The 70,386-nt window shown below is 41.7% G+C and overlaps 6 protein-coding genes and 1 pseudogene across 8 annotated transcripts; all 7 read right to left on the bottom strand.

Annotated features, from left to right (window-relative positions):
- Positions 1–7,898: 7,898 nt before the first annotated feature.
- On the bottom strand, positions 7,899–10,144 carry LOC133014887 (E3 ubiquitin-protein ligase TRIM35-like). The gene is made up of 2 exons (XM_061082105.1): positions 9,869–10,144; positions 7,899–9,781 (listed from the first exon to the last, which is right to left on the bottom strand). The coding sequence occupies exon 2, from the start codon at positions 9,762–9,764 to the stop codon at positions 8,382–8,384; it is 1,383 nt and encodes a 460-aa protein (XP_060938088.1). The 5' UTR covers positions 9,765–9,781; positions 9,869–10,144; the 3' UTR covers positions 7,899–8,381.
- A 6,638-nt stretch (positions 10,145–16,782) lies between these two features.
- On the bottom strand, positions 16,783–24,484 carry LOC133014878 (nuclear factor 7, brain-like; annotated as a pseudogene).
- LOC133014877 (zinc-binding protein A33-like) lies at positions 22,590–24,343 on the bottom strand. The gene has a single exon (XM_061082096.1). It carries the CDS (start codon positions 24,341–24,343, stop codon positions 22,913–22,915), a length of 1,431 nt encoding a protein of 476 aa, XP_060938079.1. The 3' UTR covers positions 22,590–22,912.
- Positions 24,485–28,991: 4,507 nt separating the features above from the next.
- Positions 28,992–30,798, bottom strand: LOC133014893 (E3 ubiquitin-protein ligase TRIM35-like). Its single transcript, XM_061082110.1, has one exon. It carries the CDS (start codon positions 30,796–30,798, stop codon positions 29,416–29,418), a length of 1,383 nt encoding a protein of 460 aa, XP_060938093.1. The 3' UTR covers positions 28,992–29,415.
- A 4,534-nt stretch (positions 30,799–35,332) lies between these two features.
- LOC133014885 (E3 ubiquitin-protein ligase TRIM35-like) lies at positions 35,333–42,680 on the bottom strand. Of its 3 annotated transcripts, none has more exons than XM_061082103.1 (2): positions 42,452–42,680; positions 35,333–36,818 (listed from the first exon to the last, which is right to left on the bottom strand). In XM_061082103.1, exons 1-2 carry the CDS (start codon positions 42,678–42,680, stop codon positions 35,656–35,658), a joined length of 1,392 nt encoding a protein of 463 aa, XP_060938086.1. In that variant the 3' UTR covers positions 35,333–35,655. The 3 variants fall into 3 exon arrangements, with proteins under 3 accessions (XP_060938086.1, XP_060938085.1, XP_060938084.1); XM_061082102.1 differs by lacking the exon at positions 42,452–42,680 and adding an exon at positions 37,143–37,306 and having other exon boundaries at positions 35,333–37,055; XM_061082101.1 differs by lacking the exon at positions 35,333–36,818 and having other exon boundaries at positions 41,098–42,680.
- A 6,096-nt stretch (positions 42,681–48,776) lies between these two features.
- LOC133014882 (zinc-binding protein A33-like) lies at positions 48,777–50,299 on the bottom strand. The gene has a single exon (XM_061082100.1). The coding sequence runs from the start codon at positions 50,297–50,299 to the stop codon at positions 48,911–48,913; it is 1,389 nt and encodes a 462-aa protein (XP_060938083.1). The 3' UTR covers positions 48,777–48,910.
- Positions 50,300–67,934: 17,635 nt separating this feature from the next.
- On the bottom strand, positions 67,935–69,517 carry LOC133014880 (nuclear factor 7, ovary-like). The gene has a single exon (XM_061082098.1). The coding sequence runs from the start codon at positions 69,515–69,517 to the stop codon at positions 68,129–68,131; it is 1,389 nt and encodes a 462-aa protein (XP_060938081.1). The 3' UTR covers positions 67,935–68,128.
- Between the last annotated feature and the right edge of the window lie 869 nt (positions 69,518–70,386).

Raw genomic sequence — 70,386 nt, 5'->3', positions numbered from 1 at the left:
TCACAGCTCCATGAACTTCACTGAGGTTCACTTCCCCTCTGAGTCGAGGTGTTTGTTAAACTCACGGTCAGTGTGTGGAGCGTCAGCAGGTTGTAGTTTGACTCTTCTCTCCTGTAGCTGGAATCACTCAGGACGTCTGGTCTGGTTTGGTTCAGTTTGGTTTGGAAGGTGAATGTGATCGTCTGGTTTTCAGCCTGCGTCTCTTCAGGGAGGAACAGATGCTTCCTGGTTTCTCTGGTGTGTCAGGACACGATTGAAAAAAGTAATTCAAGCCTTGGATTTGATAACTGGTCAAAAGTAATTTGGCAGCAACAAGCTCACACAGACAAGAGACTTGGTTGTAAAATTCAGCCTCGTTGCCAAATTCAGAGGTCGGTGAAAGTGAAAGTTTAATATGAACAGGAAGTGCAGGGGGAGGGGGGGGAAGTCTGTGACGTAACTGCAGTCTTATTAAAGAGACAGAAGCAAAGTGCAAACAAATGGACACAAGTTCAGAAAATTAAAAGAGGGTTTTATAGATATCCAACTTCCCAGCAACACTTTCCAGCTCCTCTTCCATCCTGAGCCATTCCTCAGCCGAATGGGATGTAAAGCAGCAAGGAGACCTCCTGAGAAAAGGCCTGAACCTCCTCTCTCCCTTTTCAAGAGAAGGAGCAGCAGCTCTACTCCATGCTCACCCCCCCCCCCCCCCCCCCCCCCCGAGCTGAGCCCAGCCACCGGATGGAGAAAACCAACTTCTCCATCCGCTGACAGGATGGAGAAGTGGGTGTCGGCCACAACTATTGTCATGTCTTTTATTTATTTATCTACATGTTGTCATGTCATATCAAACTCTCTCCCCCCCCCCCTTGTCCCTCGCTCTCTCTCTGAGAGTGTGTGTAGGCAGAACCATGGTACAGCTGTGAGTGTGTCTGTGTGTGTTGTTTGTAGCCTCTTGTGTACGTGTGTATGTGTGTGTGCGTGTGTGTGTGTGGAGTGTGGCCCATTAGTAAGCACTCGATTGTCAGACTCAAGGAGAGAGTGAGCTGCAGTTTCATCGGCAGGTGATAGTGTGTTTGTACAATAGAAGCATCTGTCTATCTATCTATCTATTATCTATTTATTATCTATCTAATATCTATTTATTATCTATCTAATATCTATTTATTATCTATCTATCTACCTTCTCTGTAAGCCTTGGATTCTCCTCTTGTTCTCCCCTATCGGTTTGTGGTGTCTCCCAAGGCTCTACTTTGGGTTCCCTCTTATTTCCCACATATGTTTGGCCCCTGGGGTAAATCCTGTGTAGTCATGACATCTCTTTCTGTGCTGTGCGGTTGGCTGATGATTTTCAGCTGATATTCATCTGATATAATACCATAATGCTGATGCAGCTGAAAATAATGATATCAACAGACTTGTGCAGTGAGAGCAGAAGAGTCACTGTCACGAATAAGTCAGTCTGCCGATTTCCAGCTACTGATTTAAAGTGAAACATCTATTGCTATCCTCTGTGTTAATTTCTTTGATGTTAAGAATCTTTCTCATACGACCTTATCAGATTGCATTGTGAAACATCTGGGTCACCTACTTTTAGTGTAAACAAGAGGGTGAACTTACTTGTACTGAGGTACTCTCTACAGAATGTAATGTGCCCATTCTACTTCAAATCCATTGGATCATTGTGTGTTTATTTTGCTTAAACAGGAGCATTCACTGCTTTAACGTAATCAGCATCTTATCTGCCAATAACATGGTGTAGAAGTGCAAGGAAATCCCAATATGTTATGATCAATGCCATTTATTATTCACAAAAATTACATACAAGGATATGATCAACAATTCTCATTCAAAAAATTACAAAAACAGTGTTTTGGAGAGGGGGGGTTTCAGAGGGAGGGGGATGCTCTGAAGAAAGTTCTGTGACTCCAGGTCTGCTGCTTGGTGTGAAGGAGACAGGAGGTTAGCATCAGGAGTGGAGGCTGCAGGAGGGAGCGTGGTGCTGGAGCACAGTGGTACAGCTTCACTTGAGGAGAACTGAAGGACACAAACAAACCATAGTGTTAAATTATGAAGATGGTTCACTCTGATTTTTTTTTTTAAAGACAAACATCAGACAGGCAGCTAAAAACTAAAAATGCTAAAGCTAACAGCTACCCAACACCAAGCTAATACCAAGCTAATGCCACAGCACTCACAGTTCATCATCAGTGGAGAAGTAACTCACCATGTTTTCCTCTTCAGAGTTGGAGTCATCCAAAGACATTGTTGCTGTTCCAGAATATGTCAGACCTGCTGCAGCCTGCTGAGCTTGAACTTTGTGCAATCTTCTCTTGAGCACGCAGGGAGGAGACCCTCACGTCCCGTCTCCGTAAATGCCTCAGCACTGCCTGAGAATATATGATAAAAAACAAAACGTTTTCGTAGTGCATTTGTGTGTATGTATATATACACACAGAAAGGGCTTTCTTTTCTACAGAAATCCTGAGTTGATCTAGAATGTCAAACCAAATATATTTATTTGTGTACCCATACAAGATGTCCAATAAAATCCAGTCTACTACACTAACATTTTAATGCATCTGCAATAGCGAGTCGCCGGAGGCACTACTGTATGTTTTTTTCGGATTGTCCAACTGACTATAAAGTGCCTTGAAGTCAAAACGTCAAGGCCACAATGACCTCATCTTATGGTTTCAGTTGTCAAGAGGTTACAGTGACATTTATATTAGAGAAAGTATGTAGAAATATGACAGAAACTGCACTGGTAAGCGGAGTCATACAACGCAGTGCGGTAATTCTAGTTTCATTTTTTTTATAAATGGGTTATCTATTTTTACAATCTACAAAAGAAATCAAAACATTTGGTCACAGTATGTTACACAAAGAAATTGGCATTAAAGTTGGCATCTTGTTGTCTCACCAGTCTGACGATACAGCTGAAGGGTTTGCTGCTTAATGCTCAAAAAGAGTCCATCAATGGCGTCCTGCAAGTCATTTTGATTGGTTGGTCCTTGTGAAGAGGAGAATAAAATATATTCGTACCAATATCAGTTTACAATCAAACCTTTTTGTGTTGACCTTGTGTAAACAGAGTCAAAGGACATTGTGCAACAATTTTTTCCACAGTACCTGTCGTCCACTGCTGAACATCTGACACCCATTACTGGACTGTGTCTTCACACAAGTAGACAGAAATAAACAGTATTAATTAAAAGGTGTAAATATTGCTAACACTATGTTTGATGGGGGTCATCATTATACATAACAGAGGAAAACTTTGCACATGTATTTCGTGAGACAGGTGACAGGTGAGTTGGCTCTTAAAGCCGTATAGTTTACATCCACTGCAAAAGCCAACATGGAGGGTGTGCACGCAGAGCACTGAATGCTGCACCTGAAACAGCCTCTCAACTTCAAATTTGGCATGGTTCTATTCCAGTAATGCATTTAGCATGGCATCCCCGCATATCTTAACAATCTGCTAGAAAAATACATAAAAATCAAACACTACATTACAGTAAATATATGGGAAACATATGGCAAACAGTGGGAAATTTCTTCCTTTTATACTCACCGGCCTAAGACTTTTGTGCAATGTTCAGGCATGCTAACAAAGGCTTGTTGTGACATTCCCAGAGCTGCTAGATCAGCAATGTCCACTGAAAAAGTATATGACTGCATCACCTTGAAATTCAAAGACAAAAAGCAATTATTTCAATGCACAAGCAATCTTAAATGATAATATGCACAGATGTTTTTCTAAAAAAACATTTAGATTCCTTCCAATCAAATTTACCTTCCTTCCTGTGGAAACAGTTGTTTTCCCTGTTGAACAATCACAGCAGGGAAGCATGATTGATCAAAATTATTTCAGTGTGATATTCACTTGTATTTCACCAAGCGTACTTTGGAGATTTAATAAAAATGTCTATATGGTATATTATATAAAATGGTGTTTCTGGTATGTAACTTAAAAGTACCTCTTTAATGGCAGGATAATTTCTCTCCCTCATCTTCCTCGATGTATGTGGATGGTGGTAGTGGCCTCAATCGGCTTCTCTTTCTCTCCAGTTCTCCTGGATCCTCCTTGATTAAAATACAGAACATAGCAATTGTTTTATAAAATTAATCGCAACACCCTAACATCTTGTTTTGAAAACATTATTGTTATATTGCATACTATAAATTAAACCAAATTGATCTGATATTGTGGAGTAATGGTATACAAATACACTCCTTGTTAATCTAAAGCATTCATAAATCAAAGTTAAATCATAAACCATCCTTAATTTGAGAAAACAAAATCAAATTAAATAGAATCAATGATGAGCTAAGCGTCTTGAACTAGTTTCACCATCCATTTATTCACATCCCAGGTAACACAGGCCACCGTGGGCCGCAGCCTGTAGCAAAACAATGGAATATTAGCTGATGAATAGCGTCCATTGTGTGTATCGACGGACTCCGCCTTCGCTGTCTCAGCACTCGGACTGTGAACCTAGATCGTAACAATCTTTAAAAACAGTAAACTACTTACCTGACAGAAGGAAGATAACATCTTCGTCTTCCAAGCCCTCCATGTTTATGACGCAGCTTCGTGTTAAAGGGACCGGATGTTTGCAAAAACTTTGTTTACGTCATTTCCGCTCACGCATCTGCACTCGGGCTCGCCTCGGTATGAACGGAGTCACAGGGACCTCTTAGATCCTTCGAATTAGAGGTGTAATCTATCATCAAATATTAATTTTATATAACGTGAATAACATTCACGATCACTGAACGACACAACGCAGGGACGATGAATTAAACAGCACGCTACAACGTGGTTCTCGGCATGGCAGCGTTCATAGCAACCATCATAGCAACGGTAAAAACATTCATGATAACTTTTAAAATATAGATCATAAGCATGAACTGGCTGAAGACTGTGGAAGCAAAGAGACTGTGTCAGAATGTATTTTTATGCCCAAACTAAGTTACAAAATTACATTTAAATCTGAAAAATCTCCGCCATGTTTCCTTTCCGCAGACGGGAACTTGGGAGTCACGTGACGTGAGAACACTCCAATGCAAAACAATGGGCGGACCGAATGTTCCCATCTCACATTTTGAGAGGCCAGATTGTGAGATGGAATTGTTTCTCCAAGTGGACCAACGTTGCCACTACACGTTTGCTGATGAGACTGGGTTGTATATGAATAGTAAGGGAAATGCACAGTTGTTCCTGTAGACGCTGTATAGAGGAAAACAAAGTTATAAATTATATCTTGTGGGCGAGAGGGGTCATGTTGTCATGAAGTGCAAAACAGTGGGGGCGAATATAGTAGAAGTATTTTCTTGCGCTTGTTAGGAATTTAAATTTATATATAGTGTGGGTCTGACGGAACTCTATGCAATAAAGTTCGGAGGGGGGGGACATGAACAGTTTGGACCAGATAAGGGCCTGCACACAAATGATTTAATAATAAACTTTTTCCTTCCTAGTGTTTAATCATTGTTGTTTAGTCTCACACTTGTCTTGATAAAAGGTCTGCTAAGAGCTGCTGCCTGTTTTGAAGACTGTGAAATCTGTGACATACTACACACTGTACGTTAACTTGTTCTCATTTCTAACTTCTGTATAAAAACATAATTCCCTTAAATTCATTCAACATCGCATAGATTTTCGAGCAGCTGTCTGATACGTTCTGGAGGTCGGACAGAGTGACTTTGTTGACTTTGTTTTGTTTCGTTGTTTTGGTTTCGTGGATCTTAATGTTTACACAGTCAGGACATGTTTTGATGAAGCAGAAACATAATATTAGCATGCTAGGTGAACATTGTGTTTGTTAGCTGGAAGCTATATTGTACAGGAGATGAGCAGCTTCATGACAGACACTGTTTTGTTTCCACAACTGCAGATACTGATGGTCAGTGTGGAGAAAAGAGTCTGAAGGTTCAAGATTCAAGAGTTTATTGTTATATGCACAATAATTAGATGAAGCAGTCGCTGGAAATGAAATGCTTGGGTCACAGGCTCTCTTATAGCAATGCTCAGAATACTACAAGCAAAGAAATATTGAATAAAATAATATAAAAAAGAATTCAAAAATGTTAAATAGAAAATGAAATACATATATCTAAAATATATATATACACCTAAAGAAAAAACAATAGTGCAAATATTTGCAATAGTGCAGTTATCTGTGGGGCTGTTACTGGGCAGACAATAAAAACATTTGGAAAGACATTGTATGTGAAGTGTCTTAAAAAGCATTCACGACGCAGAAGGAAAGACACGATATCAGGACACGATTGTAAAAAGTAATTCAAGCCTTGGATTTGATAACTGGTCAAAAGTCATTTGGCGGCAACAAGCTCACACAGACAAGAGACTTGGTTGTAAAATAGCTGCTTGAATATGATCGTGATCTGTTCAGTGTTCAATGTTCAGAGGTTGTTCTGCTGAAGTAAAGATAAGTTATGATAAAATATTAACTTCGTCAAGAAGAGGTTTGTGTCAGATCCTGTGGACAAAAGTGAGGAAGTGCAGGGGGAGGAGTCTGTATCGTAACTGCAGAGCTGAAGTCGCATTAAAGAGACAGAAGCAAAGTGCATACAAATGAACACAAAGTCATTGTGTGCGTGTGTGAGGTTTCAAAATGGCGGCTGGCCACTATGAAGACAGAAGACCCCCTGGAGAGTTGGGATCATTGGGCTGAGATCACAGGTGTGTGAGGTGTTGGTGCCGGTCAGAGGAAGTAGTTAGTTGCATGTAAAGAAAGATTCTGATTCTACGAAGAGCATCACCGAACTAACCTTAGCTTTCAAGTAACGTATTACCAAATATCACAAAAACACAAATCCAATTTATAAAACATCACATGAATAGAGTTCAACAGTTCTGTGCATAGGCCTTGTGTAATCAGCCCAGTTATGTTACCAGGTCATGAAAAGGGGGAAAGGTCCTTTTTGAGGGACTGTTTAAAGTCCAGTGAACTGGTCTTGCTGGTTGTGGCTCCTGTTGTTGTGCATCTGCTGGTCAGACTTTGTGTCGTGACCAGTTGCTTGTGCTGCAGTTCTTAGGCAGGCTCTCGTGTCGCTGCCTTCTGGAAGGTCTCAGCAGTCTGCTTCAGGCCGGCCTGCTTGGAGGTCCAAAGAGCTGGAGCAGGGAGAGGAACCTCCTCCTCCTGCAGAGGTCAGTAGAAAAGAGGGGAACTGGGCTTTTATTGTCCTGGTGACCTCATGGGTCGGGGGGCACACAGTGACCACTAGGGGTTGGAAGCTGTGTCCAGGGGCAGGTTCACACCGAGGTGTGAAGTGGAAGCACCCTGGGAAACTGAGTTCTGGAAGCTCATCTTTGTCTCCAGAACAAAGAAGACATGTGGTCTCAGGCTTTGTCTTCACATGTCGGCCCAACTATTGTTCACAACTATTAGCTCTCAATGTTTAAATAAGTGATAATTCATGAATAAACTTATATATAACTCAGTTTAAAACCTGAAACTATCTGAGGGTCACATCTGTGTGATGTTGAATGAATCTAAGGGAGATATGCATTAATATAAAAAGTTAAGTATATTGTATGCCACAGATTCACAATCCCACAACAGGCAGCGGCTCTTATCAGACCTCTTATCAAGACAGGTGTGAGACTGACCAGCGATGTGACACACACACATTCTAACTAACTTCAAGATGAACACCAAGCAGCAACGGTTATTATAAATCATTTGTGAAGGCCATATATCTGTACCAAACTGCTCCTGCCCCCACCCTCTTTTGTTTTGTTTAGAGTTCAGTTCTATTGACATCTTCACAGATACACACACAAAGACGAACTAAAATTTAAAATCCCAACAAATCCTACTTAATGACAGATAATGTTATAATTGCATTTCAACTTAAAAAAAGCTCAGAACTCTGTTTCTGTTTCATAGTTTTTATTATTTTGATCACAATATTAAAATCACATCACTAGGCTGCTGTTGAATAAACACTTTTACAGACAGAATCATTTTGGCTTCATCACATCAAACAGACAAATGTTCATACATGTTGGATTATTTCATATGTGAACAGACTTTATGTGATTGAACATGAATCATGTCTCATGTGTGAGTTTTAATAAAGTTTGTTGAATGTGAACAATGATCAGCTGTTATTGATAAATGTGTTTTTATGTGGATCTTCATCAGTTTGCTCGACTTCATGGATCCACACAAAATCTAAATGATAGAAAACATTTTCCATGAAAGTAAAAAACAAACCAAAGATAAAGATCAGAAAATAATTAAATCCTATTACACACCTCGAAAAGTCAAAGGAGAAATAAACAAAGCTTTAGAATAACGAGTTTAACTTTTAAATTCAGCAGATTTCTCTTGAAGAAATAAACATGATGAATAAAATCTTTATCTCTAACGGCTCTGATCCAGCGTCACAGAGACTTTCACAGGTAACAGCTTCAAGGGATCTGTAATGCTAAAGTATGGAAACATCTTCTCACTGAAACTGTGTGTGAAGGTGTGAATGTGTTTGTTAGTATCAAGATCAGAGAACGACAGTTCTCCTCTGTTCCAGTCCAGTTTCACTCTGATCCTCTGGATCTTCTGCACAGACAGAACAGATGATGCTGATGGTGACCATGCATAGTATTTACCTTCATAAAACTGTATTCTCCAGTATCCAGACCGTTTGCTTCCCTTCCTCTGGACAGGCTCTGCTCTTACACCCAGTTCCCAGCGTGGACTGTCTCCAACCAGGACGTCCCAGCTGTGAGTCCCTGAGTTAAAACCCTCAGATCCCAGGACTGAGGAGTAATAATCAAACCTCTCTGGATTGTGAGGAAGCTTCTGTTTCGCTTCTTGTCTAAAACTGGTCAGATCTTCAGACAGGACGAGGCATGGACTAGCAGAGTTTGGGTCCAGAACAACAGGACTGTAGGAGACCTCGTCCTTCATCTTGTTCCAGATGTTGAAGCTCAGGTTGCCCAGATGTTTGGCCTTGTCTATCAGAGCTCCTGAGGCCAGCTGTGGATCACCCAGCAGGGGGCGCTGCTGGACTCGTTCCACTGCAGCCTTGTAGTTGAGCAGGAACGAGACGTCTTCAGCTCTCAGCTCGTCCTCTGTGGTTCTGATTGTGTCTGAAAGAGCCGTTATGTCTCTGCTCAGAGCTTCAATCTTCTTCTTCATCATCCGACTCTTCTGCTCCTCTTCCTCCCTCAGTGCAGCCATCCTGGCCTCCTCTTCCTCCTCCAGAAACTGATGAAGCTTTTTAAACTGCTCCTTGATCTGCGTCTCTGTGAGTCTGGCCTGGACCTTAATGTGTTTTGCTGTTTGTTCAAACTCTACTTTAACACGTTCAAAACACTGTAACTTCTTCTTCAAGGGCTCCAGAGTTTCCTGAAGTTGCTTCTTGTGTTGTTGTGCAGCTTCATCGATGGGACTGATTCTGTGGCCGGTGTGTTTTTTTGAATCTCTGCAGACGAGACACACTGGCTGCTGATGGTCCAGACAGAAGAGTTTGAGTTTCTCTGAGTGCAGACTGCAGCGAGCAGGTGAAGAGCTCTGATCGCTCTCATGTAAGAAGGTCTCACACAGGTTCTTTAAAACCAGGTTACAAGGTGGTAATGACTTTGAAGATCTTCTCTTACAAAGTGGACACTCTTTAACTTTTTTGCCTTTCCACCAGCCCTTCACACAGTCTTTACAGAAGCTGTGGCTACATGTTAGAAGAACAGGATCTTTAAAGACATCATGGCAGACGGAACAGTAGAGATCCTCTTCTAATCTGGAAGCCATTGAGTCTCCAGGTGAAGCTGAAAACAGACAGTCAGTCAGTCACAGCTCCATGAACTTCACTGAGGTTCACTTCCCCTCTGAGTCGAGGTGTTTGTTAAACTCACGTTCAGTGTGTGGAGCGTCGGCAGGTTGTAGTTTGACTCTTCTCTCCTGTAGCTGGACTCACTCAGGACGTCTGGTCTGGTTTAGTTTGGTTTGGAAGTTGAATGTGATCGTCTGGTTTTCAGCCTGCGTCTCTTCAGGGAGGAACAGATGTGTCCTGGTTTCTCAGGTGTGTCAGGACACGATTGTAAAAAGTAATTCAAGCCTTGGATTTGATAACTGGTCAAAAGTCATTTGGCAGCAACAAGCTCACACAGACAAGAGACTTGGTTGTGAAATAGCTGCTTGAATATGATCGTTATCTGCTGATGGTTCAATGTTCAGAGGTTGTTCTGCTAGTGTGAGAGTTAAAGTAAAATATTAACAGGAAGTGCAGGGGGGGGGGGGTCTGTGACGTAACTGCAGACATGAAGTCTTATTAATGAGAAAGAAGCAAAGTGCAAACAAAGTGTCACAATGTCAGAAAATTAAAAGATGTTTTTTTACAGATATCCAACTTTCCAGCAACACTTTCCAGCTCCTCCTCTTCCATCCTGATTCATTCATACATACCGGGTTTCCACTATCTTTTCAGATGTTTGGTCGTACTCCTCGCTGACCTGTTGATGGGATGTTGGGGAGTGTTCTCTTGGATGGAGAGAATGTGAATGTTGATGTATATGTTCAGTCTTGAGGAAGGGACCTGAGGGAGGCAACCTTACTGGCTCAGAGGAACCTCAGTAAGCAGCTGGCGAAACAGGCAGAGGGGTCTCACAAGAAGGTGAAGGGGTTTCCTGTTGAAGTAGGAGAGAGAGTCCTGCTGTTGAACAAAGGGGAGAGAGGTCAAAAGAAGCTGGCTGAACATTGGGGGGGGGTGGTGTATGTGGTTGTGGGTAAAAATGTGAGTCTTCACACGTATAACTTTCGCCATCCAACAGGTCGGAATGAGACAGTTCATCGGAACTTGATCATGCCTGTTCATTTGTTACCACCACCTTCTTGGGGGGAGGGTGATGAGGAGATCAGCCTCTCTTCCTCCACTACTGGTCAGAACCAAGATTCTTCAGGAACCTCGAGTCAGAGGGAGCAGAGCGATACTAGGACCGCTCGCTGGGTATCTGATCCTGCTGAGTCTCAGGTTGTTGATGATCGCAAAGAGCACGTCCAACATGTGGAGTGGATGGTGGTACGACTGCTGAGCTGCAGGCTCAGGTGGGCATGAGATCCCGTCAGACATCGGACCGGTCATTCAGTGTTCAGAGTATTGTGTCTGCTGTCAGTGATTCCATGTGTTCAGTTGGGACTTGTTAGGAATTTCAAACTTTTAACTATAGGTTGTGTCTGACTGAACTCTTAAAAATAAAGATAGAAGTATTGTTAGTTAGATATTAGGCCTTCATACAAATTATTTAATAATAACCTTTTCCTTCCTAGGGGTTAATCTACAAATTAAGAATGAACGTTAACTTGATCTCATTTCTAACTTCTGTATTAAAGCATAATTTCATTAGATTCATTAAACTCACATAGAGTCTCACAGCTGTCTGATAAAGTCGTGGAGGTCAGACAGAGTGACGTTGTTGACTTAATTCTGTATGTTGCTTTGGGTTTCGAGGATGCGAATGTTTACACAGTCAGGCTTGTTTTGAAATAGCTGAAAGAATAATAATCTTTTCTCCAATTGTAAACACCTTTGACCCATATTGCATCTGTGGTTGAAGGACGTTCTTTTAGTAAAACTCGTTGTCTAGCAACTATATTGTCATTTGGGAGTGTCTCCCTGTTCACTTCCGTATTCCAAAAGCCAGGAAGCGTGCGCACTTCCGAGGAGGGAGGAACGAAGATCTACTGTTTAAAATGGACTGATGCCGGATGTTCGAGGCGCTCTGATACACTTAATGTACTGGAAGCCAATTGTGTCTTTTGCCGTAACCTGTTCATTGCTTTCCTAAATAAATTCTTAATTGAGCAAAACTGAGTTTGGCTCTTCTTCTCGTTAAAGAAGTAAAGAACACGCTGTTGTTTTTTCTTAACAGACTGCATGGGGGGGGGGTCAGCAGTGGGAAGTGAATCTACAACTGTGTCTAGGTTAAGGGAGAAGGAGACTGCGAATTCCCTAAGACCAGGTAGACCATGAACAGATTTGTCCAGACCATGTCGACACAAAGGGGAATTTCTAGCAAAGGGATTTTTTTTTATTAGGGTGGACAATGTTTCTGTTGATAAAAAAAAAAAAATATATATATATATATATATATATATAAAAATAAGGAACATGGGGATTTTTGGGGGGAGCATAACAACATTTGGATAGACCTTGTATGTGAATTGTCTTAAAAAGCATTCACGACGCAGAAGGAAAGACACGATATCAGGACACGATTGTAAAAAGTAATTCAAGCCTTGGATTTGATAACTGGTCAAAAGTCATTTGCGGCAACAAGCTCACACAGACAAGAGACTTGGTTGTAAAATAGCTGCTTGAATATGATCGTGATCTGCTGAGGGGTTCAAAGTTCAGAGGTCGTTCTGCTGAAGTAAAGATAAGTTATGATAAAATATTAACTTCGTCAAGAAGAGGTTTGTGTCAGATCCTGTGGACAAAAGTGAGGAAGTGCAGGGGGAGGAGTCTGTGACGTAACTGCAGAGCTGAAGTCGCATTAAAGAGACAGAAGCAAAGTGCAAACAAATGAACACAATGTCATTGTGTGCGTGTGGGAGGTTTCAAAATGGCGGCTGGCCACTATGAAGACAGAAGACCCCCTGGAGAGTTAGGATCATGGGGCTGAGATCACAGGTGTGTGAGGTGTTGGTGCCGGTCAGAGGAAGTAGTTAGTTGCATGTAAAGAAAGATTCTGATTCTACGAAGAGCATCACAGAACTAACCTTAGCTTTCAAGTAACGTATTACCAAATATCACAAAAACACAAATCCAATTTATAAAACATCACATGAATAGAGTTCAACAGTTCTGTGCATAGGCCTCATGTGATCAGCCCAGTTATGTTACCAGTTCATGAAAAGGGGAGCGGTCCTTTTTGAGGGACTGTTTAAAGTACAGTGAACTGGTCTTGCTGGTTGTGTCTCCTGTTGTTGTGCATCTGCTGGTCAGACTTTGTGTCGTGGCCAGTTGCTTGTGCTGCAGTTCTTAGGCAGGCTCTCGTGTCGCTGCCTTCTGGAAGGTTTCAGCAGTCTGCTTCAGGCCGGCCTGCTTGGAGGTCCAAAGAGCTGGAGCAGGGAGAGGAACCTCCTCCTCCTGCAGAGGTCAGTAGAAAAGAGGGGAACTGGGCTTTTATTGTCCTGGTGACCTCATGGGTCGGGGGGGACACACAGTGACCACTAGGAGTTGAAAGCTGTGTCCAGGGGCAGGTTCACACCGAGGTGTGAAGTGGAAGCACCCTGGGACACTGAGTTCTGGAAGCTCATCTTTGTCTCCAGAACAAAGAAGACATGTGGTCTCAGGCTTTGTCTTCAAATGTCGGCCCAACTATTGTTCACAACTATTAGCTCCCAGCTTTTAAATAAGTAATAATTCATGAATAAACATATACTTAACTCAATTTAAAAGCCTGAAAATATCTGAGTTTTCAATCCTACTGAATGACAGATAATGTTATATTTACATCTCAACTTAGAAAAGGTCAGAACTCTGTTTCTGTTTCATAGTTTTTATTATTTTGATCACAATATTAAAATCACATTACTCGGCTGCTGTTGAAAAAACACTTTTACAGAATCATTTTGACTTCATCACAGTGTTAAATCCTACTTAATGACAGATAATGATTTTGTCTCATGACCTTAAAATGTGTATATAGCACGTGTTCTCATGGTTAGTGTGTGACTGATCACCTCCTGTTTATCCTGATCCTTAGTTGGAAAGTTTCTGAACTGGTTCGTCTGGTTTATATGGTTAGTAAGGGAAATGCACAGTTGTTCCTGTAGACGCTGTATAGAGGAAAACAAAGTTATGAATTATATCTTGTGGGCGAGAGGGGTCATGTTGTCATGAGGCGTAAAACAGTGGGGGTGAATATAGTAGAAGTAGTATTTTGTTGCGCTTGTTAGGAATTTAAATTTATATATAGTGTGGGTCTGACTGAACTCTATGCAATAAAGTTCGGAGGGGGGGGGGGGGGGGCATGAACAGTTTGGACCAGATAAGGGCCTGCACACAAATGATTTAAAAATTAACTTTTTCCTTCCTAGTGTTTAATCATTGTTGTTTAGTCTCACACCTGTCTTGATAAAAGGTCTGCTAAGAGCTGCTGCCTGTTTTGAAGACTGTGAAATCTGTGACATACTATACACTGTACGTTAACTTGTTCTCATTTCTAACTTTTGTATTAAAACACAATTCCCTTAAATTCATTCAACATCACATAGATTTCGAGCAGCTGTCTGATAAGTTCTGGAGGTCGGGCAGAGTGACTTTGTTGACTTTGTTTTGTTTTGTTGTTTTGGTTTCGTGGATCTTAATGTTTACACAGTCAGGACATGTTTTGATGAAGCAGAAACATGATATTAGCATGCTTGGTGAACATTGTGTTTGTTAGCTGGAAGCTATATTGTACAGGAGATGAGCAGCTTCATGATAGACACTGTTTTGTTTCCACAACTGCAGATGCTGATGGTCAGTGTGGAGAAAAGAGTCTGAAGGTTCAAGATTCAAGAGTTTATTGTTATATGCACAATAATTACATGAAGCAGTCGCTGTCAATGAAATGTTTGGGTCACAGGCTCTTAAAGCAATGCTCAGAATGCTACAAGCAAAGAAATATAAAATAAAATAATATAAAAAAGAATTCAAAAATGTTAAATAGAAAATGAAATACATATATCTAAAATATATATATACACCTAAAGAAAAAACAAAAGTGCAAATATTTGCAATAGTGCAGTTATCTGTGGGGCTGTTACTGGGCAAACAATAAAAACATTTGGAAAGACATTGTATGTGAAGTGTCTTAAAAAGCATTCACGACGCAGAAGGAAAGACACGATATCAGGACACGATTGTAAAAAGTAATTCAAGCCTTGGATTTGATAACTGGTCAAAAGTCATTTGGCAGCAACAAGCTCACACAGACAAGAGACCTGGTTGTAAAATAGCTGCTTGAATATGATCGTTATCTGCTGAGGGTTCAAAGTTCAGAGGTCGTTCTGCTGAAGTAAAGATAAGTTATGATAAAATATTAACTTCGTCAAGAAGAGGTTTGTGTCAGATCCTGTAGACAAAAATGAGGAAGTGCAGGGGGAGGAGTCTGTATTGTAACTGCAGAGCTGAAGTCGCATTAAAGAGACAGAAGCAAAGTGCAAACAAATTAACACAATGTCATTGTGTGCGTGTGGGAGGTTTCAAAATGGCGGCTGGCCACTATGAAGACAGAAGACCCCCTGGAGAGTTGGGATCAAGGGGCTGAGATCACAAGTGTGTGAGGTGTTGGTGCCGGTCAGAGGAAGTAGTTAGTTGCATGTAAAGAAAGATTCTGATTCTACGAAGAGCATCACAGAACTAACCTTAGCTTTCAAGTAACGTATTACCAACTATCACAAAAACACAAATCCAATTTATAAAACATCACATGAATAGAGTTCAACAGTCCTGTGCATAGGCCTCATGTAATCAGCCCAGTTATGTTACGAGTTCATGAAAAGGGGGAAAGGTCCTTTTTGAGGTGCTGTTTAAAGTCCAGTGAACTGGTCTTGCTGGTTGTGTCTCCTGTTGTTGTGCATCTGCTGGTCAGACTTTGTGTTGTGGCCTATTGCTTGTGCTGCAGTTCTTAGGCAGGCTCTCGTGTCGCTGCCTTCTGGAAGGTTTCAGCAGTCTGCTTCAGGCCGGCCTGCTTGGAGGTCCAAAGAGCTGCAGCAGGGAGAGGAACCTCCTCCTCCTGCAGAGGTCAGTTTAAAAGAGGGGAACTGGGCTTTTATTGTCCTGGTGACCTCATGGGTCGGGGGACACACAGTGACCACTAGGGGTTGGAAGCTGTGTCCAGGGGCCGGTTCACACCGAGGTGTGAAGTGGAAGCACCCTGGAACACTTAGTTGTAGAAGCTTATCTTTGTCTCCAGAGACCCAACTATTGTTCACAACAATTAGGTCCCAACATTCAAATAAGTAATAATTCAAGAATAAACGTATATATAACTCAATTTAAAACTTGAACCTATCTGAGGGTCACATCTGTGTGATGTTGAATGAATCTAAGGGAGATATGCGTTAATATAAAAAGTTAAGTATATTGTATGCCACAGATTCACAATCCCACAACAGGCAGTGGCTCTTATCAGACCTCTTATCAAGACAGTGTGAGACTGACCAGCGATGTGACGCACACAAATTCTAACTTCAAGATTAACACCAAGCAGCAACGGTTATTATAAATCATTTTTGAAGGCCATATATCTGGCCCAAACTGCTCATGCCCCGACCCTCTTTTCTTTTGTTAGAGTTCAGTTCTATTGCCATCTTCACAGATACACACACAAAGACGAACTTAAATTTAAAATCCCAACAAATGCTACTTAATGACAGAGAACTTAAAAAAGGCAAAAACTCTATTTCTGTTTAATAGTTTTTATTATTTTAATCACAATATTAAAATCACATCACTAGGCTGCTGTTGAATAAACACTTTTACAGACAGAATCATTTTGGCTTCATCACATCAAACAGACAAATGTTCATATATGTTGGATTATTTCATATGTGAACAGACTTTATGTGATTAAACATGAATCATGTCTCATGGGTGAGTTTTAATAAAGTTTGTTGAATGTGAACAATGATCAGCTGTTATTGATAAATGTGTTTTTATGTGGATCTTCATCAGTTTGCTCGACTTCATGGATCCACACAAAATCTAAATGATAGAAAACATTTTCCATGAAAGTAAAAAACAAACCAAAGATAAAGATCAGAAAATAAAGTCGACAGGAGAAATATAAATGAGTGAGAAGTAAAAGGAGAAATAAACAAAGCTTTAGAATAACAAGTTCAACATTTAAATTCAGCAGATTTCTCTTGAAGAAATAAACATGATGAATGAAATCTGCTCTGATCCAGCGTCACAGAGACTTTCACAGGTAACAGCTTCAAGGGATCTATAATGCTAAAGTATGGAAACATCTTCTGAGTGGAAGTGTGTCTGAAGGTGTGAATGTGTTTGTTAGTATCAAGATCAGAGAACGACAGTTTTCTTTTGTTCCAGTCCATTGTCACTCTTATCCTCTGGATCTTCTCCACAGAGAGAACAGATAATCCTGATGGTGACGCTGCTTTGTATTTACCTTCATGGAACCCTATAGTCCATGATCTAGACAGATCTTTTCCTTTCCTCTGGAGAGGTTCTGCTGACACACCCAGTAACCAGCGTGTACTGTCTCCTACCAGGACGTCCCAGCTGTGAGTCCCTGAGTTAAAACCCTCAGATCCCAGGACTGAGGCGTAATGATCAAACCTCTCTGGATTGTCAGGCAGCTTCTGTTTCTCTCCTCCTCTCAAACTGGTCAGATCTTTAGACAGGACGAGCCACGGATAAGCAGAGTTTGGGTCCAGAACCACAGGACTGTAGGAGACCAGGTCCTTCATCTTGTTCCAGATGTTGAAGCTCAGGTTGCCCAGATAATTGGCCTCGTCTATCAGAGCTCCTGAGGCCAGCTGTGGATCATCCAGCAGGGGGCGCTGCTGGATTCGTTTCACTGAAGCCTTGTAGTTGAGCAGGAACGAGACGTCTTCAGCTCTCAGCTCGTCCTCTGTGGTTCTGATTGTGTCTGAAAGAGCCGTCATGTCTCTGCTCAGAGCCTCAATCTTCTCCTTCATCATCCGTCTCTTCTGCTCCTCTTCCTCCCTCAGTGCAGCCATCCTGGCCTCCTCTTCCTCCTCCAGAAACTGATGAAGCTTTTTAAACTGCTCCTTGATCTGCGTCTCTGTGAGTCCGGCCTGGACCTTAATGTGTTTTGCTGTTTGTTCACACTCTACTTTAACACGTTCAAAACTCTGTAACTTCTTCTTCAAGGGCTCCAGAGTTTCCTGAAGTTGCTTCTTGTGTTGTTGTGCAGCTTCATCGATGGGACTGAATCTGTGGTTGGTGTGTTTTTTTGAATCTTTGCAGACGAGACACACTGGCTGCTGATGGTCCAGACAGAAGAGTCTGAGTTTCTCTCAGTGCAGACTGCAGAGAGCAGGTGAAGAGCTCTGATCTCTCTCCAGTAAGAAGGCCTCACACAGGTTCTTTAACGCCAGGTTAGGTGGCATACCCTTTGAAGATCTTCTCTTACAAAGTGGACACTCTTTAACTTTTTTGCCTTTCCACCAGCTCTTCACACAGTCTTTACAGAAGCTGTGGCTACATGTTAGAAGAACAGGATCTTTAAAGACATCTTGGCAGACGGAACAGTAGAGATCCTCTTCTAATCTGGAAGCCATTGAGTCTCCAGGTGAAGCTGAAAACAGACAGTCAGTCAGTCACAGCTCCATGAACTTCACTGAGGTTCACTTCCCCTCTGAGTCGAGGTGTTTGTTAAACTCACGGTCAGTGTGTGGAGTGTCGGCAGGTTGTAGTTTGACTCTTCTCTCCTGTAGCTGGACTCACTCAGGACGTCTGGTCTGGTTTGGTTCAGTTTGGTTTGGAAGGTGAATGTGATCGTCTGGTTTTCAGCCTGCGTCTCTTCAGGGAGGAACAGATGCTTCCTGGTTTCTCTGGTGTGTCAGGACACGATTGTAAAAAGTAATTCAAGCCTTGGATTTGATAACTGGTCAAAAGTCATTTGGCAGCAACAAGCTCACACAGACAAGAAACTTGGTTGTAAAATAGCTGCTTGAATATGATCGTTATCTGCTGAAGGTTCAATGTTCAGACGTCGTTCTGCAAAAGTTTAATATTAACAGGAAGTGCAGGGGGGGGGGAGTCTGTGACGTAACTGCAGACATGAAGTCTTATTAATGAGAAAGAAGCAAAGTGCAAACAAAGTGTCACAGTGTCAGAAAATTAAAAGATGTTTTTTTATAGATATCCAACTTCCCAGCAACACTTTCCAGCTCCTCTTCCATCCTGAGCCAGTCCTCAGCCAAATGGGAAATAAAGCACCAAGGAGACCTCCTGATAAAATGCCTGAACCTCCTCCGACGCCACTTCCTGTCTTCTGCCTGTGCAATGGAAGCCCTGAACATGGCTCAATCAGCGTCAGTCAGAGGCGCTGACGTTGGCCTCTGACTGCACGGCTCCTGAGACTACCGGGTTTCCACTATCTTTTCAGTTGTTTGGTCGTACTCCTCGCTGACCTGTTGATGGGATGTTGGGGAGTGTTCTCTTGAATGGAGAGAATGTGAATGTTGATGTATATGTTCAGTCTTTAGGAAGGGACCTGAGGGAGGCAACCTTACTGCCTCAGAGGAACCTCAGTAAGCAGCAGGCGAAACAGGCAGAGGGGTATAACAAGAAGGTGAAGGGGTTTCTGTTGAAGTAGGAGAGAGAGTCCTGCTGTTGAACAAAGGGGAGAGAGGTCAAAAGAAGCTGGCTGACCATTGGGAGGGGGTGGTGTATGTGGTTGTGGGTAAAAATGTGAGTCTTCACACGTATAACTTTCGCCATCCAACAGGTCGGATTGAGACAGTTCATCGGAACTTGATCTTGCCTGTTCATTTGTTACCACCACCTTCTTGGGGGGAGGGTGATAAGGAGATCAGCCTCTCTTCTTCCACTACTGGTCAGAACCAAGATTCTTCAGGAACCTCGAGTCACAGGGAGCAGAGTGATACTAGGACCGCTGGCTGGGTATCTGATCCTGCTGAGTCTCAGGTTGTTGATGATAGCAAAGAGCACGTCCAACATGTGGAGTGGATGGTGGTACGACTGCTGAGCTGCAGGCTCAGGTGGGCATGAGATCCCGTCAGACATCGGACCGGTCATTCAGTGTTCAGAGTATTGTGTCTGCTGTCAGTGATTCCATGTGTTCAGTTGGGACTTGTTAGGAATTTCAAACTTTTAACTATAGGTTGTGTCTGACTGAACTCTTAAAAATAAAGATAGAAGTATTGTTAGTTAGATATTAGGCCTTCATACAAATTATTTAATAATAACCTTTTCCTTCCTAGGGGTTAATCTACAAATTAAGAATGACCGTTAACTTGATCTCATTTCTAACTTCTGTATTAAAGCATAATTTCATTAGATTCATTAAACTCACATAGAGTCTCACAGCTGTCTGATAAAGTCGTGGAGGTCAGACAGAGTGACGTTGTTGACTTAATTCTGTATGTTGCTTTGGGTTTCGAGGATGCGAATGTTTACACAGTCAGGCTTGTTTTGAAATAGCTGAAAGAATAATAATCTTTTCTCCAATTGTAAACACCTTTGACCCATATTGCATCTGTGGTTGAAGGACGTTCTTGTAGTAAAACTCGTTGTCTAGCAACTATATTGTCATTTGGGAGTGTCTCCCTGTTCACTTCCGTATTCCAAAAGCCAGGAAGCGTGCGCACTTCCGAGGAGGGAGGAACGAAGATCTACTGTTTAAAATGGACTGATGCCGGATGTTCGAGGCGCTCTGATACACTTAATGTACTGGAAGCCAATTGTGTCTTTTGCCGTAACCTGTTCATTGCTTTCCTAAATAAATTCTTAATTGAGCAAAACTGAGTTTGGCTCTTCTTCTCGTTAAAGAAGTAAAGAACACGCTGTTGTTTTTTCTTAACAGACTGCATGGGGGGGGGGGGGGTTGGCAGTGGGAAGTGAATCTACAACTGTGTCTAGGTTAAGGGAGAAGGAGACTGCGAATTCCCTAAGACCAGGTAGACCATGAACAGATTTGTCCAGACCATGTCGACACAAAGGGGAATTTCTAGCAAAGGGATTTTTTTTTATTAGGGTGGACAATGTTTCTGTTGATAAAAAAATATATATATATATATATATATAAAAATAAGGAACATGGGGATTTTTGGGTGGAGCATAACAACATTTGGATAGACCTTGTATGTGAATTGTCTTAAAAAGCATTCACGACGCAGAAGGAAAGACACGATATCAGGACACGATTGTAAAAAGTAATTCAAGCCTTGGATTTGATAACTGGTCAAAAGTCATTTGGCAGCAACAAGCTCACACAGACAAGAGACTTGGTTGTAAAATAGCTGCTTGAATATGATCGTGATCTGCTGAGGGTTCAAAGTTCAGAGGTCGTTCTGCTGAAGTAAAGATAAGTTATGATAAAATATTAACTTCGTCAAGAAGAGGTTTGTGTCAGATCCTGTGGACAAAAGTGAGGAAGTGCAGGGGGAGGAGTCTGTATCGTAACTGCAGAGCTGAAGTCGCACATTAAAGAGACAGAAGCAAAGTGCAAACAAATGAACACAATGTTATTGTGTGCGTGTGTGAGGTTTCAAAATGGCGGCTGGCCACTATGAAGACAGAAGATCCCCTGGAGAGTTGGGATCATGGGGCTGAGATCACAGGTGTGTGAGGTGTTGGTGCCGGTCAGAGGAAGTAGTTAGTTGCATGTAAAGAAAGATTCTGATTCTACGAAGAGCATCACAGAACTAACCTTAGCTTTCAAGTAACGTATTACCAACTATCACAAAAACACAAATCCAATTTATAAAACATCACATGAATAGAGTTCAACAGTCCTGTGCATAGGCCTCATGTGATCAGCCCAGTTATGTTACCAGGTCATGAAAAGGTGGAAAGGTCCTTTTTGAGGTGCTGTTTAAAGTCCAGTGAACTGGTCTTGCTGGTTGTGGCTCCTGTTGTTGTGCATCTGCTGGTCAGACTTTGTGTTGTGACCAGTTGCTTGTGCTGCAGTTCTTAGGCAGGCTCTCGTGTTGCTGCCTTCTGGAAGGTTTCAGCAGTCTGCTTCAGGCCGGCCTGCTTGGAGGTCCAAAGAGCTGGAGCAGGGAGAGGAACCTCCTCCTCCTGCAGAGGTCAGTAGAAAAGAGGGGAACTGGGCTTTTATTGTCCTGGTGACCTCATGGGTCGGGGGACACACAGTGACCACTAGGGGTTGGAAGCTGTGTCCAGGGGCAGGTTCACACCGAGGTGTGAAGTGGAAGCAACCTGTAACACTTAGTTGTAGAAGCTTATCTTTGTCTCCAGAGACCCAACTATTGTTCACAACAATTAGGTCCCAACGTTCAAATAAGTAATAATTCAAGAATAAACGTATATATAACTCAATTTAAAACTTGAAACTATCTGAGGGTCACATCTGTGTGATGTTGAATGAATCTAAGGAAGATATGCGTTAATATAAAAAGTTAAGTATATTGTATGCCACAGATTCACAATCCCACAACAGGCAGCGGCTCTTATCAGACCTCTTATCAAGACAGTGTGAGACTGACCAGCGATGTGACGCACACACATTCTAACTAACTTCGAGATTAACACCAAGCAGCAACGGTTATTATAAATCCTTTGTGAAGGCCATATATCTGTACCAAACTGCTCCTGCCCCCACCCTCTTTTCTTTTGTTTAGAGTTCAGTTCTATTGACATCTTCACAGATACACACACAAAGACAAACTAAAATTTAAAATCCCAACAAATCCTACTTAATGACAGATAATGTTATATTTACATTTCAACTTAAAAAAGCTCAGAACTCTGTTTCTGTTTCATAGTTTTTATTATTTTGATCACAATATTAAAATCACATCACTAGGCTGCTGATGAATAAACACTTTTACAGACAGAATCATTTTGGCTTCATCACATCAAACAGACAAATGTTTATATATGTTGGATTATTTCATATGTGAACAGACTTTATGTGATTAAACATGAATCATGTCTAATGTGTGAGTTTTAATAAAGTTTGTTGAATGTGAACAATGATCAGCTGTTATTGATAAATGTGTTTTATGTGGATCTTCATCAGTTTGCTCGACTTCATGGATCCACACAAAATCTAAATGATAGAAAACATTTTCCATGAAAGTAAAAAACAAACCAAAGATAAAGATCAGAAAATAATCAAATCTTTTTACACACGTGGAAAAGTCGACAGGAGAAATATAAATGAGTGAGAAGTAAAAGGAGAAATAAACAAAGCTTTAGAATAACAAGTTCAACATTTAAATTCAGCAGATTTCTCTTGAAGAAATAAACATGATGAATGAAATCTGCTCTGATCCAGCGTCACAGAGACTTTCACAGGTAACAGCTTCAAGGGATCTATAATGCTAAAGTATGGAAACATCTTCTGAGTGGAAGTGTGTCTGAAGGTGTGAATGTGTTTGTTAGTATCAAGATCAGAGAACGACAGTTTTCTTTTGTTCCAGTCCATTGTCACTCTTATCCTCTGGATCTTCTCCACAGAGAGAACAGATAATCCTGATGGTGACGCTGCTTTGTATTTACCTTCATGGAACCCTATAGTCCATGATCTAGACAGATCTTTTCCTTTCCTCTGGAGAGGTTCTGCTGACACACCCAGTAACCAGCGTGTACTGTCTCCTACCAGGACGTCCCAGCTGTGAGTCCCTGAGTTAAAACCCTCAGATCCCAGGACTGAGGCGTAATGATCAAACCTCTCTGGATTGTCAGGAAGCTTCTGTTTCTCTCCTCCTCTCAAACTGGTCAGATCTTCAGACAGGACGAGGCATGGACTAGCAGAGTTTGGGTCCAGAACCACAGGACTGTAGGAGACCAGGTCCTTCATCTTGTTCCAGATGTTGAAGCTCAGGTTGCCCAGATAATTGGCCTCGTCTATCAGAGCTCCTGAGGCCAGCTGTGGATCATCCAGCAGGGGGCGCTGGTGGACTCGTTCCACTGCAGTCTTGTAGTTGAGCAGGAACGAGACGTCTTCAGCTCTCAGCTCGTCCTCTGTGGTTCTGATTGTGTCTGAAAGAGCCGTCATGTCTCTGCTCAGAGCCTCAATCTTCTCCTTCATCATCCGTCTCTTCTGCTCCTCTTCCTCCCTCAGTGCAGCCATCCTGGCCTCCTCTTCCTCCTCCAGAAACTGATGAAGCTTTTTAAACTGCTCCTTGATCTGCGTCTCTGTGAGTCCGGCCTGGACCTTAATGTGTTCTGCTGTTTGTTCACACTCTACTTTAACACGTTCAAAACACTGTAACTTCTTCTTCAAGGGCTCCAGAGTTTCCTGAAGCTGCTTCTTGTGTTGTTGTGCAGCTTCATCGATGGGACTGAATCTGTGGTTGGTGTGTTTTTTTGAATCTTTGCAGACGAGACACACTGGCTGCTGATGGTCCAGACAGAAGAGTCTGAGTTTCTCTGAGTGCAGACTGCAGAGAGCAGGTGAAGAGCTCTGATCTCTCTCCTGTAAGAAGGCCTCACACAGGTTCTTTAACGCCAGGTTAGGTGGCATACCCTTTGAAGATCTTCTCTTACAAAGTGGACACTCTTTTACTTCTTTGTCTTTCCACCAGCTCTTCAAACAGTCTTTACAGAAGCTGTGGCTACATGACAGAAGAACAGGATCTCTGAAGACATCATGGCAGACGGAACAGTAGAGATCCTCTTCTGATCTGGAAGCCATTGAGTCTCTAGGTGAAGCTGAAAACAGACAGTCAGTCAGTCACAGCTCCATGAACTTCACTGAGGTTCACTTCCCCTCTGAGTCGAGGTGTTTGTTAAACTCACGGTCAGTGTGTGGAGCGTCGGCAGGTTGTAGTTTGACTCTTCTCTCCTGTAGCTGGACTCACTCAGGACGTTTGGTCTGGTTTGGTTCAGTTTGGTTTGGAAGGTGAATGTGATCGTCTGGTTTTCAGCCTGCGTCTCTTCAGGGAGGAACAGATGCTTCCTGGTTTCTCTGGTGTGTCAGGACACGATTGTAAAAAGTAATTCAAGCCTTGGATTTGATAACTGGTCAAAAGTCATTTGGCAGCAACAAGCTCAGACATACAAGAGACTTGGTTGTAAAATAGCTGCTTGAATATGATCGTTATCTGCTGAAGGTTCAATGTTCAGACGTCGTTCTGCAAAAGTTTAATATTAACAGGAAGTGCAGGGGGGGGGAGTCTGTGACGTAACTGCAGACATGAAGTCTTATTAATGAGAAAGAAGCAAAGTGCAAACAAAGTGTCACAGTGTCAGAAAATTAAAAGATGTTTTTTATACATATCCAACTTCCCAGCAACACTTTCCAGCTCCTCTTCCATCCTGAGCCAGTCCTCAGCCAAATGGGATGTAAAGCACCAAGGAGACCTCCTGGTAAAAAGCCTAAACCTCCTCTGACGCCACTTCCTGTCTTCTGCCTGTGCAATGGAAGCCCTGAACATGGCTCAATCAGCTTGGTGCATAACAACAGGAACACCTTCCTTTTGATAACTAATGTAATTGGGAGCTAGGCTTGTCTTTTAATACTGTGAAACAGGGGAAAGGTCCTTTTTGAGGTGCTGTTTAAAGTCCAGTGAACTGGTCTTGCTGGTTGTGTCTCCTGTTGTTGTGCATCTGCTGGTCAGACTTTGTGTCGTGGCCAGTTGCTTGTGCTGCAGTTCTTAGGCAGGCTCTCGTGTCGCTGCCTTCTGGAAGGTCTCAGCAGTCTGCTTCAGGCCGGCCTGCTTGGAGGTCCAGAGAGCTGGAGCAGGGAGAGGAACCTTCCCCTCCTGCAGAGGTCAGTAGAAAAGAGGAGAACTGGGCTTTTATTGTCCTGGTGACCTCATGGGTCGGGGGGGCACACAGTGACCACTAGGGGTTGGAAGCTGTGTCCAGGGGCAGGTTCACCCAAGGTGTGAAGTGGAAGCATCCTCAGAGACTGAGTTCTGGAAGCTCATCTTTGTCTCCAGAACAAAGAAGACATGTGGTCTCAGGCTTTGTCTTCACATGTCGGCCCAACTATTGTTCACAACTATTAGCTCCCAGCTTTTAAATAAGTAATAATTCATGAATAAACATATATTTAACTCAATTTAAAAGCCTGAAAATATCTGAGTTTTCAATCCTACTGAATGACAGATAATGTTATATTTACATCTCAACTTAGAAAAGGTCAGAACTCTGTTTCTGTTTCATAGTTTTTATTATTTTGATCACAATATTAAAGTCACATCACTCGGCTGCTGTTGAAAAAACACTTTTACAGAATCATTTGACTTCATCACAGTGTTAAATTCTACTTAATGACAGATAATGATTTTGTCTCATGACCTTAAAATGTGTATATAGCACGTGTTCTCATGGTTAGTGTGTGACTGATCACCTCCTGTTTATCCTGATCCTTAGTTGGAAAGTTTCTGAACTGGTTCGTCTGGTTTATATGGTTAGTAAGGGAAATGCACAGTTGTTCCTGTAGACGCTGTATAGAGGAAAACAAAGTTATAACTTATATCTTGTGGGCGAGAGGGGTCATGTTGTCATGAGGCGTAAAACAGTGGGGGTGAATATAGTAGAAGTAGTATTTTGTTGCGCTTGTTAGGAATTTAAATTTATATATAGTGTGGGTCTGACTAAACTCTATGCAATAAAGTTCGGAGGGGGGGGACATGAACAGTTTGGACCAGATAAGGGCCTGCACACAAATGATTTAATAATTAACTTTTTCCTTCCTAGTGTTTAATCATTGTTGTTTAGTCTCACACTTGTCTTGATAAAAGGTCTGCTAAGAGCTGCTGCCTGTTTTGAAGACTGTGAAATCTGTGACATACTATACACTGTACGTTAACTTGTTCTCATTTCTAACTTTTGTATTAAAACATAATTCCCTTAAATTCATTCAACATTACATAGATTTCGAGCAGCTGTCTGATAAGTTCTGGAGGTCGGACAGAGTGACTTTGTTGACTTTGTTTTGTTGTTTTGGTTTCGTGGATCTTAATGTTTACACACTCAGGACATGTTTTGATGAAGCAGAAACATAATATTAGCATGCTAGGTGAACATTGTGTTTGTTAGCTGGAAGCTATATTGTACAGGAGATGAGCAGCTTCATGACAGACACTGTTTTGTTTCCACAAGTGCAGATGCTGACGGTCAGTGTGGAGAAAAGAGTCTGAAGGTTCAAGATTCAAGAGTTTATTGTTATATGCACAATAATTACATGAAGCAGTCGCTGTCAATGAAATGCTTGGGTCACAGGCTCTTATAGCAATGCTCAGAATACTACAAGCAAAGAAATATAAAATAATATAAAAAAGAATTCAAAAATGTTATATAGAAAATGAAATACATATATGTAAAATATATACATACACTTAAAGAAAAGACAATTGTGCAAATATGTGTAATAGTGCAGTTATCTGTGTGGCTGTTACTGGGCAGACAATAAAAACATTTGGAAAGACCTTGTATGTGAAGTGTCTTAAAAAGCATTCACGACGCAGAAGGAAAGACACGATATCAGGACACGATTGTAAAAAGTAATTCAAGCCTTGGATTTGATAACTGGTCAAAAGTCATTTGGCAGCAACAAGCTCACACAGACAAGAGACCTGGTTGTAAAATAGCTGCTTGAATATGATCGTGATCTGCTGAGGGTTCAAAGTTCAGAGGTCGTTCTGCTGAAGTAAAGATAAGTTATGATAAAATATTAACTTCGTCAAGAAGAGGTTTGTGTCAGATCCTGTAGACAAAAGTGAGGAAGTGCAGGGGGAGGAGTCTGTATCGTAACTGCAGAGCTGAAGTCGCATTAAAGAGACAGAAGCAAAGTGCAAACCAATGAACACAATGTCATTGTGTGTGTGTGTGAGGTTTCAAAATGGCGGCTGGCCACTATGAAGACAGAAGACCCCCTGGAGAGTTAGGATCATGGGGCTGAGATCACAAGTGTGTGAGGTGTTGGTGCCGGTCAGAGGAAGTAGTTAGTTGCATGTAAAGAAAGATTCTGATTCTACGAAGAGCATCACAGAACTAACCTTAGCTTTCAAGTAACGTATTACCAAATATCACAAAAACACAAATCCAATTTATAAAACATCACATGAATAGAGTTCAACAGTCCTGTGCATAGGCCTTGTGTAATCAGCCCAGTTATGTTACCAGTTCATGAAAAGGTGGAAAGGTCCTTTTTGAGGTGCTGTTTAAAGTCCAGTGAACTGGTTTTGCTGGTTGTGGCTCCTGTTGTTGTGCATCTGCTGGTCAGACTTTGTGTTGTGACCAGTTGCTTGTGCTGCAGTTCTTAGGCAGGCTCTCGTGTCGCTGCCTTCTGGAAGGTCTCAGCAGTCTGCTTCAGGCCGGCCTGCTTGGAGGTCCAAAGAGCTGCAGCAGGGAGAGGAACCTCCTCCTCCTGCAGAGGTCAGTAGAAAAGAAACCGCACACATTATTATCATTTTTATCAGCAATAAATACGTGAATACACACGTCCGCAAGACCCTCGTCAGCCCTCATCCTAGAGTTTACAGTCACACAGCTCTTTGTAGATCCTCTTACATATCTTTGGTATGTCCTCCAGGCTTTGTCTTCACATGTCGGCCCAACTATTGTTCACAACTATTAGCTCCCAGCGTTTAAATAAGTAATAATTCATGAATAAACATATATATAACTCAATTTAAAACCTGAAACTATCTGAGGGTCAAATCTGTCATTGCGTGTTCTTTTATACTAAATATGAGAAGAACCGGTCTCGGTTTGGTTCGATCACGTATTTACGCTGATGCCTTGTGGGTCGGTGTTGTTGTTCATTGGGGTAAAGAATATTGTGTTCCTGCTCTATCGGCTGTATGTTCTGTTTGTGTAAACATTTGCATCCTACAAACCAAAACAATGCCTTTCTTTCTCCCCTCCTAAAGCTGGGGCGGCTGCTTGAACTCCGTGTGATGTTGAATGAATCTAAGGGAGATATGAGTTAATATAAAAAGTTAAGTATATTGTATGCCACAGATTCACAATCCCACAACAGGCAGCGGCTCTTATCAGACCTCTTATCAAGACAGGTGTGAGACTGACCAGCGATGTGACGCACACACATTCTAACTTCAAGATTAACACCAAGCAGCAACGGTTATTATAAATCATTTGTGAAGGCCATATATCTGTCCCAAACTGCTCCTGCCCCCACCCTCTTTTGTTTTTTCAGATACACACACAAAGACAAACTAAAATTTAAAATCCCAACAAATCCTACTTAATGACAGATAATGTTATATTTACATTTCAACTTAAAAAAGCTCAGAACTCTGTTTCTGTTTCATAGTTTTTATTATTTTGATCACAATATTAAAATCATATCTCTAGGCTGCTGTTGAATAAACACTTTTACAGACAGAATCATTTTGGCTTCATCACATCAAACAGACAAATGTTCATATATGTTGGATTATTTCATATGTGAACAGACTTTATGTGATAAACATGAATGTGGTCTCATGTGTGAGTTTTAATAAAGTTTGTTGAATGTGAACAATGATCAGCTGTTATTGATAAATGTGTTTTTATGTGGATCTTCATCAGTTTGCTCGACTTCATGGATCCACACAAAATCTAAATGATAGAAAACATTTTCCATGAAAGTAAAAAACAAACCAAAGATAAAGATCAGAAAATAATTAAATCGTATTACACACCTCGAAAAGTCAAAGGAGAAATAAACAAAGCTTTAGAATAACGAGTTTAACTTTTAAATTCAGCAGATTTCTCTTGAAGAAATAAACATGATGAATAAAATCTTTATCTCTAACGGCTCTGATCCAGCGTCACAGAGACTTTCACAGGTAACAGCTTCAAGGGATCTGTAATGCTAAAGTATGGAAACATCTTCTGAGTGAAACTGTGTATGAAGGTGTGAATGTGTTTGTTAGTATCAAGATCAGAGAACGACAGTTCTCCTCTGTTCCAGTCCAGCTTCACTCTGATCCTCTGGATCTTCTGCACAGAGAGAACAGATGATCCTGATGAAGACCATGCTGAGTATTTACCTTCATAAAACTGTATTCTCCAGTATCCAGACCGTTTGCTTCCCTTCCTCTGGACAGGCTCTGCTCTTACACCCAGTTCCCAGCATGTACTGTCTCCAACCAGGACGTCCCAGCTGTGAGTCCCTGAGTTAAAACCCTCAGATCCCAGGACTGAGGAGTAATAATCAAACCTCTCTGGATTGTGAGGAAGCTTCTGTTTCGCTTCTTGTCTCAAGCTGGTCAGATCTTTAGACAGGACGAGGCATGGACTAGCAGAGTTTGGGTCCAGAACAACAGGACTGTAGGAGACCTCGTCCTTCATCTTGTTCCAGATGTTGAAGCTCAGGTTGCCCAGATGTTTGGCCTTGTCTATCAGAGCTCCTGAGGCCAGCTGTGGATCATCCAGCAGGGGGCGCTGCTGGACTCGTTCCACTGCAGCCTTGTAGTTGAGCAGGAACGAGACGTCTTCAGCTCTCAGCTCGTCCGCTGTGGTTCTGATTGTGTCTGAAAGAGCCGTTATGTCTTCGCTCAGATCCTCAATCTTCTCCTTCATCCTCCGACTCTTCTGCTCCTCTTCCTCCCTCAGTGCAGCCATCCTTGCCTCCTCTTCCTCCTCCAGAAACTGATGAAGCTTTTTAAACTGCTCCTTGATCTGCGTCTCTGTGAGTCCGGCCTGGACCTTAATGTGTTTTGCTGTTTGTTCAAACTCTACTTTAACACGTTCAAAACACTGTAACTTCTTCTTCAAGGGCTCCAGAGTTTCCTGAAGCTGCTTCTTGTGTTCTTCTGCAGCTTCATCGATGGGTCTGAATCTGTGGTCGGTGTGTTTTTTTGAATCTTTGCAGACGAGACACACTGGCTCCTGATGGTCCAGACAGAAGAGTGTGAGTTTCTCTGAGTGCAGACTGCAGCGAGCAGGTGAAGAGCTCTGATCTCTCTCCAGTAAGAAGGTCTCACACAGGTTCTTTAACACCAGGTTACAAGGTGGTTCCATCATTGAAGATCTTTTCTTACAAAGTGGACACTCTTTAACTTTTTTGCCTTTCCACCAGCTCTTCACACAGTCTTTACAGAAGCTGTGGCTACATGACAGAAGAACAGGATCTCTGAAGACATCTTGGCAGACGGAACAGCAGAGATCTTCTTCTAATCTGGAAGCCATCGAGTCTCCAGGTGAAGCTGAAAACAGACAGTCAGTCAGTCACAGCTCCATGAACTTCACTGAGGTTCACTTCCCCTCTGAGTCGAGGTGTTTGTTAAACTCACGGTCAGTGTGTGGAGCGTCGGCAGGTTGTAGTTTGACTCTTCTCTCCTGTAGCTGGACTCACTCAGGACGTCTGGTCTGGTTTAGTTTGGTTTGGAAGGTGAATGTGATCGTCTGGTTTTCAGCCTGCGTCTCTTCAGGGAGGAACAGATGCTTCCTGGTTTCTCTGGTGTGTCAGGACACGATTGTAAAAAGTAATTCAAGCCTTGGATTTGATAACTGGTCAAAAGTCATTTGGCAGCAACAAGCTCACACAGACAAGAGACTTGGTTGTAAAATAGCTGCTTGAATATGATCGTTATCTGCTGAAGGTTCAATGTTCAGACGTCGTTCTGCAAAAGTTTAATATTAACAGGAAGTGCAGGTGGGGGGGGAGTCTGTGACGTAACTGCAGACATGAAGTCTTATTAATGAGAAAGAAGCAAAGTGCAAACAAAGTGTCACAGTGTCAGAAAATTAATAGATGTTTTTTTATACATATCCAACTTCCCAGCAACACTTTCCAGCTCCTCTTCCATCCTGAGCCAGTCCTCAGCCAAATGGGATGTAAAGCAGCAAGGAGACCTCCTGGTAAAATGCCTAAACCTCCTCTGACGCCACTTCCTGTCTCCTGCCTGTGCAATGGAAGCCCTGAACATGGCTCAATCAGCTTGGTGCATAACAACAGGAAAACCTTCCTTTTGATAACTAATGTAATTGGGAGCTAGGCTTGTCTCTTAATACTGTGAAACAGGGGAAAGCTCCTTTTTGAGGTGCTGTTTAAAGTCCAGTGAACTGGTCTTGCTGGTTGTGGCTCCTGTTGTTGTGCATCTGCTGGTCAGACTTTGTGTCGTGACCAGTTGCTTGTGCTGCAGTTCTTAGGCAGGCTCTCGTGTCGCTGCCTTCTGGAAGGTTTCAGCAGTCTGCTTCAGGCCGGCCTGCTTGGAGGTCCAAAGAGCTGCAGCAGGGAGAGGAACCTCCTCCTCCTGCAGAGGTCAGTAGAAAAGAGGGGAACTGGGCTTTTATTGTCCTGGTGACCTCATGGGTCGGGGGACACACAGTGACCACTAGGGGTTGAAAGCTGTGTCCAGGGGCAGGTTCACCCAAGGTGTGAAGTGGAAGCATCCTCAGAGACTGAGTTCTGGAAGCTCATCTTTGTCTCCAGAACAAAGAAGACATGTGGTCTCAGGCTTTGTCTTCACATGTCGGCCCAACTATTGTTCACAACTATTAGCTCCCAGCTTTTAAATAAGTAATAATTCATGAATAAACATATATTTAACTCAATTTAAAAGCCTGAAAATATCTGAGTTTTCAATCCTACTGAATGACAGATAATGTTATATTTACATCTCAACTTAGAAAAGGTCAGAACTCTGTTTCTGTTTCATAGTTTTTATTATTTTGATCACAATATTAAAGTCACATCACTCGGCTGCTGTTGAAAAAACACTTTTACAGACAGAATCATTTTGACTTCATCACAGTGTTAAATCCTACTTAATGACAGATAATGATTTTGTCTCATGACCTTAAAATGTGTATATAGCACGTGTTCTCATGGTTAGTGTGTGACTGATCACCTCATGTTTATCCTGATCCTTAGTTGGAAAGTTTCTGAACTGGTTCGTCTGGTTTATATGGTTAGTAAGGGAAATGCACAGTTGTTCCTTTAGACGCTGTATAGAGGAAAACAAAGTTAGGAATTATATCTTGTGGGCGAGAGGGGTCATGTTGTCATGATGCGCAAAACAGTGGGGGTGAATATAGTAGAAGTAGTATTTTGTTGCGCTTATTAGGAATTTAAATGTATATATAGTGTGGGTCTGACTAAACTCTATGCAATAAAGTTCGGAGGGGGGGGACATGAACAGTTTGGACCACATAAGGGCCTGCACACAAATGATTTAATAATTAACTTTTTCCTTCCTAGTGTTTAATCATTGTTGTTTAGTCTCACACCTGTCTTGATAAAAGGTCTGCTAAGAGCTGCTGCCTGTTTTGAAGACTGTGAAATCTGTGACATACTATACACCGTACGTTAACTTGTTCTCATTTCTAACTTTTGTATTAAATCATAATTCCCTTAAATTCATTCAACATCACATATATTTCGAGCAGCTCTCTGATAAGTTCTGGAGGTCGGACAGAGTGACTTTGTTGACTTTGTTTTGTTTTGTTGTTTTGGTTTCGTGGATCTTAATGTTTACACAGTCAGGACATGTTTTGATGAAGCAGAAACATAATATTAGCATGCTTGGTGAACATTGTGTTCGTTAGCTGGAAGTTATATTGTACAGGAGATGAGCAGCTTCATGATAGACACTGTTTTGTTTCCACAACTGCAGATGCTGACGGTCAGTGTGGAGAAGAGTCTGAAGGTTCAAGATTCAAGAGTTTATTGTTATATGCACAATAATTACATGAAGCAGTCGCTGGAAATGAAATGCTTGGGTCACAGGCTCTTAAAGCAATGCTCAGAATACTACAAGCAAAGAAATATCGAATAAAATAATATAAAAAAGAATTAAATTATGTTAAATAGAAAATGAAATACATATATCTAAAATATATATATACACCTAAAGAAAAAAGAATAGTGAAAATATTTGCAATAGTGCAGTTATCTGTGGGGCTGTTACTGGGAAGACAATAAAAACATTTGGAAATACATTGTATGTGAAGTGTCTTAAAAAGCATTCACGACGCAGAAGGAAAGACACGATATCAGGACAAGATTGTAAAAAGTAATTCAAGCCTTGGATTTGATAACTGGTCAAAAGTCATTTGGCAGCAACAAGCTCACACAGACAAGAGACCTGGTTGTAAAATAGCTGCTTGAATATGATCGTTATCTGCTGAGGGTTCAACGTTCAGAGGTCGTTCTGCTGAAGTAAATATAAGTTATGATAAAATATTAACTTCGTCAAGAAGAGGTTTGTGTCAGATCCTGTAGACAAAAGTGAGGAAGTGCAGGGGAAGGAGTCTGTATCGTAACTGCAGAGCTGAAGTCGCACATTAAAGAGACAGAAGCAAAGTGCAAACAAATGAACACAATGTCATTGTGTGCGTGTGGGAGGTTTCAAAATGGCGGCTGGCCACTATGAAGACAGAAGACCCCCTGGAGAGTTGGGATCATGGGGCTGAGATCACAAGTGTGTGAGGTGTTGGTGCCGGTCAGAGGAAGTAGTTAGTTGCATGTAAAGAAAGATTCTGATTCTACGAAGAGCATCACAGAACTAACATTAGCTTTCAAGTAACGTATTACCAACTATCACAAAAACACAAATCCAATTTATTAAACATCACATGAATAGAGTTCAACAGTCCTGTGCATAGGCCTCGTGTAATCAGCCCAGTTATGTTACCAGTTCATGAAAAGGGGGAAAGGTGCTTTTTGAGGTGAAGTTTAAAGTCCAGTGAACTGGTCTTGCTGGTTGTGTCTCCTGTTGTTGTGCATCTGCTGGTCAGACTCTGTGTCGTGACCAGTTGCTTGTGCTGCAGTTCTTAGACAGGCTCTCGTGTCGCTGCCTTCTGGAAGGTTTCAGCAGTCTGCTTCAGGCCGGCCTGCTTGGAGGTCCAAAGAGCTGCAGCAGGGAGAGGAACCTCCTCCTCCTGCAGAGGTCAGTAGAAAAGAGGGGAACTGGGCTTTTATTGTCCTGGTGACCTCATGGGTCGGGGGGCACACAGTGACCACTAGGGGTTGGAAGCTGTGTCCAGGGGCAGGTTCACCCCGAGGTGTGAAGTGGAAGCAACCTGTAACACTTAGTTGTAGAAGCTTATCTTTGTCTCCAGAGACCCAACTATTGTTCACAACAATTAGGTCCCAACGTTCAAATAAGTAATAATTCATGAATAAACGTATATATAACTCAATTTAAAACTTGAAACTATCTGAGGGTCACATCTCTGTGATGTTGAATGAATCTAAGGGAGATATGCGTTAATATAAAAAGATAAGTATATTGTATGCCACAGATTCACAATCCCACAACAGGCAGCGGCTCCTATCAGACCTCTTATCAAGACAGGTGTGAGACTGACCAGCGATGTGACGCACACACATTCTAACTTCAAGATTAACACCAAGCAGCAACGGTTATTATAAATCATTTGTGAAGGCCATATATCTGTACCAAACTGCTCCTGCCCCCACCCTCCTTTCTTTTGTTTAGAGTTCAGTTCTATTGCCATCTTCAGATACACACACAAAGACGAACTAAAATTTAAAATCCCAACAAATCCTACTTAATGACAGAGAACTTAAAAAAGGCAAAAACTCTGTTTCTGTTTAATAGTTTTTATAATTTAATCACAATATTAAAATCACATCACTAGGCTGCTGTTGAATAAACATTTTTACAAACAGAAACATTTTGGCTTCATCACATCAAACAGACAAATGTTCATATATGTTGGATTATTTCATATGTGAACAGACTTTATGTGATAAACATGAATGTGGTCTCATGTGTGAGTTTTAATAAAGTTTGTTGTATGTGAACAATGATCAGCTGTTATTGATAAATGTGTTTTTATGTGGATCTTCATCAGTTTGCTCGACTTCATGGATCCACACAAAATCTAAATGATAGAAAACATTTTCCATGAAAGTAAAAAACAAACCAAAGATAAAGATCAGAAAATAATTAAATCCTATTACACACCTCGAAAAGTCAAAGGAGAAATAAACAAAGCTTTAGAATAACGAGTTTAACTTTTAAATTCAGCAGATTTCTCTTGAAGAAATAAACATGATGAATAAAATCTTTATCTCTAACGGCTCTGATCCAGCGTCACAGAGACTTTCACAGGTAACAGCTTCAAGGGATCTGTAATGCTAAAGTATGGAAACATCTTCTGAGTGAAACTGTGTATGAAGGTGTGAATGTGTTTGTTAGTATCAAGATCAGAGAACGACAGTTCTCCTCTGTTCCAGTCCAGTTTCACTCTGATCCTCTGGATCTTCTGCACAGAGAGAACAGATGATGCTGATTGTGACCATGCTGAGTATTTACCTTCATAAAACTGTATTCTCCAGTATCCAGAACGTTTGCTTCCCTTCCTCTGGACAGGCTCTGCTCTTACACCCAGTTCCCAGCGTGTACTGTCTCCAACCAGGACGTCCCAGCTGTGAGTCCCTGAGTTAAAACCCTCAGATCCCAGGACTGAGGAGTAATAATCAAACCTCTCTGGATTGTCAGGAAGCTTCTGTTTCGCTTCTTGTCTAAAACTGGTCAGATCTTCAGACAGGACGAGGCATGGACTAGCAGAGTTTGGGTCCAGAACAACAGGACTGTAGGAGACCTCGTCCTTCATCTTGTTCCAGATGTTGAAGCTCAGGTTGCCCAGATGTTTGGCCTTGTCTATCAGAGCTCCTGAGGCCAGCTGTGGATCACCAAGCAGGGGGCGCTGCTGGACTCGTTCCACTGCAGTCTTGTAGTTGAGCAGGAACGAGACGTCTTCAGCTCTCAGCTCGTCCTCTGTGGTTCTGATTGTGTCTGAAAGAGCCATTATGTCTCTGCTCAGAGCTTCAATCTTCTTCTTCATCATCCGACTCTTCTGCTCCTCTTCCTCCCTCAGTGCATCCATCCTGGCCTCCTCTTCCTCCTCCAGAAACTGATGAAGCTTTTTAAACTGCTCCTTGATCTGCGTCTCTGTGAGTCCGGCCTGGACCTTAATGTGTTTTGCTGTTTGTTCAAACTCTACTTTAACACGTTCAAAACACTGTAACTTCTCCTTCAAGGGCTCCAGAGTTTCCTGAAGCTGCTTCTTGTGTTGTTGTGCAGCTTCATCGATGGGGCTGATTCTGTGGCCGGTGTGTTTTTTTGAATCTCTGCAGACGAGACACACTGGCTGCTGATGGTCCAGACAGAAGAGTCTGAGTTTCTCTGAGTGCAGACTGCAGCGAGCAGGTGAAAGGCTCTGATCTCTCTCCTGTAAGAAGGTCTCACACAGGTTCTTTAAAACCAGGTTACAAGGTGGTAATGACTTTGAAGATCTTCTCTTACAAAGTGGACACTCTTTAACTTTTTTGCCTTTCCACCAGCCCTTCACACAGTCTTTACAGAAGCTGTGGCTACATGACAGAAGAACAGGATCTCTGAAGACATCACAGCAGACGGAACAGTAGAGATCCTCTTCTAATCTGGAAGCCATTGAGTCTCCAGGTGAAGCTGAAAACAGACAGTCAGTCAGTCACAGCTCCATGAACTTCACTGAGGTTCACTTCCCCTCTGAGTCGAGGTGTTTGTTAAACTCACGGTCAGTGTGTGGAGCGTCGGCAGGTTGTAGTTTGACTCTTCTCTCCTGTAGCTGGACTCACTCAGGACGTCTGGTCTGGTTTAGTTTGGTTTGGAAGGTGAATGTGATCGTCTGGTTTTCAGCCTGCGTCTCTTCAGGGAGGAACATATGTTTCCTGGTTTCTCTGGTGTGTCAGGACACGATTGTAAAAAGTAATTCAAGCCTTGGATTTGATAACTGGTCAAAAGTCATTTGGCAGCAACAAGCTCACACAGACAAGAGACTTTGTTGTGAAATAGCTGCTTGAATATGATCGTTATCTGCTGAGGGTTCAATGTTCAGAGGTTGTTCTGCTAGTGTGAGAGTTAAAGTAAAATATTAACAGGAAGTGCAGGGGGGGGGGTGTCTGTGACGTAACTGCAGACATGAAGTCTTATTAATGAGAAAGAAGCAAAGTGCAAACAAAGTGTCACAATGTCAGAAAATTAAAAGATGTTTTTTTACAGATATCCAACTTTCCAGCAACACTTTCCAGCTCCTCCTCTTCCATCCTGATTCATTCATACATACCGGGTTTCCACCATCTTTTCAGATGTTTGGTCGTACTCCTCGCTGACCTGTTGATGGGATGTTGGGGAGTGTTCTCTTGGATGGAGAGAATGTGAATGTTGATGTATATGTTCAGTCTTTAGGAAGGGACCTGAGGGAGGCAACCTTATTGGCTCAGAGGAACCTCAGTAAGCAGCAGGCGAAACAGGCAGAGGGGAATAACAAGAAGGTGAAGGGGTTTCTGTTGAAGAAGGAGACAGAGTCCTGCTATTGAACAAAGGGGAGAGAGGTCAAAAGAAGCTGGCTGACCAGTGGGAGGGGGTGGTGTATGTGGTTGTGGGTAAAAATGTGAGTCTTCACACGTATAACTTACGCCATCCAACAGGTCGGATTAAGGCAGTTCATCAGAACTTGATCATGCCTGTTAGTTTTCTACCACTACCTTCTTGGGGGGAGGGTGATGAGGAGATCAGCCTCTCTTCTTCCACTACTGGTCAGAACCAAGATTCTTCAGGAACCTCGAGTCACAGGGAGCAGAGTGATACTAGGACCGCTCGCTGGGTATCTGATCCTGCTGAGTCTCAGGTTGTTGATGATAGCAAAGAGCACGTCCAACATGTGGAGTGGATGGTGGTACGACTGCTGAGCTGCAGGCTCAGGTGGGCATGAGATCCCGTCAGACATCGGACCGGTCATTCAGTGTTCAGAGTATTGTGTCTGCTGTCAGTGATTCCATGTGTTCAGTTGGGACTTGTTAGGAATTTCAAACTTTTAACTATAGGTTGTGTCTGACTGAACTCTTAAAAATAAAGATAGAAGTATTGTTAGTTAGATATTAGGCCTTCATACAAATTATTTAATAATAACCTTTTCCTTCCTAGGGGTTAATCTACAAATTAAGAATGAACGTTAACTTGATCTCATTTCTAACTTCTGTATTAAAGCATAATTTCATTAGATTCATTAAACTCACATAGAGTCTCACAGCTGTCTGATAAAGTCGTGGAGGTCAGACAGAGTGACGTTGTTGACTTAATTCTGTATGTTGCTTTGGGTTTCGAGGATGCGAATGTTTACACAGTCAGGCTTGTTTTGAAATAGCTGAAAGAATAATAATCTTTTCTCCAATTGTAAACACCTTTGACCCATATTGCATCTGTGGTTGAAGGACGTTCTTGTAGTAAAACTCGTTGTCTAGCAACTATATTGTCATTTGGGAGTGTCTCCCTGTTCACTTCCGTATTCCAAAAGCCAGGAAGCGTGCGCACTTCCGAGGAGGGAGGAACGAAGATCTACTGTATAAAATGGACTGATGCCGGATGTTCGAGGCGCTCTGATACACTTAATGTACTGGAAGCCAATTGTGTCTTTTGCCGTAACCTGTTCATTGCTTTCCTAAATAAATTCTTAATTGAGCAAAACTGAGTTTGGCTCTTCTTCTCGTTAAAGAAGTAAAGAACACGCTGTTGTTTTTTCTTAACAGACTGCATGGGGGGGGGGGGGGGGGGTCAGCGGTGGGAAGTGAATCTACAACTGTGTCTAGGTTAAGGGAGAAGGAGACTGCGAATTCCCTAAGACCAGGTAGACCATGAACAGATTTGTCCAGACCATGTCGACACAAAGGGGAATTTCTAGCAAAGGGATTTTTTTTTATTAGGGTGGACAATGTTTCTGTTGATAAAAAAAATATATATATATATATATATAAAAATAAGGAACATGGGGATTTTTGGGGGGAGCATAACAACATTTGGATAGACCTTGTATGTGAATTGTCTTAAAAAGCATTCACGACGCAGAAGGAAAGACACGATATCAGGACACGATTGTAAAAAGTAATTCAAGCCTTGGATTTGATAACTGGTCAAAAGTCATTTGGCAGCAACAAGCTCACACAGACAAGAGACTTGGTTGTAAAATAGCTGTTTGAATATGATCGTTATCTGCTGAGGGTTCAAAGTTCAGAGGTCGTTCTGCTGAAGTAAAGATAAGTTATGATAAAATATTAACTTCGTCAAGAAGAGGTTTGTGTCAGATCCTGTGGACAAAAGTGAGGAAGTGCAGGGGGAGGAGTCTGTGACGTAACTGCAGAGCTGAAGTCGCATTAAAGAGACAGAAGCAAAGTGCAAACAAATGAACACAATGTCATTGTGTGCGTGTGGGAGGTTTCAAAATGGCGGCTGGCCACTATGAAGACTGAAGACCCCCTGGAGAGTTGGGATCATGGGGCTGAGATCACAGGTGTGTGAGGTGTTGGTGCCGGTCAGAGGAAGTAGTTAGTTGCATGTAAAGAAAGATTCTGATTCTACGAAGAGCATCACAGAACTAACCTTAGCTTTCAAGTAACGTATTACCAAATATCACAAAAACACAAATCCAATTTATAAAACATCACATGAATAGAGTTCAACAGTTCTGTGCATAGGCCTCGTGTAATCAGCCCAGTTATGTTACCAGGTCATGAAAAGGGGGAAAGGTCCTTTTTGAGGTGCTGTTTAAAGTCCAGTGAACTGGTTTTGCTGGTTGTGGCTCCTGTTGTTGTGCATCTGCTGGTCAGACTTTGTGTCGTGGCCAGTTGCTTGTGCTGCAGTTCTTAGGCAGGCTCTCGTGTCGCTGCCTTCTGGAAGGTTTCAGCAGTCTGCTTCAGACCGGCCTGCTTGGAGGTCCAAAGAGCTGCAGCAGGGAGAGGAACCTCCTCCTCCTGCAGAGGTCAGTAGAAAAGAGGGGAACTGGGCTTTTATTGTCCTGGTGACCTCATGGGTCGGGGGGGCACACAGTGACCACTAGGGGTTGAAAGCTGTGTCCAGGGGCAGGTTCACACCGAGGTGTGAAGTGGAAGCACCCTGGGACACTGAGTTCTGGAAGCTCATCTTTGTCTCCAGAACAAAGAAGACATGTGTTCTCAGGCTTTGTCTTCACATGTCGGCCCAACTATTGTTCACAACTATTAGCTCCCAATGTTTAAATAAGTGATAATTCATGAATAAACGTATTTATAACTCTTTAAAAACCTGATACTATCTGAGAGTTAAATCCTACTTAATGACAGATAGTGTTACATTTACATCTCAACTTAAAAAAGGTCAGAACTCTGTTTCTGTTTCATAGTTTTTATTATTTTTATCACAATATTAAAATCCCATCACTAGGCTGCTGTTGAATAAACATTTTTACAGACAGAATCATTTTGGCTTCATCACATCAAACAGACAAATGTTCATATAAGTTGGATTATTTCATATGTGAACAGACTTTATGTGATTAAACATGAATCATGTCTCATGTGTGAGTTTTAATAAAGTTTGTTGAATGTGAACAATGATCAGCTGTTATTGATAAATGTGTTTTTATGTGGATCTTCATCAGTTTGCTCGACTTCATGGATCCACACAAAATCTAAATGATAGAAAACATTTTTCCATGAAAGTAAAAAAACAAACCAAAGATAAAGATCAGAAAATAATCAAATCTTTTTACACACGTGGAAAAATCGACAGCAGAAATAAAAATGAGTGATAAGTAAAAGGAGAAATAAACAAAGCTTCAGAATAACGAGTTTAACTTTTAAATTCAGCAGATTTCTCTTGAAGAAATAAACATGATGAATAAAATCTTTGTCTCTAACGGCTCTGATCCAGCGTCACAGAGACTTTCACAGGTAACAGCTTCACTGGGTGATGATCTTTCGTGCTAAAGAAAGGAAACATCTTGTGAGTGAAAGTTTGTGTTAAGGTGTGAATGTGTTTGTTAGTATCAGGATCAGAGAACGACAGTTCTCCTCTGTTCCAGTCCAGTTTCACTCTGATCCTCTGGATCTTCTGCACAGAGAGAACAGATAATCCTGATGGTGACACGGTTGTGTATTTACCTTCATAGAACCATATTCCCCATGTTTCAGACATATTGCTTCCCTTCCTCTGGGCAGACTCTGCTGACACACCCAGTGTCCAGCGTGTACTGTCTCCAACCAGGATGTCCCAACTGTGAGTCCCTGAGTTAAAACCCTCAGATCCCAGGACTGAGTGAAAATAATCAAACCTCTCTGGATTGTCAGGAAGCTTCTGTTTCTCTCCTCCTCTCAAACTGATCATATCTTCAGACAGGACGAGTTCTGGATGAGCAGAGTTTGGGTCCAGAACCACAGGACTGTAGGAGACCACGTCCTTCATCTTGTTCCAGATGTTGAAGCTCAGGTTGCCCAGATGTTTGGCCTCGTCTATCAGAGCTCCTGAGGCCAGCTGTGGATCATCCAGCAGGGGGCGCTGCTGGACTCGTTCCACTGCAGCCTTGTAATTGAGCAGGAACGAGACGTCTTCAGCTCTCAGCTCGTCCTCTGTGGTTCTGATTGTGTCTGAAAGAGCCATTACGTCTCTGCTCAGAGCCTCAATCTTCTTCTTCATCATCCGACTCTTCTGCTCCTCTTCCTCCCTCAGTGCAGCCACCCTGTCCTCCTCTTCCTCCTCCAGAAACCGATGAAGCTTTTTAAACTGCTCCTTGATCTGCGTCTCTGTGAGTCCGGCCTGGACCTTAATGTGTTCTGCTGTTTGTTCAAACTGTACTTTAACACGTTCAAAACACTGTAACTTCTTCTTCAAGGGCTCCAGAGTTTCCTGAAGCTGCTTCTTGTGTTGTCGTGCAACTTCATCCATTGGTCTGAATCCGTCGTCGGTGTGTTTTTCTGAATCTCTGCAGACGAGACCCACTGGCTGCTGATGGTCCAGACAGGAGAGTTTGAGCTTCTTTGAGTGCAGACTGCAGAGAGCAGGTGAAGAGCTCTGATCTCTCTCCTGTAAGAAGGTCTCACACAGGTTCTTTAACACCAGGTTACAAGGTGGTTCTTCCCTCGAAGATCTTCTCTTACAAAGTGGACACTCTTTTACTCCTTTTTCTTTCCACCAGCTCTTCAAACAGTCTTTACAGAAGCTGTGGCTACATGACAGAAGAACAGGATCTCTGAAGACATCACTGCAGACCGCACAGCAGAGATTCTCTTCTGATCTGGAAGCCATTGAGTCTCCAGGTGAAGCTGAAAACAGACAGTCAGTCAGTCACAGCTCCATGAACTTCACTTCCCCTCTGAGTCGAGGTGTTTGTTAACCATTTGATACACAACATGGGTCAAAAGTGACCCGATGGAGTTTTAATTGTAAATATCTTTGCAATTAATGTATTTCATCATTCAGAATTCCAGGAATTCCTTAATTAACTTGTTTTTGATCATTACACATTCTTATTTTTATTTGTCCTTATTTACTTTTTTAATAAAAATCATTTTTATATCACTACCCTTCTAAGGCACAACATGGGTCAAAAATGACCCGTATTAATTTCACATGTTATTTCATGCATGGCTGTGCATCTTTGCTATATCTTTTAAATTCTATTTATTTAATCATTTAATATTACAAAGTATTAATTAAAATATCTTGTTTTTGATTACCACAAATCATTATTTTAATTTTCTCTCTCTTAATTTTTTAACTAAAATGTTTTTTGTATTACTACATCAAGTTTACACACACAAATGACCCATGTATGCAATTGTGAATTTGATAGGAACCTTTGATTTGTAAATGTTTGTAGTTAGTCAAAAGTTGTCCACAGTAAACATGTTCCTAACTACAAACATTTACAAATCAAAGGTTCCTATCAAATTCACACTTGCATACATGGGTCATTTTGACCCATGTGTGTAAACGTGATGAAGTCATACGAAAAATATTTTAGTTAAAAAATTAAGACAGAGAAAATGAAAATAATAATCTGTGGTAATCAAAAGCAAGATATTTTAATGAATACTTTGAAATATTAAATGATTAAATAGTAGGGTCCGATACCTCAATTCCGTGACCATTCTCTGGCAAATATGTTTTGATGACTGATTTGACATCTATACAACATTTAGATTCTAGGTGCTCTGGTAAAAAAGTAACCTTTACAAGATAGTGCCGGCTGCCATTTTGGATTCGGCCCTCTAGCGAAAAATGCCGACATTTTTGCGAGGGACATGGGGGCTAAATTTTTTATAAATGTTGTATAGATGTCAAATCAGTCATCAAAACATATTTGCCAGAGAATGGTCACGGAATTGAGGTTTCGGACCCTACTAAAATGAATAGATTTTAAAAGATATAGCAAAGAAGCACAGCCATGCATGAAATAACATTTTTGACCCATGGAAGGGTAGTGATACAAAAATGTTTTTTATTAAAAAAGTAGAAAAGGACAAATGAAAATAAGAATTTGTGATGATCAAAAACAAGTTAATGGAGGAATTCCTGAAATTCTGAATGATGAAATAAATTTGTAAAGATATTTACAATTTAAACTCCATCGGGTCATTTTTGACCCATGTGTGTAAACTTGATTTAAAAATACAAAAACTATTTTAGTTCATAATTTATGAAAAATTAAATGAAATTAATGATTTGTGGTAATCAAAAACAAGATATTTAATGAATACTTTGAATATTAAATGATGAAATAATTAGATTTCCAAAAATATAGCAAAGAAATACTCAGCCGTGCCTGAAATAACATTGTAAGTCAATACGGGTCATTTTTGACCCATGTTCTGCCTTAGAGGGGGTTTACATAGCTTGTGTATCAAAGGGTTAAACTCACGGTCAGTGTGTGGAGCGTCGGCAGGTTGTAGTTTGACTCTTCTCTCCTGTAGCTGGACTCACTCAGGACGTTTGGTCTGGTTTGGTTCAGTTTGGTTTGGAAGGTGAATGTGATCGTCTGGTTTTCAGCCTGCGTCTCTTCAGGGATGAACAGATGTGTCCTGGTTTCTCTGGTGTGTCAGGACAAGATTGTAAAAAGTAATTCAAGCCTTGGATTTGATATCTGGTCAAAAGTCATTTGGCAGCAACAAGCTCACACAGACAAGAGACTTGGTTGTAAAATAGCTGCTTGAATATGATCATTATCTGCTGAGGGTTCAATGTTCAGAGGTCGTTCTGCAAAAGTAAAGATAAGTTATTAAAAAATATTAACTTCGTCAAGAAGAGGTTTGTGTCAGGTCCTATAGACAAAAAACAGGAAGTGCAGGGGGGGGGGGGGTGTATAGTCTGTGACGTACCTACGAACCTGAAGTCTTATTAATGAGAAAGAAGCAAAGTGCAACAAATGGTCACAAGTTCAGAAAAAGAGGGTTTTATAGATATCCAACTTCCCAGCAACACTTTCCAGCTCCTCTTCCATCCTGAGCCATTCCTCAGCCAAATGGGATATAAAGCACCAAGGAGACCTCCTGATAAAATGCCTGAACCTCCTCTCTCCCTTTTCACGAGAAGCAGCAGCAGCTTCACTCCGAACTCACTCACCCGAGCTGAGCCCAGCCACCGGATGGAGAAAACCAATTTTGGCTTTACCTCAAGGTGCTCGTTCCACAAAACAAAAGTTCTTGTCCAAACCCTCTTCAAACTGCTCCATTTCCCAACTGCTGACGCTGCAGTACTTGTGGGTCCTGGTACCGGTCATCTCAGGGCTTCCCTCTCCTGCCGTTCTTACATCAACACCTCAACGGGCATCAGTGACCTTCTGACTCCACTTCCTGTCACCGCCTGTGCAGTGGAAGCCCTGAAGATGGCCCAATCAGCTTGGTGCATAACAACAGGAACACATTCCTTTAGCATCTTATTCACAGAGCGGTGGCCCTCCTGCACTCTGGGAAAAACTAGTTTGATATCTAATGTAATTGGTTGCTAGGCTTGTCTCTTAATACTGTTAGAAGTGAAAAGGTGGAAAGGTCCTTTTTGAGGTGCTGTTTAAAGTCCAGTGAACTGGTCTTGCTGGTTGTGGCTCCTGTTGTTGTGCATCTGCTGGTCAGACTTTGTGTCGTTACCAGTTGCTTGTGCTGCAGTTCTTAGGCAGGCTCTTGTGTCCCTGCCTTATATATGCTTCCACTAGGAAACATTATCAGGACACACTCGGTAAATTTTCACTGCTATGCCTTAGAGAAACATTATCTAATGATGTAGCTGCGCTAGACAACATTGCCCTTGCTTCCAATGACACAGTCAGGAACTTGGGAGAGATCTTCGATCCTGATTTATCCTTTAATAGTCACTTAAAACAAATTTTTAGGACCGCCTTTTTCCACTTGCGTAATATCTCAAAAATCAGACATGTCCTTTCGCAAAAATATGCAGAAAAACTAGTCCACGCCTTTGTTACATCGAGACTGGACTACTGTAATTCCCTATTATCAGGCTCCAGCAGCAAGTCGTTAAGGATTCTGCAGCTGGTCCAAAATGCCGCAGCACGTGTCCTGACAAGAACTAAGAAAAGAGAGCACATTTCTCCAGTATTAGCATCGCTACACTGGCTTCCTGTTAAATCAAGAATAGAATTTAAAATTCTCCTCCTCACCTTCAAGGCCCTTAATGATATGGCAGCATTTTACCTTAAAGAGATGTTAGTACCATATCAACTAGCTAGAGCACTCCGCTCCCAGAACTCAGGCCTACTTGTCGACCCTAAAGTCTCTAAAAGTAGAGTAGGAGCCAGAGCTTTTAGCCATCAAGCCCCACTCCTGTAGCCTGACGTTGTCATACTCATGATTCTAGTCAGAATATGAGTCTGAGACCGTTCCATTGGGCTGTGATTATGGGGCGTGTTTCAACCGCACCAGGAAAAAAATTGCCTCTTCGCTCAATTGGATAGACCTACAACCAATCAGAGCAACGTAGTATGTGACGTATGAATCCCATAGGAAGGACGGCAAAAACATCTTTTCGATCTACAAATGCCTTGATCATGTTTCTCTGTTCCTCTTTCAAAATGAATGCGCTGTTGATGTCTCCTAAAACAGACTCAAGGGCAGTATCGACACATCTCAGCTCTCCAGCGGCAGGCAGCGCTCTTTGATGACATAGTTGATTACGTAACTGTTGATCATCTGTCCATCATCGTATAAAGCCCGCCTTCTCCATCCTTATCACATCAAATCACACAGCCGCAGCTGTGGCCACATCAAGGATTGCGATTTGTGGATCCTAACTAGGGTTGCAAAGGGGCGGAAAGTTTCTGGTAAATTACCAGAAACTTTCCAGGGGAAGTTAAGCTCAGGAATTTGGGGAATTTAAAAAAATAAATAAATTAGCAAATTAAACGCTGAGCAATAAAAACATCATTCAAAACTCTATTAAAGATGTATGGAATGCAGCACACGCTGCACGTTGAGTTTCAACCCTCCACTGGTCATTCTTCCATCACATGCACAGATAATTCCCAGCATCCTTCACTCTACAGCAGGGCTATTGAGGCCTGCTGTAGAGTGAAGGACTAGTCAGGTAAGTTTCCATGATATTACTGGGGAAAATATATTAGCATGCTGATTGAGGATTGTTCATCTGTTCATCTAGACTATTTCCATTCATTTAGCCATCAATTGTAAAATATTTTTACAGACGATTCCAATTGTTTGGCTAACTATTTATATATGTTTTTTTACAAACTTTTTTCTCATCTTATTCTACAGAACAATGCCACTTGCACTATCTCATGTGTGGAGACATTTCACCTCATCCAATGTAGAAGGAAAGGCTGTGTACATTTGCAAATACTGTGCAAAGACCTATGTTAAGAATGACACAACGATGCAGAAGCATATAGTCAAGTGCCCAAAGTTTCCTCAGGGCTCAAGTCAGCCTATGGCAAAACAAAATGTTTATATTTATGTCTGTATATGACAAGGTAAATACAGTTCCTATAAATTATCCACAACATTTCCTGTTAATTCCCGTATATTCCCGTTCATTCCCGTTCATTCCCGTTAATTCCCATGGAAAGTCTCCAATTTTGGATATTCCCGGAATTTTGCAACCCTAATCCTAAATGGCGGCAGTGGACAATGACTGTGGACTATAGTGGATCCCATCTTGATGGTGGATCATGATCTTGCTGCTGACCAGAGACTATGATGCAGCAGGACTGCTTAATATATAGTATTGCAGTTATCCTTCAAAATGTTTACCCTCATCATTGCTGCTAAAACCTTTCTCCTGATGATGTTCTCCTCTACACATCTTTTGCACTTGTGTCCGTCCTGGGAGACGGATCCTCACATGTGTCTCTCTGAGGTTTCTACATATTTTTACCTGTTAAAAGGGTTTTTAGTAGTTTGTCGAGACTCTTGCTGAGGGTTAAGGACAGAGGATGTCTCACCATGATAAAGCCCTATGAGACAAATTGTGATTTGTGAATATGGGCTATACAAAAAAAATTTGATTGATTGGAAGGTTTCAGCAGTCTGCTTCAGCCCGGCCTGCTTGGACGTCCAAAGAGCTGGAGCAGGGAGAGGAACCTCCTCCTCCTGCAGAGGTCAGTAGAAAAGAGGGGAACTGGGGTTTTATTGTCCTGGTGACCTCATGGGTCGGGGGGACACACAGTGACCACTAGGGGTTGGAAGCTGTGTCCAGGGGCAGGTTCACACCGAGGTGAGAAGTGGAAGCATCCTGAGACACTGAGTTCTGGAAGCTCATCTTTGTCCCCAGAACAAAGAAGACATGTGGTCTCAGGCTTTGTCTTCACATGTCGGCCCAACTATTGTTCACAACTATTAGCTCCCAATGTTTAAATAAGTGATAATTCATGAATAAACGTATTTATAACTCAATTTAACAACCTGAAACTGTCTCTGAGTGTTAAATCCAACTTAATGACAGATAATGTTATCTTTACATCTCAACTTAAAAAATATCAGAACTCTGTTTCTGTTTCATAGTTTTTATTATTTTTATCACAATATTAAAATCACATCACTAGGCTGCTGTTGAATAAACACTTTTACAGACAGAATCATTTTGGCTTCATCACATCAAACAGACAAATGTTCATATGTGTTGGATTATTTGATATGTAAACAGACTTTATGTGATTAAACATGAATCATGTCTCATGTGTGAGTTTTAATAAAGTTTATTGAATGTCAACAATGATCAGCTGTTATTGATAAATGTGTTTTTATGTGGATCTTCATCAGTTTGCTCGACTTCATGGATCCACACAAAATCTAAATGATAGAAAACATTTTCATGAAAGTAAAAAACAAACCAAAGATAAAGATCAGAAAATAATTAAATCTTTTAACACACGTGGAAAAGTCAACAGGAGAAATAAAAACGAGTGAGAAGTAAAAGGAGAAAATAAACAAATCTTTAGAATAATGAGTTTAACATTTAAATTCAGCAGATTTCTCTTGAAGAAATAAACATAATGAATAAAATCTTTGTCTCTAACGGCTCTGATCCAGCGTCACAGAGACTTTCACAGGTAACAGCTTCACTGGGTGATGATCTTTCGTGCTAAAGAAAGGAAACATCTTGTGAGTGAAAGTTTGTGTTAAGGTGTGAATGTGTTTGTTAGTATCAGGATCAGAGAACGACAGTTCTCCTCTGTTCCAGTCCAGTTTCACTCTGATCCTCTGGATCTTCTGCACAGAGAGAACAGTTAATCCTGATGGTGACACTGTTGTGTATTTACCTTCATAGAACCATATTCCCCATGTTTCAGACATATTGCTTCCCTTCCTCTGGGCAGACTCTGCTGACACACCCAGTGTCCAGCGTGTACTGTCTCCAACCAGGACGTCCCAGCTGTGAGTCCCTGAGTTAAAACCCTCAGATCCCAGGACTGAGTGAAAATGATCAAACCTCTCTGGATTGTCAGGAAGCTTCTGTTTCTCTCCTCCTCTCAAACTGGCCAGATCTTCAGACAGGACGAGTCCTGGATTAGCAGAGTTTGGGTCCAGAACGACAGGACTGTAGGAGACCACGTCCTTCATCTTGTTCCAGATGTTGATGCTCAGGTTGCCCAGATGTTTGGCCTCGTCTATCAGAGCTCCTGAGGCCAGCTGTGGATCATCCAGCAGGGGGCGCTGCTGGACTCGTTCCACTGCAGCCTTGTAGTTGAGCAGGAACGAGACGTCTTCAGCTCTCAGCTCGTCCTCTGTGGTTCTGATTGTGTCTGAAAGAGACGTTATGTCTCTGCTCAGAGACTCAATCTTCTTCTTCATCATCCGACTCTTGTGCTCCTCTTCCTCCCTCAGTGCAGCAATCCTGGCCTCCTCTTCCTCCTCAAGAAACCGATGAAGCTTTTTAAACTGCTCCTTGATCTGCGTCTCTGTGAGTCCGGCCTGGACCTTAATGTGTTCTGCTGTTTGTTCAAACTCTACTTTAACACGTTCAAAACTCTGTAACTTCTTCTTCAAGGGCTCCAGAGTTTCCTGAAGCTGCTTCTTGTGTTGTTGTGCAGCTTCATCGATGGTTCTGAATCTGTGGCCGGTGTGTTTTTCTGAATCTCTGCTGAACAGGCCCACTGGCTCCTGATGGTCCAGACAGGAGACTCTGAGTTTCTTTGAGTGCATACTGCAGAGAGCATGTGAAGAACTCTGATCTCTTTCCTGCAAGAAGGTCTCACACAGGTTCTTTAACACCAGGTTACAAGGTGGTTCTTCCCTTGATGATCTTCTCTTACAAAGTGGACACTCTTTTACTTCTTTCTCTTTCCACCAGCTCTTCACACAGTCTTTACAGAAGCTGTGGCTACATGACAGAAGAACAGGATCTCTGAAGACATCACGGCAGACGGGACAGCAGAGATCCTCTTCTGATCTGGAAGCCATTGAGTCTCCAGGTGAAGCTGAAAACAGACAGTCAGTCAGTCACAGCTCCATGAACTTCACTGAGGTTCACTTCCCCTCTGAGTCGAGGTGTTTGTTAAACTCACGGTCAGTGTGTGGAGCGTCGGCAGGTTGTTTGACTCCTCTCTCCTGTAGCTGGACTCACTCAGGACGTTTGGTCTGGTTTGGTATAGTTTGGTTTGGAAGGTGAATGTGATCGTCTGGTTTTCAGCCTGCGTCTCTTCAGGGAGGAACACACGTTTCCTGGTTTCTCTGGTGTGTCAGGACACGATTGTAAAAAGTAATTCAAGCCTTGGATTTGATAACTGGTCAAAAGTCATTTGGCAGCAACAAGCTCACACAGACAAGAGACTTGGTTGTAAAATGGCTGCTTGAATATGATCGTTATCTGCTGAGGGTTCAATGTTCAGACATTGTTCTGCAAAAGTTAAATATTAACAGGAAGTGCAGGGGGGGGGGGTTTGTGACGTAACTGCAGACATGAAGTCTTATTAATGAGAAAGAAGCAAAGTGCAAACAAATTGTCACAGTGTCAGAAAATTAAAAGATGTTTTTTTATAGATATCCAACTTTCCAGCAACACTTTCCAGCTCCTCTTCCATCCTGAGCCAGTCCTCAGCCAAATGGGATGTAAAGCACCAAGGAGACCTCCTGGTAAAAAGCCTAAACCTCCTCTGACGCCACTTCCTGTCTTCTGCCTGTGCAATGGAAGCCCTGAACATGGCTCAATCAGCTTGGTGCATAACAACAGGAAAACCTTCCTTTTGATAACTAATGTGATTGGGAGCTAGGCTTGTCTCTTAATACTGTTAGAAGTGAAATAGGGGGAAAGGTCCTTTTTGAGGTTCTGTTTAAAGTCCAGTGAACTGGTCTTGCTGGTTGTGGCTCCTGTTGTTGTGCATCTGCTGGTCAGACTTTGTGTCGTGGCCAGTTGCTTGTGCTGAAGTTCTTAGGCAGGCTCTCGTGTCGCTGCTGTTGTGCAATAGGAGTAGACTTGACGTTGGCTAATTATTAATAATCATGAAATATGATTATTAAAATAATAAAAATTATCTATCAAAAATAATTAAATTATTAATTGAAGATGATCAGTAATCAAATAACAATAAAACCACTAATGAGAAAATAGGAATTATCAATTAGAAAGTACAAGCTATCAATTAACAATGATAAGGTTATCAACCAAGAATAATGAAAATAATTAGTCAAAAACAATAAAATTATCAATTTAAGAATAATACTATCTATATTAATAATTGAGAAAGGGGGGCACCACCCTGGTTTCAAGGGACCAACGATGTCAAGCTATAATTATCAGTCTCATAATGATAAATGTCAAATTAATAATGTCAATATTTTAATATTAACGATTACTTAATAAACAGTGAAGGCTTCTAAGTTCGAGCACAGGCAATCATAATCCAGCTGTATTCACACACTTATGCACAAATAATCACAGACTACAGATACTTTAATTACAAAATTATTTATTAAAAAGGGGAAATAAAGTTATAATGTTATTCAATGATTCCTCATTTTAACAAGCTCCAATATTTCAAAGATAAACACAGCAGCAGCACTTATCACAATTCAGAAAATACATGGACAACCTGCGGTCTACCTATGTATGTCTGTCTCTATGTGTGTGTGTGTCTGTGTCAACATGTCTCTCTGTGTGTGTGTGTCTATGTGTGTGTGTGTGAAATAAAGTTAGTGTTATTTAATGATTCATCATCTTAACAAACTCCCATATTTCAAAGATCACAACAGCAGCAGCATTTATCACAATTTAGAAGACACATGTATCCACCTATGTGTTTCTGAGTGTGTATGCATCTGTCTGTGTCTATCAAAGTGTCTGTGTGTGTGTGTGTGTGAGAGTGTGTGTGCGAGAGAGAGAGAAAAAGAAGGGGCGTGGCGATGACGCGTAGTGACATCACATCTAAGATGGAGGCCGATCATGATTCGTGGAATCAAGGCCTAAAAACTCTCAAAATGGCGGATTGACTACAAAACAAGATGGCGGAGCCGTTATGAATTTAGAGCCAGGATGGGAGGAGAGAGAGAGCGGAGGCGTGGCAATAATAGACTCAAAATGGTGGGTTAACTTGCGTTATTCAAGATGGAGTCTATGTTAATGACACCATGTGGCCGGAGCGCACACTGGTGGTCGTCACATGAATTACACAAAGGAAATTTTAGACAAAGAGAATTCTTATATCTGCTTGGCTTTGGGGGCCGAATGGTTTCCAGATGTGTTCAGCCTCTCTAAGCATAGATTTAACTATGTGACATGACCTGTATTATAAATACAGGTCAGAAGTGTGTATAGGTCGGTTTAGAAGGAGAGAGAGAGAGAAAACATGTAAGGAGAGTTCAAAGAAGCTCTTAAAAATACGCCTGAGATGAATTAACAGTGATTCACCCCTCAGCCCTCAAGCGAACGTTGTGGGCCGAAGTTCTGATCGGTGAAATCACTGCAGACTAACACAGACGTTAACAGTGCGGGCGGAGGCGCTTCTCGCGGCCCTATTTACTGTAACACCAAACATTGACCGGAAACCGGAAGTAGCGGCTCTGAGTAGTGGCAGGCTAAAACAATGGAACTCGGAGGTTCCATCAACAAAATACACTCAAGTATTAAAACAACACGCTACGTATTAAAACTAACATCTGCCCAGACAACATAAGCCTCTTACTGTAACCATGGTTTCGTGGGGTGCATGCGCATCGGCGCGAATCTCCCGGAGGTTCAGTGAATAGCTTGAAGTCTCTCAGGCGGGCTCTCGTGAGCACCGCAGCTGGGCCGGAGCCGATCCGTCGTGCTCCGTGGCGAGATGAGGTTTCGTCTTCTTCTGCATCAGCGGAGCTCGTGCTCACTCACAGGAACGTGCGGCTGCTTGTTGCCGTTGTAGATCGTGTGGAGAAAGAATAAAAGTAAAGTCCGTGTGGAAAAGGAAACAGTCTGAGATCGTCCAGCGAGCAATTTCCTGTTTGATCTTTCCAAGTTAAAACAGGAAAAGTCCTTTCCAAAATAAAACGTCAACTAAGATAAAAGAATAAATGAATGAAATGAATTGAAATGAATAAAACAAACGTCTTATCGCCTCCATTAGCGTACTGGGTCGACTATGAAGACCCCCGGGGGGGGTCTAGTGGCGACGTCAGCATCGGAGGAAAGAGAGGACACAGAGAAAAGTAGTTCCCTCCTTAAGTTGCTGGGTTAACTGGTGAGACCCCGGGGGGGGGGTCTCGTTGTCACATCAGCATCGGAGGAAAAGAGAGAAAGGTTTCTGTGAGCTCAGCCTTTTTAAGTCATGTTCCAGGTGACTCCCCCCTGGGAGGAGGGGTCAGGGGTCAGTGTGGCCCTCCAGCCAATTGAGTTGTCAGGATTTGGCCCCCAGGGGCGGGCTTACCGTGGGGGACCCAGGAAGTGACCTGCTGCCACATGGAGATAAGGGCCCATGCTGGAATTTTTATCTGAGGGGTTACCCGAGCCTGGCCTAAGGTTTTACGACTCTTTGTTCTAAGTCAGACCACTGGGCCTTGCCCAACACTGCCTTCTGGAAGGTTTCAGCAGTCTGCTTCAGGCCGGCCTGCTTGGAGGTCCAAAGAGCTGGAGCAGGGAGAGGAACCTCTTCCTCCTGCAGAGGTCAGTAGAAAAGAGGGGAACTGGGCTTTTATTGTCCTGGTGACCTCATGGGTCGGGGGACACACAGTGACTACTAGGGGTTGGAAGCTGTGTCCAGGGGCAGGTTCACACCGAGGTGTGAAGTTGAAGCACCCTGGGAGACTGAGTTCTGGAAGCTCATCTTTGTCCCCAGAACAAAGAAGACATGTGGTCTCAGGCTTTGTCTTCACATGTCGGCCCAACTATTGTTCACAACTATTAGCTCCAAATGTTTAAATAAGTGATAATTCATGAATAAACCTATTTATAACTCCATTTAAAAACCTGAAACTATCTGAGTGTTAAATCCTACTTAATGACAGATAATGTTATATTTACATTTCAACTTAAACAAGGTCAGAACTCTGTTTCTGTTTCATAGTTTTTCTTATTTTCTTATTATCACAATATTAAAGTCACATCACTCGGCTGCTGTTGAATAAACACTTTTACAGACAGAATCATTTTGACTTCATCACAGTAAACATCTGGGACATTAAAGTCCCAGATGCTGAAAGCGCTGACGTTGGCCCCTGACTGCACGGCTCCTGAGACTACCAGGTTTCCACTATCTTTTCAGATGGTCGGTCGTACTCCTCACTGACCTGTTGATGGGATGTTGGAGAGTGTTCTCTTGGATGGAGAGACTGTGAATGTTGATGCATATGTTCAGTCTTTAGGAAGGGACCTGAGGGAGGCAACCTTACTGCCTCAGAGGAAGCTCAGTAAGCAGCAGGCGAAACAGGCAGAGGGGTATCACAAGAAGGTGAAGGGGTTTCCTGTTGAAGTAGGAGACAGAGTCCTGCTATTGAACAAAGGGGAGAGAGGTCAAAAGAAGCTGGCTGACCATCGGGAGGGGGTGGTGTATGTGGTTGTGGGTCAAAATGGGGGTCTTCAAACATACAACATTTGCCATCCAACAGGTTGGATTAAGGCAGTTCATCAGAACTTGATCATGCCTGTTAGTTTTCTACCACTACCTTCTTGGGGAGATGGTGATGAGGAGATCAGCCTCTCTTCTTCCACTACTGGTCAGAACTAAGATTCTGCAGGTACCTCGAGTCACAGGGAGCAGAGTGATACCAGGACCGCTCGCTGGGTATCTGATCCTGCTGAGTCTCAGGTTGTTGATGATAGCAAAGAGCACGTCCAACATGTTTAGTGGATGGTGGTACGCCTGCTGAGCTGCAGACTCAGGTGGGCATGAGATCTGATGGTTCACCTCTCAGCCCCTTGGGAAGCTACGCACTTTCTTCGCTCTTCTGACTTTTGTTAGTTTTAGGTTTTAAATAACACCAGAAGTTATTGTACATGTTATATAATGTTGTTTTAATAATTCCATGTTAGTTTGTTGTGTTGCCAATTATTGTATTTGTGTAAACCTGCATGTAATGGAGAGGTGTGTCTGCACGTGTACTGTTAGCATGCTTGGTGAACATTGTGTTTGTTAGCTGGAGGCTAAGTAACACTATGCATATTGTACAGGAGATGAGCACGCAGCAGCTTCATGACAAACATCGTTTTGTTTCCACAACTGCAGATGCTGAGGTCAGTGTGGAGAACAGAGTCTGAAGGTTCAAGTTTCAAGAGTTTATTGTTATATGCACAATAATTACATGAAGCAGTCGCTGGCAATTAAATGCTGGGGTCACAGGCTCTTATAGCAATGCTCAGAATACTACAAGCAAAAAATATAAAATAATATATATTTATCTAAAATATATATATACACCTAAAGAAAAAACAATAGTGCAAATATTTGCAATAGTGCAGTTATCTGTGGGGCTGTTACTGGGAAGACAATAAAAACATTTGGAAAGACATTGTATGTGAAGTGTCTTAAAAATAATTCACGACGCAGAAGGAAAGACACGATATCAGGACACGATTGTAAAAAGTAATTCAAGCCTTGGATTTGATAACTGGTCAAAAGTCATTTGGCAGCAACAAGCTCACACAGACAAGAGACTTGGTTGTAAAATAGCTGCTTGAATATGATCGTTATCTGCTGAGGGTTCAATGTTCAGATGTCGTTCTGCTGGTGTAAAGATAAGTTATGATAAAATATTAACTTCGTCAAGAAGAGGTTTGTGTCAGATCCTGTGGACAAAAGTGAGGAAGTGCAGGGGGAGGAGTCTGTGGTGTAACTGCAGAGCTGAAGTCGCATTAAAGAGACAGAAGCAAAGTGCAAACAAATGAACACAAAGTCATTGTGTGCGTGTGTGAGGTTTCAAAATGGCGGCTGGCCACTATGAAGACAGAAGACCCCCTGGAGAGTTAGGATCATGGGGCTGAGATCACAGGTGTGTGAGGTGTTGGTGCCGGTCAGAGGAAGTAGTTAGTTGCATGTAAAGAAAGATTCTGATTCTACGAAGAGCATCACAGAACTAACCTTAGCTTTCAAGTAACGTATTACCAAATATCACAAAAACACAAATCAAATTTATAAAACATCACATGAATATGTTTCGACAGCGAATTCCCTGAGACCAGTTAGACCAGTTAACAGATTTAAACAGACCATGTTGACACGAAGGGGAATTGCTAGCTAAGAGATTTTTTTATTAGGGTCCACAATGTTTCTGTTGATAAAAAAATATATATAAAAATAAGGAACATGGTAATTTTGGGGGGAACATAACTTTGTTGGTGGGTTGCAGTTGTCTGTTATATTAGGTACACCTTACTGACACTGTGTTTATTCCATAGCCTTAAAATGTGTATATAGCACGTGTTCTCATGGTTAGTGTGTGACTGATCACCTCATGTTTATCCTGATCTTTAGTTGGAAAGTGTCTGAACTGGTTCTTCTGGTTTATATGGTTAGTAAGGGAAATGCACAGTTGACCTGTAGACGCTGTATAGAGGAAAACAAAGTTATGAATTATATCTTGTGGGCGAGAGGGGTCATGTTGTCATGAAGCGCAAAACAGTGGGGCTGAATATCGTAGAAGTAGTATTTTGTTGCGCTTGATAGGAATTTAAATTTATATATAGTGTGGGTCTGACTGAACTCTATGCAATAAAGTTCGGAGGGGGGGGACATGAACAGTTTGGACCAGATAAGGGCCTGCACACAAATGATTTAAGAATAAACTTTTTCCTTCCTAGTGTTTAATCATTGTTGTTTAGTCTCACACCTGTCTTGATAAAAGGTCTGCTAAGAGCTGCTGCCTGTTTTGAAGAATGTGAAATCTGTGACATACTATACACTGTACGTTAACTTGTTCTCATTTCTAACTTTTGTATTAAAACCTAATTTCCTTAAATTAATTCAACATCACGTAGATTTCGAGCAGCTGTCTGATAAGTTCTGGAGGTCGGACAGAGTGACTTTGTTGACTTTGTTTTGTTTCTTTGTTTTGGTTTCGTGGATCTTAATGTTTACACAGTCAGGACATGTTTTGATGAAACAGAAACATAATATTAGCATGCTTGGTGAACATTGTGTTCGTTAGCTGGAAGCTATATTGTACAGGAGATGAGCAGCTTCATGACAGACACTGTTTTGTTTCCACAACTGCAGATGCTGATGGTAAGTGTGGATAAAAGAGTCTGAAGGTTCAAGATTCAAGAGTTTATTGTTATATGCACAATAATTAGATGAAGCAGTCGCTGGAAATGAAATGCTTGGGTCACAGGCTCTTATAGCAATGCTCAGAATACTACAAGCAAAGAAATATTGAATAAAATAATATAAAAAAGAATTCAAAAATGTTAAATAGAAAATGAAATACATATATCTAAAATATATATATACACCTAAAGAAAAAACAATAGTGCAAATATTTGCAATAGTGCAGTTATCTGTGGGGCTGTTACTGGGCAGACAATAAAAACATTTGGAAAGACATTGTATGTGAAGTGTCTTAAAAAGCATTCACGACGCAGAAGGAAAGACACGATATCAGGACACGATTGTAAAAAGTAATTCAAGCCTTGGATTTGATAACTGGTCAAAAGTCATTTGGCAGCAACAAGCTCACACAGACAAGAGACCTGGTTGTAAAATAGCTGCTTGAATATGATCGTGATCTGTTCAGTGTTCAATGTTCAGAGGTCGTTCTGCTGAAGTAAAGATAAGTTATGATAAAATATTTACTTCGTCAAGAAGAGGTTTGTGTCAGATCCTGTGGACAAAAGTGAGGAAGTGCAGGGGGAGGAGTCTGTATTGTAACTGCAGAGCTGAAGTCGCATTAAAGAGACAGAAGCAAAGTGCAAACAAATTAACACAATGTCATTGTGTGCGTGTGGGAGGTTTCAAAATGGCGGCTGTCCACTATGAAGACAGAAGACCCCCTGGAGAGTTGGGATCATGGGGCTGAGATCACAAGTGTGTGAGGTGTTGGTGCCGGTCAGAGGAAGTAGTTAGTTGCATGTAAAGAAAGATTCTGATTCTACGAAGAGCATCACAGAACTAACCTTAGCTTTCAAGTAACGTATTACCAAATATCACAAAAACACAAATCCAATTTATAAAACATCACATGAATAGAGTTCAACAGTTCTGTGCATAGGCCTCGTAGAATCAGCCCAGTTATGTTACGAGTTCATGAAAAGGTGGAAAGGTCCTTTTTGAGGTGCTGTTTAAAGTCCAGTGAACTGGTCTTGCTGGTTGTGTCTCCTGTTGTTGTGCATCTGCTGGTCAGACTTTGTGTTGTGACCAGTTGCTTGTGCTGCAGTTCTTAGGCAGGCTCTCGTGTCGCTGCCTTCTGGAAGGTTTCAGCAGTCTGCTTCAGGCCGGCCTGCTTGGAGGTCCAAAGAGCTGGAGCAGGGAGAGGAACCTCCTCCTCCTGCAGAGGTCAGTATAAAAGAGGGGAACTGGGCTTTTATTGTCCTGGTGACCTCATGGGTCGGGGGGCACACAGTGACCACTAGGGGTTGAAAGCTGTGTCCAGGGGCAGGTTCACACCGAGGTGTGAAGTGGAAGCACCCTGGGACACTGAGTTGTAGAAGCTTATCTTTGTCTCCAGAGACCCAACTATTGTTCACAACAATTAGGTCCCAACGTTCAAATAAGTAATAATTCAAGAATAAACGTATATATAACTCAATTTAAAACTTGAAACTATCTGAGGGTCACATCTGTGTGATGTTGAATGAATCTAAGGGAGATATGCGATAATATAAAAAGTTAAGTATATTGTATGCCACAGATTCACAATCCCACAACAGGCAGCGGCTCTTATCAGACCTCTTATCAAGACAGTGTGAGACTGACCAGCGATGTGACACACACACATTCTAACTTCAAGATTAACTACAAGCAGCAACGGTTATTATAAATCATTTTTGAAGGCCATATATCTGGCCCAAACTGCTCATGCCCCGACCCTCTTTTCTTTTGTTAGAGTTCAGTTCTATTGCCATCTTCACAGATACACACACAAAGACGAACTTAAATTTAAAATCCCAACAAATGCTACTTAATGACAGAGAACTTAAAAAAGGCAAAAACTCTGTTTCTGTTTAATAGTTTTTATTATTTTAATCACAATATTAAAATCACATCACTAGGCTGCTGTTGAATAAACACTTTTACAGACAGAATCATTTTGGCTTCATCACATCAAACAGACAAATGTTCATATATGTTGGATTATTTCATATGTGAACAGACTTTATGTGATTAAACATGAATCATGTCTCATGTGTGAGTTTTAATAAAGTTTGTTGAATGTGAACAATGATCAGCTGTTATTGATAAATGTGTTTTTATGTGGATCTTCATCAGTTTGCTCGACTTCATGGATCCACACAAAATCTAAATGATAGAAAACATTTTCCATGAAAGTAAAAAACAAACCAAAGATAAAGATCAGAAAATAATCAAATCTTTTTACACACGTGGAAAAGTCGACAGGAGAAATATAAATGAGTGAGAAGTAAAAGGAGAAATAAACAAAGCTTTAGAATAACAAGTTCAACATTTAAATTCAGCAGATTTCTCTTGAAGAAATAAACATGATGAATGAAATCTGCTCTGATCCAGCGTCACAGAGACTTTCACAGGTAACAGCTTCAAGGGATCTATAATGCTAAAGTATGGAAACATCTTCTGAGTGGAAGTGTGTCTGAAGGTGTGAATGTGTTTGTTAGTATCAAGATCAGAGAACGACAGTTTTCTTTTGTTCCAGTCCATTGTCACTCTTATCCTCTGGATCTTCTCCACAGAGAGAACAGATAATCCTGATGGTGACGCTGCTTTGTATTTACCTTCATGGAACCCTATAGTCCATGATCTAGACAGATCTTTTCCTTTCCTCTGGAGAGGTTCTGCTGACACACCCAGTAACCAGCGTGTACTGTCTCCTACCAGGACGTCCCAGCTGTGAGTCCCTGAGTTAAAACCCTCAGATCCCAGGACTAAGGGGTATTTATCAAACCTCTCTGGATTGTCAGGAAGCTTCTGTTTCTCTCCTCCTCTCAAACTGGTCAGTTCTTCAGACAGGACGAGCCATGGATAAGCAGAGTTTGGGTCCAGAACCACAGGACTGTAGGAGACCAGGTCCTTCATCTTGTTCCAGATGTTGAAGCTCAGGTTGCCCAGATAATTGGCCTCGTCTATCAGAGCTCCTGAGGCCAGCTGTGGATCATCCAGCAGGGGGCGCTGCTGGATTCGTTTCACTGAAGCCTTGTAGTTGAGCAGGAACGAGACGTCTTCAGCTCTCAGCTCGTCCTCTGTGGTTCTGATTGTGTCTGAAAGAGCCGTTATGTCTCTGCTCAGAGACTCAATCTTCTCCTTCATCATCCGTCTCTTCTGCTCCTCTTCCTCCCTCAGTGCAGCCATCCTGGCCTCCTCTTCCTCCTCCAGAAACTGATGAAGCTTTTTAAACTGCTCCTTGATCTGCGTCTCTGTGAGTCCGGCCTGGACCTTAATGTGTTCTGCTGTTTGTTCACACTCTACTTTAACACGTTCAAAACACTGTAACTTCTTCTTGTCACACAGATAGTGTGACATTTACATCTCAACTTAAAAAAGGTCAGAACTCTGTTTCTGTTTCATAATTTTTATTATTTTTATCACAATATTAAAATCACATCACTAGGCTGCTGTTGAATAAACACTTTTACAGTTAGAATCATTTTGGCTTCATCACATCAAACAGACACATGTTCATATATGTTGGATTATTTCATATGTGAACAGACTTTATGTGATTAAACATGAATCATGTCGCATGTGTGAGTTTGAATAAAGTTTGTTGAATGTGAACAATGATCAGCTGTTATTGATAAATGTGTTTTTATGTGGATCTTCATCAGTTTGCTGGACTTCATGGATCCACACAAAATCTAAATGATAGAAAACTTTTTCCATAAGACAAAAAAACAAACCAAAGATAAAGATCAGAAAATAATTAAATCTTTTTACACACGTGGAAAAGTCGACAGGAGAAATAAAAATGAGTGAGAAGAGCCGGTCTCGGTTTGGTTTGATCACGTATTTACGCTGATGCCTTGTGGGTCGGTGTTGTTGTTCATTGGAGTAAAGAATATTGTGTTCCTGCTCTATCGGCTGTATGATCTGTTTGTGTAAACATTTGCATCCTACAAACCAAAACAATGCCTTTCTTTCTCCCCTCCTAAAGCTGGGGCGGCTGCTTGAACTCCTTGTGATGTTGAATGAATCTAAGAGAGATATGCGTTAATATAAAAAGTTAAGTATATTGTATGCCACAGATTCACAATCCCACAACAGGAAGCGGCTCTTATCAGATCTCTTATCAAGACAGGTGTGAGACTGACCAGCGATGTGACGCACACACATTCTAACTAACTTCAAGATTAACACCAAGCAGCAACAGTTATTATAAATCATTTGTGAAGGCCATATATCTGGCCCAAACTGCTCATGCCCCGACCCTCTTTTGTTTTGTTTAGAGTTCAGTTCTATTGACATCTTCAGATACACACACAAAGACGAATTAAAATTTAAAATCCCAACAAATCCTACTTAATGACAGATAATGTTATATTTACATTTCAACTTAAAAAAGCTCAGAACTCTGTTTCTGTTTCATAGTTTTTATTATTTTGATCACAATATTAAAATCACATCACTAGGCTGCTGATGAATAAACACTTTTACAGACAGAATCATTTTGACTTCATCACATCAAACAGACAAATGTTCATATATGTTGGATTATTTCATATGTGAACAGACTTTATGTGATAAACATGAATGTGGTCTCATGTGTGAGTTTTAATAAAGTTTGTTGAATGTGAACAATGATCAGCTGTTATTGATAAATGTGTTTTTATGTGGATCTTCATCAGTTTGCTCGACTTCATGGATCCACACAAAATCTAAATGATAGAAAACATTTTCCATGAAAGTAAAAAACAAACCAAAGATAAAGATCAGAAAATAATTAAATCGTATTACACACCTCGAAAAGTCAAAGGAGAAATAAACAAAGCTTTAGAATAACGAGTTTAACTTTTAAATTCAGCAGATTTCTCTTGAAGAAATAAACATGATGAACAAAATCTTTTTCTCTAACGGCTCTGATCCAGCGTCACAGAGACTTTCACAGGTAACAGCTTCAAGGGATCTGTAATGCTAAAGTATGGAAACATCTTCTCACTGAAACTGTGTGTGAAGGTGTGAATGTGTTTGTTAGTATCAAGATCAGAGAACGACAGTTCTCCTCTGTTCCAGTCCAGCTTCACTCTGATCCTCTGGATCTTCTGCACAGAGAGAACAGATGATCCTGATGAAGACCATGCTGAGTATTTACCTTCATAAAACTGTATTCTCCAGTATCCAAACCGTTTGCTTCCCTTCCTCTGGACAGGCTCTGCTCTTACACCCAGTTCCCAGCGTGTACTGTCTCCAACCAGGACGTCCCAGCTGTGAGTCCCTGAGTTAAAACCCTCAGATCCCAGGACTGAGGAGTAATAATCAAACCTCTCTGGATTGTGAGGAAGCTTCTGTTTCGCTTCTTGTCTAAAACTGGTCAGATCTTCAGACAGGACGAGGCATGGACTAGCAGAGTTTGGGTCCAGAACAACAGGACTGTAGGAGACCTCGTCCTTCATCTTGTTCCAGATGTTGAAGCTCAGGTTGCCCAGATGTTTGGCCTTGTCTATCAGAGCTCCTGAGGCCAGCTGTGGATCACCCAGCAGGGGGCGTTGCTGGACTCGTTCCACTGCAGCCTTGTAGTTGAGCAGGAACGAGACGTCTTCAGCTCTCAGCTCGTCCTCTGTGGTTCTGATTGTGTCTGAAAGAGCCATTATGTCTCTGCTCAGAGCTTCAATCTTCTTCTTCATCATCCGACTCTTCTGCTCCTCTTCCTCCCTCAGTCCAGCCATCCTGGCCTCCTCTTCCTCCTCCATAAACTGATGAAGCTTTTTAAACTGCTCCTTGATCTGCGTCTCTGTGAGTCCGGCCTGGACCTTAATGTGTTTTGCTGTTTGTTCAAACTCTACTTTAACACGTTCAAAACACTGTAACTTCTCCTTCAAGGGCTCCAGAGTTTCCTGAAGTAGCTTCTTGTGTTGTTGTGCAGCTTCATCGATGGGGCTGATTCTGTGGCCGGTGTGTTTTTTTGAATCTCTGCAGACGAGACACACTGGCTGCTGATGGTCCAGACAGAAGAGTCTGAGTTTCTCTGAGTGCAGACTGCAGCGAGCAGGTGAAGAGCTCTGATCGCTCTCCTGTAAGAAGGTCTCACACAGGTTCTTCAACACCAGGTTACAAGGTGGTTCTGACTTTGAAGATCTTCTCTTACAAAGTGGACACTCTTTAACTTTTTTGCCTTTCCACCAGCCCTTCACACAGTCTTTACAGAAGCTGTGGCTACATGACAGAAGAACAGGATCTCTGAAGACATCACAGCAGACGGAACAGTAGAGATCCTCTTCTAATCTGGAAGCCATTGAGTCTCCAGGTGAAGCTGAAAACAGACAGTCAGTCAGTCACAGCTCCATGAACTTCACTGAGGTTCACTTCCCCTCTGAGTCGAGGTGTTTGTTAAACTCACGGTCAGTGTGTGGAGCGTCGGCAGGTTGTAGTTTGACTCTTCTCTCCTGTAGCTGGACTCACTCAGGACGTCTGGTCTGGTTTAGTTTGGTTTGGAAGGTGAATGTGATCGTCTGGTTTTCAGCCTGCGTCTCTTCAGGGAGGAACATATGTTTCCTGGTTTCTCTGGTGTGTCAGGACACGATTGTAAAAAGTAATTCAAGCCTTGGATTTGATAACTGGTCAAAAGTCATTTGGCAGCAACAAGCTCACACAGACAAGAGACTTTGTTGTGAAATAGCTGCTTGAATATGATCGTTATCTGCTGAGGGTTCAATGTTCAGAGGTTGTTCTGCTAGTGTGAGAGTTAAAGTAAAATATTAACAGGAAGTGCAGGGGGGGGGGTGTCTGTGACGTAACTGCAGACATGAAGTCTTATTAATGAGAAAGAAGCAAAGTGCAAACAAAGTGTCACAATGTCAGAAAATTAAAAGATGTTTTTTTACAGATATCCAACTTTCCAGCAACACTTTCCAGCTCCTCCTCTTCCATCCTGATTCATTCATACATACCGGGTTTCCACCATCTTTTCAGATGTTTGGTCGTACTCCTCGCTGACCTGTTGATGGGATGTTGGGGAGTGTTCTCTTGGATGGAGAGAATGTGAATGTTGATGTATATGTTCAGTCTTTAGGAAGGGACCTGAGGGAGGCAACCTTATTGGCTCAGAGGAACCTCAGTAAGCAGCAGGCGAAACAGGCAGAGGGGAATAACAAGAAGGTGAAGGGGTTTCTGTTGAAGAAGGAGACAGAGTCCTGCTATTGAACAAAGGGGAGAGAGGTCAAAAGAAGCTGGCTGACCAGTGGGAGGGGGTGGTGTATGTGGTTGTGGGTAAAAATGTGAGTCTTCACACGTATAACTTACGCCATCCAACAGGTCGGATTAAGGCAGTTCATCAGAACTTGATCATGCCTGTTAGTTTTCTACCACTACCTTCTTGGGGGGAGGGTGATGAGGAGATCAGCCTCTCTTCTTCCACTACTGGTCAGAACCAAGATTCTTCAGGAACCTCGAGTCACAGGGAGCAGAGTGATACTAGGACCGCTCGCTGGGTATCTGATCCTGCTGAGTCTCAGGTTGTTGATGATAGCAAAGAGCACGTCCAACATGTGGAGTGGATGGTGGTACGACTGCTGAGCTGCAGGCTCAGGTGGGCATGAGATCCCGTCAGACATCGGACCGGTCATTCAGTGTTCAGAGTATTGTGTCTGCTGTCAGTGATTCCATGTGTTCAGTTGGGACTTGTTAGGAATTTCAAACTTTTAACTATAGGTTGTGTCTGACTGAACTCTTAAAAATAAAGATAGAAGTATTGTTAGTTAGATATTAGGCCTTCATACAAATTATTTAATAATAACCTTTTCCTTCCTAGGGGTTAATCTACAAATTAAGAATGAACGTTAACTTGATCTCATTTCTAACTTCTGTATTAAAGCATAATTTCATTAGATTCATTAAACTCACATAGAGTCTCACAGCTGTCTGATAAAGTCGTGGAGGTCAGACAGAGTGACGTTGTTGACTTAATTCTGTATGTTGCTTTGGGTTTCGAGGATGCGAATGTTTACACAGTCAGGCTTGTTTTGAAATAGCTGAAAGAATAATAATCTTTTCTCCAATTGTAAACACCTTTGACCCATATTGCATCTGTGGTTGAAGGACGTTCTTGTAGTAAAACTCGTTGTCTAGCAACTATATTGTCATTTGGGAGTGTCTCCCTGTTCACTTCCGTATTCCAAAAGCCAGGAAGCGTGCGCACTTCCGAGGAGGGAGGAACGAAGATCTACTGTATAAAATGGACTGATGCCGGATGTTCGAGGCGCTCTGATACACTTAATGTACTGGAAGCCAATTGTGTCTTTTGCCGTAACCTGTTCATTGCTTTCCTAAATAAATTCTTAATTGAGCAAAACTGAGTTTGGCTCTTCTTCTCGTTAAAGAAGTAAAGAACACGCTGTTGTTTTTTCTTAACAGACTGCATGGGGGGGGGGGGGGGGGGTCAGCGGTGGGAAGTGAATCTACAACTGTGTCTAGGTTAAGGGAGAAGGAGACTGCGAATTCCCTAAGACCAGGTAGACCATGAACAGATTTGTCCAGACCATGTCGACACAAAGGGGAATTTCTAGCAAAGGGATTTTTTTTTATTAGGGTGGACAATGTTTCTGTTGATAAAAAAAATATATATATATATATATATAAAAATAAGGAACATGGGGATTTTTGGGGGGAGCATAACAACATTTGGATAGACCTTGTATGTGAATTGTCTTAAAAAGCATTCACGACGCAGAAGGAAAGACACGATATCAGGACACGATTGTAAAAAGTAATTCAAGCCTTGGATTTGATAACTGGTCAAAAGTCATTTGGCAGCAACAAGCTCACACAGACAAGAGACTTGGTTGTAAAATAGCTGTTTGAATATGATCGTTATCTGCTGAGGGTTCAAAGTTCAGAGGTCGTTCTGCTGAAGTAAAGATAAGTTATGATAAAATATTAACTTCGTCAAGAAGAGGTTTGTGTCAGATCCTGTGGACAAAAGTGAGGAAGTGCAGGGGGAGGAGTCTGTGACGTAACTGCAGAGCTGAAGTCGCATTAAAGAGACAGAAGCAAAGTGCAAACAAATGAACACAATGTCATTGTGTGCGTGTGGGAGGTTTCAAAATGGCGGCTGGCCACTATGAAGACTGAAGACCCCCTGGAGAGTTGGGATCATGGGGCTGAGATCACAGGTGTGTGAGGTGTTGGTGCCGGTCAGAGGAAGTAGTTAGTTGCATGTAAAGAAAGATTCTGATTCTACGAAGAGCATCACAGAACTAACCTTAGCTTTCAAGTAACGTATTACCAAATATCACAAAAACACAAATCCAATTTATAAAACATCACATGAATAGAGTTCAACAGTTCTGTGCATAGGCCTCGTGTAATCAGCCCAGTTATGTTACCAGGTCATGAAAAGGGGGAAAGGTCCTTTTTGAGGTGCTGTTTAAAGTCCAGTGAACTGGTTTTGCTGGTTGTGGCTCCTGTTGTTGTGCATCTGCTGGTCAGACTTTGTGTCGTGGCCAGTTGCTTGTGCTGCAGTTCTTAGGCAGGCTCTCGTGTCGCTGCCTTCTGGAAGGTTTCAGCAGTCTGCTTCAGACCGGCCTGCTTGGAGGTCCAAAGAGCTGCAGCAGGGAGAGGAACCTCCTCCTCCTGCAGAGGTCAGTAGAAAAGAGGGGAACTGGGCTTTTATTGTCCTGGTGACCTCATGGGTCGGGGGGGCACACAGTGACCACTAGGGGTTGAAAGCTGTGTCCAGGGGCAGGTTCACACCGAGGTGTGAAGTGGAAGCACCCTGGGACACTGAGTTCTGGAAGCTCATCTTTGTCTCCAGAACAAAGAAGACATGTGTTCTCAGGCTTTGTCTTCACATGTCGGCCCAACTATTGTTCACAACTATTAGCTCCCAATGTTTAAATAAGTGATAATTCATGAATAAACGTATTTATAACTCTTTAAAAACCTGATACTATCTGAGAGTTAAATCCTACTTAATGACAGATAGTGTTACATTTACATCTCAACTTAAAAAAGGTCAGAACTCTGTTTCTGTTTCATAGTTTTTATTATTTTTATCACAATATTAAAATCCCATCACTAGGCTGCTGTTGAATAAACATTTTTACAGACAGAATCATTTTGGCTTCATCACATCAAACAGACAAATGTTCATATAAGTTGGATTATTTCATATGTGAACAGACTTTATGTGATTAAACATGAATCATGTCTCATGTGTGAGTTTTAATAAAGTTTGTTGAATGTGAACAATGATCAGCTGTTATTGATAAATGTGTTTTTATGTGGATCTTCATCAGTTTGCTCGACTTCATGGATCCACACAAAATCTAAATGATAGAAAACATTTTTCCATGAAAGTAAAAAAACAAACCAAAGATAAAGATCAGAAAATAATCAAATCTTTTTACACACGTGGAAAAATCGACAGCAGAAATAAAAATGAGTGATAAGTAAAAGGAGAAATAAACAAAGCTTCAGAATAACGAGTTTAACTTTTAAATTCAGCAGATTTCTCTTGAAGAAATAAACATGATGAATAAAATCTTTGTCTCTAACGGCTCTGATCCAGCGTCACAGAGACTTTCACAGGTAACAGCTTCACTGGGTGATGATCTTTCGTGCTAAAGAAAGGAAACATCTTGTGAGTGAAAGTTTGTGTTAAGGTGTGAATGTGTTTGTTAGTATCAGGATCAGAGAACGACAGTTCTCCTCTGTTCCAGTCCAGTTTCACTCTGATCCTCTGGATCTTCTGCACAGAGAGAACAGATAATCCTGATGGTGACACGGTTGTGTATTTACCTTCATAGAACCATATTCCCCATGTTTCAGACATATTGCTTCCCTTCCTCTGGGCAGACTCTGCTGACACACCCAGTGTCCAGCGTGTACTGTCTCCAACCAGGATGTCCCAACTGTGAGTCCCTGAGTTAAAACCCTCAGATCCCAGGACTGAGTGAAAATAATCAAACCTCTCTGGATTGTCAGGAAGCTTCTGTTTCTCTCCTCCTCTCAAACTGATCATATCTTCAGACAGGACGAGTTCTGGATGAGCAGAGTTTGGGTCCAGAACCACAGGACTGTAGGAGACCACGTCCTTCATCTTGTTCCAGATGTTGAAGCTCAGGTTGCCCAGATGTTTGGCCTCGTCTATCAGAGCTCCTGAGGCCAGCTGTGGATCATCCAGCAGGGGGCGCTGCTGGACTCGTTCCACTGCAGCCTTGTAATTGAGCAGGAACGAGACGTCTTCAGCTCTCAGCTCGTCCTCTGTGGTTCTGATTGTGTCTGAAAGAGCCATTACGTCTCTGCTCAGAGCCTCAATCTTCTTCTTCATCATCCGACTCTTCTGCTCCTCTTCCTCCCTCAGTGCAGCCACCCTGTCCTCCTCTTCCTCCTCCAGAAACCGATGAAGCTTTTTAAACTGCTCCTTGATCTGCGTCTCTGTGAGTCCGGCCTGGACCTTAATGTGTTCTGCTGTTTGTTCAAACTGTACTTTAACACGTTCAAAACACTGTAACTTCTTCTTCAAGGGCTCCAGAGTTTCCTGAAGCTGCTTCTTGTGTTGTCGTGCAACTTCATCCATTGGTCTGAATCCGTCGTCGGTGTGTTTTTCTGAATCTCTGCAGACGAGACCCACTGGCTGCTGATGGTCCAGACAGGAGAGTTTGAGCTTCTTTGAGTGCAGACTGCAGAGAGCAGGTGAAGAGCTCTGATCTCTCTCCTGTAAGAAGGTCTCACACAGGTTCTTTAACACCAGGTTACAAGGTGGTTCTTCCCTCGAAGATCTTCTCTTACAAAGTGGACACTCTTTTACTCCTTTTTCTTTCCACCAGCTCTTCAAACAGTCTTTACAGAAGCTGTGGCTACATGACAGAAGAACAGGATCTCTGAAGACATCACTGCAGACCGCACAGCAGAGATTCTCTTCTGATCTGGAAGCCATTGAGTCTCCAGGTGAAGCTGAAAACAGACAGTCAGTCAGTCACAGCTCCATGAACTTCACTTCCCCTCTGAGTCGAGGTGTTTGTTAACCATTTGATACACAACATGGGTCAAAAGTGACCCGATGGAGTTTTAATTGTAAATATCTTTGCAATTAATGTATTTCATCATTCAGAATTCCAGGAATTCCTTAATTAACTTGTTTTTGATCATTACACATTCTTATTTTTATTTGTCCTTATTTACTTTTTTAATAAAAATCATTTTTATATCACTACCCTTCTAAGGCACAACATGGGTCAAAAATGACCCGTATTAATTTCACATGTTATTTCATGCATGGCTGTGCATCTTTGCTATATCTTTTAAATTCTATTTATTTAATCATTTAATATTACAAAGTATTAATTAAAATATCTTGTTTTTGATTACCACAAATCATTATTTTAATTTTCTCTCTCTTAATTTTTTAACTAAAATGTTTTTTGTATTACTACATCAAGTTTACACACACAAATGACCCATGTATGCAATTGTGAATTTGATAGGAACCTTTGATTTGTAAATGTTTGTAGTTAGTCAAAAGTTGTCCACAGTAAACATGTTCCTAACTACAAACATTTACAAATCAAAGGTTCCTATCAAATTCACACTTGCATACATGGGTCATTTTGACCCATGTGTGTAAACGTGATGAAGTCATACGAAAAATATTTTAGTTAAAAAATTAAGACAGAGAAAATGAAAATAATAATCTGTGGTAATCAAAAGCAAGATATTTTAATGAATACTTTGAAATATTAAATGATTAAATAGTAGGGTCCGATACCTCAATTCCGTGACCATTCTCTGGCAAATATGTTTTGATGA

Source organism: Limanda limanda, chromosome 12, assembly GCF_963576545.1.
Source record: "Limanda limanda chromosome 12, fLimLim1.1, whole genome shotgun sequence".
NCBI lineage: Eukaryota > Metazoa > Chordata > Actinopteri > Pleuronectiformes > Pleuronectidae > Limanda > Limanda limanda.
This window is presented reverse-complemented; position numbering and strand designations above follow the sequence as displayed.

Bases quoted from the DNA above. Each gene is read 5' to 3' on its own strand.
- LOC133014882 (XM_061082100.1), bottom strand. From the start codon at position 50,299: ATGGCTTCCAGATCAGAAGAGGATCTCTGCTGTCCCGTCTGCCGTGAT.
- LOC133014893 (XM_061082110.1), bottom strand. From the start codon at position 30,798: ATGGCTTCCAGATTAGAAGAAGATCTCTGCTGTTCCGTCTGCCAAGAT.
- LOC133014887 (XM_061082105.1), bottom strand. From the start codon at position 9,764: ATGGCTTCCAGATTAGAAGAGGATCTCTACTGTTCCGTCTGCCATGAT.
- LOC133014885 (XM_061082103.1), bottom strand. From the start codon at position 42,680: ATGGCTTCCAGATCAGAAGAGAATCTCTGCTGTGCGGTCTGCAGTGAT. The intron at 36,819-42,451 runs ATCAGAGCTCTT...AGACCTTCTTAC, and splicing joins GACCTTCTTACAGGAGAGAG to AGGAGAGAGATCAGAGCCTT.
- LOC133014880 (XM_061082098.1), bottom strand. From the start codon at position 69,517: ATGGCTTCCAGATCAGAAGAGAATCTCTGCTGTGCGGTCTGCAGTGAT.
- LOC133014877 (XM_061082096.1), bottom strand. From the start codon at position 24,343: ATGGCTTCCAGATCAGAAGAGGATCTCTACTGTTCCGTCTGCCATGAT.